At 30.9% G+C, this 71,327-nt stretch overlaps 8 protein-coding genes across 10 annotated transcripts in view; 6 read left to right on the top strand and 2 right to left on the bottom strand.

The window, feature by feature from the left end:
• The window catches only part of LOC108460302 (monosaccharide-sensing protein 2-like), a 4,693-nt gene extending 1,483 nt beyond the window's left edge, over positions 1–3,210 (bottom strand). Inside the window, exons 1-4 of the mRNA XM_017759748.2 lie at positions 2,933–3,210; positions 2,547–2,687; positions 934–1,500; positions 1–817 (exon numbers count right to left, since the gene is read on the bottom strand). The exon at positions 1–817 is cut by the window's left edge and continues 127 nt beyond it. Of these exons, the coding sequence (XP_017615237.1) occupies positions 1–817; positions 934–1,500; positions 2,547–2,625 (1,463 nt within the window). The 5' untranslated portion in view covers positions 2,626–2,687; positions 2,933–3,210. The remainder of the gene's footprint in view (positions 818–933; positions 1,501–2,546; positions 2,688–2,932) is intronic.
• Positions 3,211–23,158: 19,948 nt separating this feature from the next.
• Positions 23,159–26,791, top strand: LOC108457874 (calcium-dependent protein kinase 26-like). Its single transcript, XM_017757064.2, has 9 exons — positions 23,159–23,360; positions 23,672–24,490; positions 24,678–24,821; positions 24,907–25,059; positions 25,140–25,255; positions 25,415–25,582; positions 25,676–25,900; positions 26,040–26,188; positions 26,565–26,791. Exons 2-8 carry the CDS (start codon positions 23,761–23,763, stop codon positions 26,160–26,162), a joined length of 1,659 nt encoding a protein of 552 aa, XP_017612553.1. The 5' UTR covers positions 23,159–23,360; positions 23,672–23,760; the 3' UTR covers positions 26,163–26,188; positions 26,565–26,791.
• A 697-nt stretch (positions 26,792–27,488) lies between these two features.
• On the top strand, positions 27,489–32,539 carry LOC108457922 (CMP-sialic acid transporter 4). Of its 2 annotated transcripts, none has more exons than XM_053026548.1 (15): positions 27,489–27,691; positions 28,122–28,188; positions 28,295–28,343; positions 28,461–28,567; positions 28,645–28,724; positions 28,822–28,897; positions 28,996–29,096; positions 29,324–29,395; positions 29,700–29,748; positions 29,857–29,898; positions 30,147–30,268; positions 30,495–30,554; positions 31,056–31,104; positions 31,741–31,835; positions 32,040–32,539. In XM_053026548.1, the coding sequence occupies exons 3-15, from the start codon at positions 28,307–28,309 to the stop codon at positions 32,089–32,091; spliced, it is 942 nt and encodes a 313-aa protein (XP_052882508.1). In that variant the 5' UTR covers positions 27,489–27,691; positions 28,122–28,188; positions 28,295–28,306; the 3' UTR covers positions 32,092–32,539. The 2 variants fall into 2 exon arrangements, with proteins under 2 accessions (XP_052882508.1, XP_017612622.1); XM_017757133.2 differs by having other exon boundaries at positions 27,503–27,691; positions 28,456–28,567.
• A 1,912-nt stretch (positions 32,540–34,451) lies between these two features.
• On the top strand, positions 34,452–36,461 carry LOC108459492 (cysteine protease XCP1-like). The gene is made up of 3 exons (XM_017758868.2): positions 34,452–34,989; positions 35,307–35,683; positions 36,115–36,461. Exons 1-3 carry the CDS (start codon positions 34,524–34,526, stop codon positions 36,328–36,330), a joined length of 1,059 nt encoding a protein of 352 aa, XP_017614357.1. The 5' UTR covers positions 34,452–34,523; the 3' UTR covers positions 36,331–36,461.
• Positions 36,462–38,788: 2,327 nt separating this feature from the next.
• On the top strand, positions 38,789–41,619 carry LOC108460704 (pentatricopeptide repeat-containing protein At2g03880, mitochondrial). Its single transcript, XM_017760301.2, has one exon. The coding sequence runs from the start codon at positions 38,988–38,990 to the stop codon at positions 40,917–40,919; it is 1,932 nt and encodes a 643-aa protein (XP_017615790.1). The 5' UTR covers positions 38,789–38,987; the 3' UTR covers positions 40,920–41,619.
• Positions 41,269–44,655, bottom strand: LOC108460705 (uncharacterized). The gene is made up of 5 exons (XM_017760302.2): positions 43,875–44,655; positions 43,525–43,787; positions 42,880–43,017; positions 42,310–42,549; positions 41,269–41,707 (listed from the first exon to the last, which is right to left on the bottom strand). The coding sequence occupies exons 1-5, from the start codon at positions 44,509–44,511 to the stop codon at positions 41,594–41,596; spliced, it is 1,392 nt and encodes a 463-aa protein (XP_017615791.1). The 5' UTR covers positions 44,512–44,655; the 3' UTR covers positions 41,269–41,593.
• A 14,345-nt stretch (positions 44,656–59,000) lies between these two features.
• LOC108460103 (uncharacterized) lies at positions 59,001–61,087 on the top strand. The gene is made up of 2 exons (XM_017759475.2): positions 59,001–59,555; positions 60,687–61,087. The coding sequence occupies exons 1-2, from the start codon at positions 59,185–59,187 to the stop codon at positions 60,925–60,927; spliced, it is 612 nt and encodes a 203-aa protein (XP_017614964.1). The 5' UTR covers positions 59,001–59,184; the 3' UTR covers positions 60,928–61,087.
• Positions 61,088–66,290: 5,203 nt separating this feature from the next.
• Positions 66,291–71,327, top strand: part of LOC108460486 (brefeldin A-inhibited guanine nucleotide-exchange protein 1-like) — an 8,400-nt gene continuing 3,363 nt past the window's right edge. Inside the window, exons 1-6 of one of the 2 annotated variants that reach the window (XM_017760003.2) lie at positions 66,291–67,497; positions 68,219–68,536; positions 69,081–69,414; positions 69,638–70,063; positions 70,335–70,627; positions 71,066–71,327. The exon at positions 71,066–71,327 is cut by the window's right edge and continues 12 nt beyond it. In XM_017760003.2, the coding sequence (XP_017615492.1) occupies positions 66,461–67,497; positions 68,219–68,536; positions 69,081–69,414; positions 69,638–70,063; positions 70,335–70,627; positions 71,066–71,327 (2,670 nt within the window). In that variant the 5' untranslated portion in view covers positions 66,291–66,460. Of the gene's footprint in view, positions 67,498–68,218; positions 68,537–69,070; positions 69,415–69,637; positions 70,064–70,334; positions 70,628–71,065 lie in introns of those variants that run through there. The other variant, XM_053026547.1, reaches the window with a different exon arrangement.

Genomic DNA, 71,327 nt, shown 5'->3' with positions numbered 1-71,327 from the left:
TGTTTCATAAGCTCGCTGGCATAGAGGGCTGGCTCACTCACCAAGGCAGCAGCCTGGACATACTCACTGTCTACAGGGGCCTCATTACCGGGAAGAGAAACCAGTGATCCACGCCTCGAGCCAGGTACACCCTCTTGGTGCAAATAAATTCTTTTAAAGCCCCCTTCCTTTTTTCCATCTGGGCCTACTTTTTCAGACAATTGCCATGCAATCTGCCAACCACCACCAATACCCATGCTACCAACTTGTTCTCCGGTAGTTGATTGCATTAGACTACCGTGTCTTAAGCTCGTAAGGCTTCCGTGGTTAGTTGGAACTATGTCCTTATCCAAACTGGTTGTTTGTCGTGAGATCAAAGGACTATGTAAATTGTCATCAGAATCACCACCACCACCATCAGATGGGTAGTCCTCGCCTTCTCTGGGAACAATATCATCATCCCACTCTTCATTTCTAGCTTGATTACCTCCCACGCTGAACATGCTACCAAAATGCGGAAAAAGTGCGCTACGCATACTTCCTGTTTCTGGGACCTTCTCATGGACACTTCCAAAGAGGGTGACAAGAGGATCAACAAGACCAAGAGCGCTCTGACTAGCCATGCTTCCATGCCGAGACACGATACCAAGAGAACTCTGTCCTGTGACAGGTCTGGCCACCCAGGAAAGACCTTCTTCAGGTCCATATAACTTGATTTGATCCTTATCATCTGATATATCTTGGTCTTCTATGTCCTCATTGGCCGGACCAATTATATACTCCTCTATCGATGTTTCACCTCCAACACCAAGTCCCTCCACTAGCAATGCCATCTCACCTGTTCATTTCAAATAATATTAGTACCATCAGTAGGATAGCTTCAGATGGCAAGTGCAATGTAAATAGAGGTAGGGGAAAAAAGAAGAGATTAAAAGAGACCGAGGATGAACTAACCAGCAACATCTTCCCTGCCACGTAGTCTCTGCAAAACTTTTTTTGCCTCACTCATTCGTCCTTTACTTACGAGCCATCTCGGGGACTCAGGCAAGAAGAAAATGGTTAATATAAAATATATAAGAGATGGAATAGAAAGAACTCCAAGCATCAATCTCCAATTCGGTAATTCCGATAATGACATTCCGAAAACCATGCAATATGAAAAAAACATTCCGATGGAACCAGTAAACTGTGGAAGGGTATTTAGCAACCCCCTTATTTCGGGTGGTGCAGTTTCGGATATGTAAACTGGGACCAGAGTTACTGCCAAACCAACCCCAAAACCATCCAAAAGTCTTGCCAAAAGTAAGATATAAACATTAGGAGACCATAACATTACAAGACCACTAACACAATAAAGAACAGACGAGATAATTAGCATTGGACGGCGGCCTAGCCAGTCCGATATGCCTCCCGAGCAGGTAGTAATGCAGGTGGCTCCAATAAGAGACATGGCTACAATCAGGCCTTCTATAGTTGGTTCGCTTTCCAAACTAAACTCTCTCTTTATGTATAGAACAGCACCTGCAACGTGGAACACAAAGAGGATAACTAATCAATTGATCTAAAGAGATGGCAAAACACCCTTTATACTGACGTAGAGAAGAACTGTATATGTTAATCATTAAGGGAAGAAAAACCCCATTAATCCAATTATATCATCAACTCGAATTCACCACAGATTTTTGACGTATGAAAGCTATCATTTTGGTACAAAAAACTGAATTTTCAATGTTGAACTACATATATATAGCAGTTCATGAAACCAAAGAGGATAACCGCATATGTTAATCATTGAGTAAACCCCATCAATCCAATTAGATCAACTCAAATTTACAAATAGATCTTTGACATATGAAAGTTTTCATTTTAGTCCAAAAGAATGAATTTTTCGATGTTGCAATACATATCTTAATCAATCTAAAGAGATGGAAAAACACCCGTAACTCTCAAGTAGAGAAGAACTATATATATTAATCATTAAGGGAAGGAAAACCCCATCAATCCAATTGGATCATCACCTCAAATTCACCATAGATCTTTGACATATGAAATCTATCATTTTGGTCCAACAAGACTGAATCAACTAATATTCAATGTAATTTGATAAATAAATAAATAAACTAATTATTCAATGTGAAGAGATGGCAAAACACCCTCTACATTTAAGTAGAGAAGAACTGTACATATTAATCATACAGGCAAGAAAAACACCATCAATCCAATTAGATCATCACCACCATAGATCTTTGACATATGAAAGCTATCATTTTAGTCCAAAAGAGTGAATTTTCAATGTTGAATTACATAGAGCAGATGATGAAACCAAACATGATAACTAATTAATCAATCTAGAAAGATAGCAAAACACCCTTTACACTGAAGTAGAGAAGAACTGTATAAATTAATAATTAAGGAAAGAGAAACTCCATAAATCCAATTAGATCATCAGTCACCTCAAATTCACCATAGATCTTTGACCCATGACAGCTATCATTTTTAGTCCAAAAAACTGAATTTTTTATGTTGAACTAGATATGTATAACAATTTAAGGAAGTAAATGAATTACCTGCAATGGTGGCATTATCCCATCCTTGCAGCAAGTTACCAATTGCTGCTGCAACAGCTACAAGCACAGCTCCACTCATTTTTCACGCACAAAAAAGAAAAACCCCCAATCCTTTAAACACTGAGCACTAAACTAAGTAACCTGAAAGTGAAACAAACCAAACCAAGACCATGGATCAAAAATTAAAAAAAAAAACAGTGCCAGATACAGCATCTGAACTGGTATCAGATCACAGTCTCCATACACCCCCCTCCCCAAAGAACAAACTTGACTATGTATCAAAAGAGAGAAAACCCAAGATGGGAAAAAAACAAAAAAAATCGAAATAAAAAAAAAAACCAGGTGTCTAAGTTCAATATAAAACCATAAAAAGCTGGAAACTTTACCTAGGGAAGCAAAGCAAAGGCAGATATAGAACAAACAGAAGCAAAAAGCTGCTGATAAAAGAGTTTCAGGAATCATCAGATATAGAAAAGGCCATAACAGACTGTCATCACCTTTGGAATCGAATAAAAAAGAGGTACTTGGTGACTGAGGAGTGACGAGATTTTATTTATTTATTTTTCACAATAAAGCAATATATATATTAAGGGTAAAGTGACCTCATCAACAAGGGAGGAAGAGAAAGGCAAAGGTTAAAGCAAAAGAGAAGAAAACCCAAAAGAGTAAGAATGGGTTAATTGCAACTTGCCCCAACCCTTATACCTCTCCCTAATTTGCACGTATTGGATTGCACTTTACTGGTCACACTCAATCTGTAAAATTTGTGTTTCACTTTACTTGCTCATCTTTGTATCATCAATAGTTTAAAGCACTTTTTTTGTATTTTTTTTTTTTTTTAGGTTGGGGGGAGGGTGTGGGTGAGGGGTTAAAATAAATTTTCGATATAAAATAATATTAACCTTTATAACATTTTTTAATTGGGTATGCAATATTTAGTTATATACAGAGAGGTTGGATGGGTTAGGGAATAGGGTTGTGTTGAGTTTAAATCGGTTTAAGGTTTACGTCATTTTTGTTATGCCAGTTAATAATAAAATGTTGAGATTTATTACAAAAAGGTTAGATGGGATAGGGAATAGGGTTGTGTTGAGTTTAAATTGATTTAAGGTTTACGTCATTTTTGTTATGCTAATTAATAATAAAATGTTAAGTTTAGTTCGATTTAGGGTTTATGTCATTTTTGTTATGCTAATTAATAACAAAAGGTTGAGATTTATTACAAAGAGATTGGATGGGGTAGGGAATAGGGTTGTGTTGAGTTTAAATCGGTTTAAGGTTTACATCATTTTTGTTATGCTAGTTAATAATAAAATGTTGAGATTTATTACAAAGAGGTTGGATGGGATAGGGAATAGGGTTGTGTTGAGTTTAAATCAGTTTAAGGTTTACATCATTTTTGTTATGCTAGTTAATAATAAAATGTTGAGATTTATTACAAAGAGGTTGGATGGGATAGGGAATAGGGTTGTGTTGAGTTTAAATCGATTTAAGGTTTACGTCATTTTTGTTATGCTAGTTAATAAAAAAATGTTGAGTTTAGTTCATAGGGTTTACGTCACAAAAGGTTGAGATTTATTACAAAGAGGTTGGATGGGGTAGGGAATAGGGTTGTGTTGAGTTTAGATCAATTTAGGGTTTATGTCATTTTTGTTATGCTAGCTAATAACAAAAGGTTGAGATTTATTACAAAGAGGTTAGATGGGGTAGGGAATAGGGTTGTGTTGAGTTTAGATCGAGTTAGGGTTTACGTCATTTTTGTTATGCTAGTTAATAACAAAAGGTTGAGATTTATTACAAAGAGGTTGGATGGGGTAGGAAATAAGGTTGTGTTGAGTTTAGATCGATTTAGGGTTTACGTCATTTTTATTATGATAGTTAATAACAAAAGGTTGAGATTTATATAGTTATACGAGTCAAATGACCTAAACTTTAATAAAAGGACAGATGACGACACATTTAAGGTCAATTATAGCCTTCGAGCTTTGAACAATATGGTAAGAAAAACTTAGTTAATTGTCAATTTTTTTGTATTTGTATTACACCATGGAGAGAAAAAAAAAAGAGATGAAAAACATGAGTTTTTTTTAGAGGAGACTTAAAGCTTTGAGATGGTTATGGAAAAATGTATATTTGAGGTAACATATTAAAAATAGAGGTTATTCTATTCATTTTTACTTCACTAAAATCAAGCCTCCCTTTATTAGTTATCATTATTACTTAATCTTGTCTAAATCCTTCTTAGTTAATCTTTCTTTGTAGGTCAAATTTAAATTATTGAGCCAACACTCGATTTTCTTAGTTCTTTTTCATCTCCAGTAAGCGTGAATATTTTGGCATTATGATCGCCCTCGCGAGTAACAAACAAAGAAATTAAAATATATAATATCTTGCGATGTCTACAAGTGTGACGGATCAATTGTAATATTTATAGTGTTACAATGGAATATAGGAGTATCCTAAGAATCAAACTCAAATGAGTCAGCGATTTAGTAATTTCTATTAAAAAATGCATGCAAGAAAGGAGTCTAGCTAGCTACTCATAAAGCACTATATTACGACAGGTCGTAAATGAGATTGATTAAAATTGATTAACTACCTACAACAGAAAATGACTAAATTGTAAATAACGTAAAATATAAAACTACTAAATATGATAACAGACAGAAGTTGGTTGATTTTCATGTGGTTAATTAATCTTCGAATTAGGGATCTAAATCGCTAGCACTTCTAAATTGGTTCCATTTTACCTCCCGGTCTCAACTTTACCAACTTAGACTAGTCTGGTTTATCTCTTGATCTCATGGCTAACCTGGGACTAATGAATTGGTGCCTAATAAGATTACCTCTCAGTCTCACTTATCTTGATTTTCCCTTAGAGGCATCAATCCTAAGTTTTAAAGTTTATTCAATTTAGTCTAGATTTTGCAATTTAGTCTTTAAACCCTAAAATTAACTATCGAACATTTTCATCCACCAACCACCTTAGATTTAGCTACTCCTACTCATATCTAAATATACAAACAACAAATAATCAAGTCAAGAAAGTATTAACTTAAACTTAATTAAAGGTGAATAAATCCAAGCTTTTTTTGCAAAAGCTTGGATAGCAGAATAATGGAAACAAGAACAATAAACGAAAATGCTAAACAAATGATTTTTAATAGAAAAAATTAAAGGAAATTGAATAGCACTAAAGTGAGATTAAAATGTATTTACAAGAAAGTTTAAAAGGTTATTAAACAAATACCACTTAACTACAGTAAAAACTAACTTAACTAACTAAGAAAATTTAAAGAAAATAAAGAAACAAACAAAGAATTAAAACCCCAAACTATGAAGAAGAAAACTATCCTAAACCTAAACTAAAAGATAGAGAGAAACCCTAAACTATAAAGCTTTCTAACCTAAACTACAACCTCTTTTTTCTTTACCCAATTTTTGGCTTTTTAAAGTTGATTACAACCCAAGTTTTAGTGACCAAAATGCCTCTAAACATCTAATTTTGATTGATGCTTCAAATGGATAAGAACTATATCTGATGTCATTTTTTGTCCCTTCATGATAGTGATATCGCGATATCCAGAGTTGGATATCGCGATATCGTCGACAATTTCAAAATGGAAGTCTTCCTTGGAAGCTGGGTATCGCGATACCTAAGGAGGATATCACGATTCCACTGTAGGATACCCAACAAGTGAAAGGCTGCTAGATTAACTTCATCTATCCGTAGTGTTTGTTGTTTGGAAAAAAATTGTTCACATCAATGAAGCTAAATCAAAGGATCCTTTAACCTGTCGTAAGTTGGAAAATCTAACTTAGTGAAATGTGGTACTATTCCTCCACCGCTATTTCCACTTCTAGTTTTATTATTTATTACTTAGATTTGCTTTGGACATGACTGGTGTGCCCAATCCTAGATTTATTTGTTTCGTTTCCCTTTTTTTTTTTTCAAGTGATTGATTTCAAGGTTAAATTATAGCTTCCAATTGTTGTGTCAATGATGCATTCTAACTTTTATTCTAGCTTCAAATTTCGTTATCGTTTCTCGGAGCAACCCCTTTAGTTCCTTATATGTTTGATTGCCCATGGTGCTTAGCTCTAATACTAATTTGTTATGTTCTTTGGATACGGATCGAGTCATTAGACATATTACAACTAAGTTACGTTGGGGAGAGGGATTATCTCCTTTGTTCTTGTTTCTTAAGTGACCTACCATGTATAGAATTCAACTTGTTAAAGGGAGTTGATACCTATAACTCGTAAGAGAGAGATCCAAATGTCACAAGTTAAGTATAAATTCTTCTCATTTTATTATAAGAAAGTAACTTTGTTAAATAAAGTTTTACAACCTTGAAAATAGAAAAGTATGATAAATAAGAAAGACTCTTAATTTATAGGGATGCTGTTAATATACTCGGATTCTTTAAATAAGAATGCTCATTCCATAAATAGATATTTATGGTAAATTTTTTGCTAAGGATTTGCTTCGACAAAAACATTTGTAACACTGACCATGGCATCTGTACCCATGCCCATGTTCGTAGAAGTAGACAATAATTGTTATTTCATTGATTGGTTCTCGAGTTGTTGTGCAAATTGCCTTTTACTAATATGCTAGAGTCATTGAACCTAGCTAAATGTACCGACCAACTCAAAAGACTTCAATAGAGGAATATTTCAACGAATCGCACGTAGAGATATCGATAAAACACTCAGAGTTAATGGTATTTCATAACTAACCAATTGAGTAGCAACTCGCAGACCACCTAAAAAGAAATATTTATTATTTGATCCGTATCCTAACATAAGATGTAACAGCCTAATTTTCAGTGGTATCGGGAATAGAGATTTGAGACCACTAAATCCGATAGGTGAGTTGAAAATTTAATAAATTAATACCTATGAGTCAAATGTGAATATAAAAACATTTTTGAATTTGTGAATTTGGTGATTTAAAAGAATTAATTAGGTAAATTGAGTCGAGAATGAGGTATCGAGACCTCGACTTCATAAATCGAGCCATAAATATTATTAGAAATATTTATGGAGTGTTGGTGAGGTAGTAATAAAATTTAGTCAGAAAATTTTGAGGTTTGGGTGGTTAAATTAAATAAAAAGGACTAAATTGAAAAGGGTGTAAAAGTTGCTAAAAAGATTAAATAGCTCAATTGTCAAATAATGAAGGACCTAAAGTGAAAATAAGCCCAAAGGAGATATTTTGGGCGGCAATAGCTGAGAAAAATCAGGAAATGGGTGAAATAAGGGTAAAATTGGAAAATTGACAAATTTAGCTAAATAAAAATGGGACTAAGTTGAAATATCTAGAATTCTCTTCATTTCTCTTCATATTCATCAGCTGAAAAACAGACATGGAGGAGGGTTCAAGCTGGTTTTCATACTCTAGCTTCATGTAAGTTTAATTCTTGCTTTCTCCTTGAAATTTTTATGTTTTTAGACTTTTACAATTGGGTCCAACTTACTATTTTATTAGTTTTTGATTACATGTCTAATTTTTGAAGTTGTTATGGATGAGTGCTGGAAGTATATGATGATTTGGCATGGAATTAGAGCTTTAAATTGTTTATATTCTGATTTTATTAAAAAAATTGAATAGAAAGTGAATGTTTGGGACCTAATTATAAAAGAGTTTGAAGTTAGAGTTTTATGTGGAAATTCTGAATTTCAATAGTTATGAAATGACTTATAATGTCTACAAAAAGTATTAATTGAGAAAATTATCTTAATTGAGGGGTTAATTGAGCAAGGACTGAATTGTATGAATTGTGAAATTTGAGGTAAAATGGAAATCAACATTTTGCACTAAAACTGTTTTGGGCAGCAGCAGTAGTTTAACTTTGAAAAATCACCAAAAATTATAGAAATCGAATTAGAGGATGAATAAAATATGAAATTAAAGCTTATTGAGTCTAGTTTCTTATAAAAGAAATTATGTAAGCAATGGAATTGTAAATCATGAGATACAATAACTTTTGTGAGACAAGGTCAGAATGATTTCGGGTTCCCCTGTTCTGAATTTGGAAAATCATAAAAAATTGGATAAAAATAATTAGAGGCTTAAATTTATATATTTAGAATCCTTAATGAGTCTATTTTCAATAGAAACAAACAAAGACATCATTCGAATTTTGTACGAGAAGATAATTAATTTTTAGTGAAGAAGGGTTGGAACTTTCAGATAGCAGAATAGGGGATACTTCAATGAAAAAAATGTATTAATTGACCCAACCAAAAATTATGAAATTTTTATGGTAAGAATACATATGAGTCTAGTTTCTGGGAAAATTTATAGATCTTAATTTGGAGTTCTGTAGCTCAAGATAAAAATAATTTAGTGACTATGACACAGATGGACAGCTTGAATATTCACATAAGTAGATAGTGAAAATTATGGATAATGTTACCTACAAGTGTGTTGTTTATACTAAGGATGTGGATGGAGAAGAGGAGGAGGAAAATATACAAAAATATATGAATGACTCGTGTATAAAATGATCACATGCCCGATTATAATCGATAAGTGTTGGATTAGAAATGATATAATGTTTTATTTGGTATATTTATTATGAAATTATGATTATCGTTATAATACAAAAATTGAACTTGTGAGTTTATATGGCTAAATTTTAGTGATTATTTGTTAATTTTATGAATTTTATGATGTGTTATTTCATATTTATTGATGATAAAATCGTAAATAATGTAAAAGCATGAAAATTGAATAAATGATCAAATTGAGTATTTCAGGTAAGTGACAAGATGAATTGAAGGAAAAGACCATGGTTGGACCATGGCAACAAGTGATAAGTGATAGCTTTGGCTACACTTATCTGATCAAGGAAAAGTGAAAGTGATAAGTGATAGCTTCGGCTACACTTATCTGATCAATGACAAATGACAAGTGAAAAGTGGCGACTTCACTACGATCGATGAAAAGTGGTAGCTCGCTACCGATCGATGAAAAGTGGTAGCTTCGCTACGATCGATGAAAAGTGGTAGTTCGACTACCGATCGGTGAAAAGTGGTAGCTCGGCTACCGATCGATGAAAATGGTAGCTCGGCCACCGATCGATGAATAGTGGTAGCTTCGCTACAAGTGACAAGTGACAAGTGATTTCGTATAAGACCATATCCGGGATATGGCATCGGTGTGATATATGCTATCAGATAAGACCATATCCGGATATGGCATCGATGAGATATGTGATTCGTGTAAGACCATAGTGGGTTATGGCATCGACATATGAATATGTGTAAGACCATAGCTGGGCTATGACATCATTATGTAAAGATGTGTAAGACCATAGTTGAACCATGGCATCGAGAAAACGAAGTACTCAATTCCGTAAGACGTTCAATAATTTGACAAAGTTTGGTAAGTGTTACATGGAATTATGTGATACAAGGAAGTACGAATTGATAAGATACGAGTATAGAACTTGGTTGATAAATGAATTCATTTGTGATTATATAATTGTTCATCTTGAATGTACTGTCCATATGTATTGATAATTCAAATGTTTTAATGAATAAAATTCGATATGGAATAAATTGAACACGAGACAAATAATTATGAAATTGAACTCGAATTCATGAAAATGACGGTTATTGATATATGTAGACATGAGACATTGATATATGAATATGGAAAATGTTTGATAAATGTGTTTATTCATAATTATAGAATTATATACCTCATGTGTACTATTTGCATAAAGATGATATTTCAAATACTTTGGTTATTTAAGCTTAAATATGAAATAGTCTCAAATCAAGATAAGTTGTTATGAAAATATATTTAGATTACGAGATATGGTGATATATGTTGTATGATTACATAACGTGAAATTGTGTATATATATATGAGAAATTGAATGAGAATTAAGCCCATACACGTTTCTTATTATTTATATGAAGTGTACGACTGATAAGAGTGATGAAGTTATAAACAGAGAGTTGCACGGGTTGAAAACACGAGCGTGTGACTCTTCAAAGTGCGAAAATTTTCTAAGTGTTGCAAAAGTTTCATATGTTTAAGTTTGATCCCGAACCATCCTGAATGTATGTTTTTGGCCCCGTAGGCCCATATAAGGGACGTTAAACATATGTATGAAAGTTTTTAATTTAGAAAAAAAATTTATGGCTGATTTTGTTTACATGATTGATCATATTAAGTTTGGTAATGCCTCGTACCCTATTCTAGGCTCGGAATACGGGTAGAGGGTGTTACATAAGAAGGCCAACGGGAGCAATTCTTGAATTGACAATCCATAAAAAAATGTTGATATTGAGATAGGCTAAAATAAAGCGAAAGCTAAAAGGAATTACTGAAAAACTTAGTAAAATTGATATGATTTCGAATTTTTCTTTGTATTAAATGGGTGAGGATATATTATTTGTTTAATTTTATGATTAAATTAATATTTCAAGTATTATTGATTATTCTTTGTAGCCTTTTGCTTCTAACATGTAGGACATACACTCTTGTGGTGACATGATCCATGTTTAAGGTTTGTACTTATCCCTTTCAACATTTTCGTCTCCAATGTTTGAACATTGGTCTTCCTTTTATAGTGCAATATGCCTTATCATTGCACACAACCACTTGTTGGTAGTTATTTCTCTTTAAAAATATTATTGTGTATTTAAATTTTTAAAATAGGAGTTATTTTTATAATTCAACGGATCAAATTTTAAATTGTGTATAAAATTTAAATTAATGTTGCAATATGATACATAAACTTTTATTTTGTACAATTGTATACATAATATTTGATCTAATTCAATTTTCACAAATTACTAACATCATTATCGACGTGGTACTATTTTATGTTTACATATTACATATACAAATTATTATATTTATCCAACATAAAAATAAATTGATATATTTACTTTTAAACATACACAATTGAATCAAAATTAAAGTTTTATGTATATAATAGAACTAAAATCAAATTTTCATTTGTATAATTGCATCAAATTTAAACTTCATGTAACTAATTTTTTCATAAAATTTTTATATGATATATACTTCTCTAACTCTTAAATAGCAAGATAAAATATATTTGAGCGTAAATTATGTTCTATTACATCGATAACAAAGTTGATACCAACCTAACTAAAACTCAATTGACGTATACAATATATTTTTAAAAATAACTTTAATCTATTCAAAAGTAAAAACACTTTTCAAATAGTTAAGCATTTCACCTACCATTGCAATTAACTATTTACAATTTTAAATATTATAAATCCCACTAAAAATATTTTATAAAATCTATGTTTTCAAGTGATTAACCTTTATACAACCCAATGTGATTAAATAATTGTAATTAAAAAGTATTTAGGTCAAATACTGGTTTGCCATTTGGCATCATCTCAATATACAAGAAGATACTAAATGGAACTAGAATATAGTATACTTTTGCTTTCGTATTAAAGTTTCATATTAATGTTTAATTTTTAACTGTAATTTTATTATTTATTTTGACTTTTTAACGCAATATTTAAAATTATCTATAACATGCACCTAGTCACGCCCTGTTGCATTAATAATATTATTAATCGAACTAAGACTCAATCGACATAATATTATTTATTTTAAATAAATAATATGAAATATAAATTTATGATATTTTGAGCACATATGTTAATTTTAAACTAAATTATATAAAATATGTTATGAATTAAAATATAAAATAATTACGTGTAAAAGAAGGTTCGAAAGGTTTTCTATTATTATTGACACATGTATCATCATATTCTCCTTTTCTTTTACATATACAAAATAATTAAATTTCAATGTTGGTGTTTCTGTCATGCTTATATTTAAGATTTAATATCTATATTTTATTTTTTCACATAATTTGATTCATATTTTTTAAAATGTTATTAATTAACTTAATTAATTAATAAGTTAACTTTTTATTAAAACATGCATTTATATATATATATATATATATATATATATATCTATATTATACAAAATTTGACATAATTTGGTTTTATTCTTATAATGTAATTAGTTAGTCTAAATAATTAATATTGTTAATTATTTTGGTCAAAATATTTACGTCAATTTTTCTTAAGAATATTGTTCCAACAAAAAAATTTATAATGATTTAGTTCAAATCGATTTTTTAAAAAAATCCACATCAATATTTTCAACGTTTCTTTTGTTACATGATTACCGTATAATTTTTTAAAATTTTTAAAAATCAAATCAATAGATTTAATAGAAAATTTTGAACAAACGTGATAATTGAACCTAAATTTTAAATCTATAAAATAGAGTAACTAAGTTTCTAAAAATAAAATAGAGGACTCAATTCCAAATGTATAAAATGTAGAGGGACATAGACATATTTTAAACGTCAAATTTTACTTTATAACTTGATACAAACAAATAATCAATGGTAAAAACACTATACTAGGAGTAGAGTTGCATTTTATCACCCTCTATTAAAAATGGACAAATTTGTCATTGTACATTAGATCAAAGTGTAAACTTGTCCTCCAATTAAAAATTAGTCATTTACTAGGAGTGAGATTGTATTTTGCCTCACTTTACTAAAAAATGGACAGTTTTGCTTTTGTACATTTGATCAAAGAGCAAACTTGTTCTCCAGTTAAAATTTTCATCTAATTTTTTTAGTTAAAAATTTATCATTATACGTAGCATGTCACGTGTCATTATCTAGTTATTTTGTTAGCTATGCCAGTTTTTAACAGTACAAATAAGTAAAACTTTAACAGAAAAAACGAATCTCTTCTTAAATCTAATGTACAAAGATTAATTTATTTATTTTCGAATAAAGAAAATATAATATAATTTAAATCACAATATTTTTACCAATAATAACAGGAGGAGAAACCTAGATGGAACCCGTAGTAGTAGTTATATAGAAATTGTTTACTTGATGAAGAATAATGGGGAAGAGTCGAAAAAGACATTAAACATGGGAATCTTCTGGCGTTTTCACATAATTGATATATATATATATATATATATATACATATATATATTATTAGTTTTTACGAACTAATTGTCTTGATTTGATTTGCCGTCATTTATGCAAATTTCATTACGAACAAGACAAATAGAGAGGTCACTGAGTTTGAAAATTGAAAGTTTGATGCTTTCTTTCTTTAGGGAAAAAAATCACCACCATTTTTTCTATTTTTTTCTAGAGTTGTTTCACTGGTTTTCAACAACTAGATAGTTACAAAGAATTAGACGTGTTTTTCTTGACATGTCAGCAGGAAAATTTGATAAGTTAAACATGCTTTCACACATATTTTTCAAGAATAATTTATTTTTCTAAAATTCAAAAAATTCATCTTATTTTTCAATTAATATTTTTTTAGCATATTTGGCTAATTTAGCCGTAATTGTTTATCATTTTACTCTTTTTTAAAAAAATTTAAAATTTACTTAGTTTAAAAAATAAGATGACTTGCCAACTGAGTTAGTAGAGGCATTGATGTCAACGTAAGAAGACGTGAGTTTTGAGTGCACTGAAATACATTTTTCTCCTACTTATGGGTTTGGGAGAGATTTTAAATAGTTCTAGACATTGTGTCGGAAAAACAAATATAATTAGAACTATAATAAGGTCGTTAAAAAATTAAGGTAACTTTTATTTTGTTTTTTAAGTGGAAAATACATAGGAAACAAATTTGGTTAAAATTTTAAAACTTATTTTAGAAAATAAAAATGAAATGGGTGAAAATTAAAAATAATTGCTTTCCTTAAAAATGTTTTCTAAAATTAAAAATAAATATAAAATATTTCTTAAAAAGTGAAAAAGAAAATATTTTCCCAATTTAACATATATTTTTAATTTTTTAAAAATAAAAAAATATTTTAGAAAAAAGAATATTTTCATAAACCAAACATAGCCTTAGTTCCTTTTATCTTATTTTTAGTAACTTAGCTTATCTGCTTGTTTATTTAAAAATTACAGTCACATTTTAATATTCAAAAGTCTAGTTGATATAACATTATTTCAAAGTACTGATTTAATTATTAAATCAATTAAATAGAGAGAATAAATTCCTAAAATTAAATACAAAAGAATTAAGGAGAATAGAAACTGAGGACACAATTAAAGTTTCCTTTAATGGAAAACTAGAATGGCCTCAAAGAAGGAATAATTGACTTATTTTTTCCAACCTTTACCTTATTATATCTCTACTATAATATTTAAAATTTCAATTTAAAGTAGCTTTAGTTTAACGAAAAATAATTATATGAAACTATAATTCTATATTATTTTATCCTTTTCAATATAGAAAAATATAATTTGTTATTATTCTATTAAAAAAAGATAAAATAGCATGAAATTACAGTTTTATACAATTTATTCTTTTAGTTTAATTCATACACTTATTTGTTATTAATTATATTTCATTATATTAATCTCGTTTAATAAATTACATATTAATTATTATTAATTAAAAAATATTCGTACTAATTTTAATTTTAATCTTTGATTGAAGACTCTGAATAATAATTTTGAGGAGAAAAACCTTCAACTTAATAATAATGATGATGATAATAATAATAATAAAATAATAAAGAGAGATAATAATTCAAATACTAATGATTGCACCCAGCCATCCACTATGACCTTACAAAGCTTATTATGATCATTTGTCATTATAAAAGGTGTTCAATACTATTAAATTTCAATTTCATAATAGCTGCTTCCTTTTAATTGAGGGATTGATTCTTTTGCGAAAAATGTTTTTGAAATATCGTATGTTGAGTAAACGATTAGATTTTTATATGGTGAAGGTATTGTAGTTATGTACCCATTTGAGCTGTTTTCGAAGTTAATAGATAAAATTCGTACATAATAATTCCATTACTTGAGGGTTTAATCGGTTGTTCGATGGACAACACTTTAAAAATTTCTCCCAAAAGGTACTTATTAATTTGGGTTTTTTAGTATCTTTTTTGTTGTTTTATGATTCATGTTTAAGGTTTAGGGTTATACATTTAACAATGTCGATTTTAAAGTTTGAACTTGCATTCTCACTTTGAGAGTGAGTGCAATGTGACTTATTATTGTACCCAAATATTCGTGTTTACTTAAATGAGATTGCTCTTAATCAGGTTTATTTAAAGATAATATATTCTCAAAATGAGATTGTATGATCCAAAGATGAAACATTTTGAAGTCCTCTAGATGAAACTTGAAAATAATTCGAAAATCAATTGAGCCCCTAGTTGAAAAGTGCAATCAATTGGATCTTTAATCTAAAAATTACAATCATTTGGGCTCTCTAAATTGACACTTCTATTAAGATCCCTAATGAACAATTAAGTGCTGATGTTACGGATGATATGAAAATTTTGATAATATGACAGTTGACATGGAAGGCTTAATTTTTTAAAAATTTTATGAGGATTTAATTGTTTTTTAGGGATTATATAAAAAATTATTAAAATTATTAAGCCCTGTAAAATAAAAAAAATCAATTTAAGTCCCTAAGGCAGCATTTTTCCACGTCAGTTATCACATTATCAAAATTTTCATGTCAACCTCAATATCACTTGCCACATAAACACTTAACAATCTGTCAAGAGTCTTAACAGAAATGACAATTCAGAGGACCAAAAAAAAATTTTTGAATTAAGGGTTCAACTAATTGCAATTTTCAAAAAAAACTTGATTTTCGAATTAATTTTTATTACTTAAACCTATTTTTAAAAGTGAAATGTGCTATTTCTTAGAAAAAAAAACACGTAAGTAGTCTTTTCATTGATAATTTAAAATCAAATAAAAAGCTTAAAGGTATCGCCCAGTTGTTGGTGTGTCATTTGGCTTTTAGATTAATCATTGATTATATAGTAAAGGGAAAAGGATCATGGTGGGGTTAGAGATAAATGAAATATAATTTTAAATAAAAATAAAGTTTATGGTAATTTTTATGAATGTGACCTTTTAAAATTATTTGTATGATTTAATTCAACTAAATTTGAAAATTATGTTTAATTATAATTGTTAAGATGGGTAAAAAAGAAATATTATATGCCGATTGAGTTATCTTGATTAGTATTGATATTATTTTCAGTGCAGAAGGACGTGGGTTCGAGTGCGTTGAAGTGCATTATCCTCCTATTTAAAGGTTAGAGAGGAGTTATTGGTAATTTTAGGTATTGTATGAAAAAGAGCATATATGATAAAAAAATTTTAAGTTAAATTTAGGTCTCAATATTTTAAAATGAGTTGAATTTTACCATCAGAATTTAAAAAAAAAAATTGAACTCTTGTTTTTTAACGGAAATATTAACTAAAACGTTAAATTTTTAAACATGGTAGCTCGTATGACATTTCACATGTGCTCTTTTTTTTTTCTAAATTTATTTTTCAAATTATTTGTTGATGTAGCGGCATTTAAGGCAAATATTATCGTATAACATAAAGTACACGTAGATCGCCATGTGAATTGCCACACCATCGTTAATAAATCAATATTTTAATAAATATTTATATTAAAATAATTAATTTTTAAAAGATTAACGATGAAATTTAACTTTAAAAATAAAAAGAATTAAAATAAAAATTGTAAATATTGAAGTTTATCATTATGCCTAAGAAACTAAGAACATTATACCAAAAGACAAAAAGTACATAAATATGATATAAATACACAAACGTACTAAAATTTATGTGACACAAATTATGAACATATAAAAATTATAAAAGTATAAAACTACTTAAATATAATTAGCTGATATAAGAGGAAATATACTCTAATAATTACTTACGCTTAGTTCGAATGGCGGTGTGTTTATTTCTAGTGAAGTTAAAAACAACGATAACGATGAAATTAAATAAAATATTTTATCGCACCATGAAACCTAATTTTGAAATTTTAGGCCCTAGACGAAATAATAAATTGGAGCCCTTTTAAAAGAATTATAAAATGTAATACAATAAACGTTAAAAGAATTTTAAGGTCTTAAGAAAAGAAGTATTTATGATAAAAATTGAAAAGACAATGCATTTAATTAATTTATTTTAGTTTGAAAATAATTTTTCTCATATTAAAAATTAAAAAAAAATATTTTTTTAAATCTCTTCCAACTCTAAGCTTTAAACTGTTGTAATCTCAAGCAACCAAAAAGTGTGCACACCACAGCCACCATTGACCAAAGGAGGCCTTAGACTATTAATTATTATACAAAGAAAAAGAAAACATTATCATAAAGAAAACGTACCAAAAATATAGTTGGGCCTAGGCTAACAAGGAAAGCTCAATTTATAGGAGAAATCCAAAGCCCAATACAAAGGGAGGCTTACATTTTCCCTTTAATTGGTGTAATTTACATGATTATATACTCACGCTATTCGGTTTTTGTTATTATCAAGTTGAGTTTGAGTTAATTAAATTTAAGTAACTTGTGAAGTTAATCCAAAATTTTTATTTTAATTAATATGAACTTGAATATAGGTTTAAGTATATATAATTCAGTTTAATTATTATGAAAATTAAGCTCATCTTTTATTAAGTAAAAATAGTGTGAACTGGTACGAATTGATTGAATTGGTTAAAAACGGTTAAATCAATAGTTGATCAAATTTTTTTATTTTATATTATTTTTATTATTTTTTCTTGAATCGATGAACTGAAGACTTGACCGATTTAACCACCGATCTGATTCTAAAAACATTAATTTATTGCCACTTGCGATGGGTCCTAGAACAAGTCTATAGTAGTTGAACACTGTAACAATCAATTCATTCAAAGCTAAGGCCTTTCAAGTAAGAGATGGTCTGGATAAAGGTTTCACCGGTATTAAAGTATTTCTTAACCCTTAAAAGCTAAGATTTTTCTTTGAAATACGAGGGGAAAGTGTCAAGACTTTCATAAGTATGTTGGAGGTGATTTAAGCTAATGAAAGAGCTTCACATAGAGAAGGTAATCTCGTATATCAACAAGAAGATTAAATGAATAGATCGTAGGTGTGTAGAATCGAAGTGGAAGCCTATGATATTGACACGTCATAGAAGTTAACTAAAAACAAAAAGAATTAGCCAATCCCATGTTCTTTGAAGGTCATAGAAGTTCACATTAATGAATGACTTAGGATCAGTTTAACATTAATACTTCTGAAAAGTACTTTTAAATTAAGAAAACATTTTTGAGCAAAAGTTAAAATTTTCTGCTTTTGGTTAAAAAAGTACTTTTGCAAATAATTTTTTTGTCTCAAAAGCACTTTTAAAAGCTCAAAAGCATCATGTTTAACAATGCTTTTTATCTCAAAAGTATTTTTTTGGCCTAAAAATACTTCTAAAAAGCAATGCTAAACTAGCCTGTAGTGTCAGGAGTGCACATTCTCCTCATTAGGTGTCTAGTTAAAGACAAAAGAAATTAACCAATCCCTATGCTTCCTTGGACCTTAGGTTAATTTTTGGAGGCGAAGAAATTTTTTTTAGGGGGTGAGATTAAGTTATGTATTGTCATGAGAGTTAAAATGTAATTGTATTAACTTATATCTTTACGGTTTTCAAAAGGACTCATTTGAAATTCTAACATTTTTGGGAGGCCAAACTATAATTTTATCATATATTACCTTAAGGTTTTATGAATTTTGAGTCTAAAGCTTCAATTTTTCATTTTAAGGTTGCGCCCTGATTAGCTCCCACGAGTATAATATTAGGTATTTCCTCTTCTCATTACCTTTTTCATTTAGTCATTATTCAACTTTATTTCTCCAAATCGTCCTCTATTGTCCTTGGTCCCTTACTAATTTATACATCGTGAGCGATTTGGAATGCCAACTCTCACTCCCTTTGTTCACTTTCCTCTCGCAAATCTATCCAAAGTTCATATCAAACTTTAAAACCCAAATACTTCACGATCAATCTAGCTTTATTTCTCTAACACTTAAACATAAATATATAATATTGATTACACAATTGGGAATAAAAATCAAATTACTTATTTAATATTATTAATAAATTACTTTTCTTTTATGCTAGTGAAGATTTTGAGCCGTTGACTTTTTGAATGGAAATGCTTAGAAACCTGAAAAGAGAAGTTGGAAATTGATGTCAATATATATAGTTTGGGCATGGTTTATAGTCAACGAAACAATGAGTAGAATAAAGAGGATCTATTAGTCAACCACAAGTTGTCATTACAAGGAAACTTCATTTGTAGATTTAGCAAAGATATACGAGTCAACGGTCTAAACCGATAAGATCGATCAAAATCCACGTAACTTTATTAAGGTTAGTGTTTTTTAAAAATAATTTTAGTTATAAGTTTTATTTTAGGGTAAATTACATCTAAAGTCACTAAACTATTAGTAAATTTATGTTTTGGTCATTTAATTTTAAAAAGTTATAAAATAGTAATTGAATTATTCAAACGTTTTCATTTAAATCGCCAGGATATTAAAATCATTATTGTGTGGCCTTTGTACGCTCCATATGCACCAATTAAAAGTTCTTATTCCTCTTCTCTTCTACAGTGAAATCTTTTTTCATGAAAATAACTTTGAACGCCATGAATCTGCGAACTAAAATTCAAACAATTTTCTTATATGGTCTTTGACATTAACTATCAAATTGGCTTAGACCTAAGGTATGTTGTTTTACTCGCCAATGGTATTGATCCACTGTACCAATAGTCAAATCGTTTATTAGAGCTCCCTAGCCAAATTAAAAAAAAAAAAAAACCTTAACAACCCAATAATTTAGATAAAAACTTTCTAATAGTTTAGTAACTTAAATGGAAATTTTCGAATAGTTTAATGATCATTTTGTAACATTTTGAATTTGAATAACCAAAACACAAGCTTACTAATTGTTTAGTGACCTTAAGTTAAATTTACCCTTTTAGTTATAAGTTTTATTTTTTAGGGTAAAGTACAACAATAATCACTTAACTATGCATAACTTTTCGTTTTGGTCACTTGACTTTGAAAAGTAACTATTTGGTAACTAATGTTTTCGAAATTAGTTTTTTTTTTCACCTAACTCTTAAGTAACAATGGCATTTTTCTAATTGGTGCAATTTCAAATTTAGTCATCAATTTTATATTTTCTATCAATTTAAACATATTCTATGTAAAAATTATTTGTAAAAAATCAAAATTCTTTAAAAATTAGAGAATTCTAAAAATAAATAAAAATTTAAAATCTATAAAATCTATAAATACATAAAATAAAATTAAATACAAATTTTCAAAGCTAAAAATATGAAAATTTTAAAGTTCAAAAAATCAAACAAGTTCGAGAACATGAAACAAATAAGTCTAAAATTAATTTTAGATTCTTATTTTTATTTACATGCAAAATTAGGTAGAAATTATTGACCAAATACATATAGGTACAAACCTCCTACGTCGTCGTATTCTCCCATTTTGAGAAACATCAACCCCATCGTATCTCTGTGTTTTTTTAATCAAAATAACATATAATTTTATTTTGTAAAGTACAAAAATATAATAAATATTATTTAAATAATAAATATTATTATTAAATATATAAAAAATTAAATATAAACATGATACAATATACAAGTTAATTATTATGAGATATTTTTTTGGAATTTTTAATTATTATGAGATATAAATAAGTATAAATTGTCATATATTTTATATTTAAAATGTAAAAAAAAATCATGTGATAATCTTTTATTCATTTATAAAAGAAAAAACAAAACTTCATTATTATCATAGTTGATATAGTATACATGTATCTGAAACGTGTACGTAGGGGTATTGGACAAAATGTGTCATGCTTTGTCACCATGAGACAGAAGATATTTTGTACATCTTTCGAAATTGCCTGGTTGCTAAAGATGTTTGAAAGTACTTTATGCAGAAATATTACCTACCCTAATTTTTCTCAAGAAATCTCTCAGATTGGATTAGGATAAACTTTTTAAAAATTATTAAGACATCCGTATGTTGGGTGATACAATACAGTATAGCACATGACTGGGATCAAAACAAAGAAGGTAAATTTTGATTATGGGTGCTCCTTAAGTAATTATTGAAATGGTAGGATAGCTACATGTTAGTGTTGTTAGGAAATTAGGTTAGGTTTTATTCATCGAAAAAAAGATTTGTTTTTTGAAATTTTTAATATTATAAATATAGATATAAATATAAATATAATATAATTACAAATACAAATCTAAATAATTATAAAGTAAAACCAAACCAATATAAATCACCTGAAAAAAAAGGAAAAGAAAAGATTAAACCTACAAAATACAAATATTTATTATTTTTATATTCATTAAAAGATAAAACTTTTGACATATTATAACACGCATAAAATTACTAAATAAGCGTTAATTGAGTCTTAACTCAATTGACATGAGCATTGTTGTCAATGCAAGAAGACGTGAGTTTAAATGCGTTGAAGCGTATTATCCTCTTATTTATAGGTTGAGGACGACTATAAGTAATCCTATTTTTTCTAGAATAATTATTTCTATTATATATTTATTAATGTTTTACAAAATATATTACTAAGATTACTAATTTTCATGAGAAAAAAATTCTAATTTCAATTTAAGCCAAAGAAAAATGAGTTTGTTTGTTTTTGGTAAATTATATACATAAATATTTTTTAAAATCTGTATTGATAACTTAACAAGTTTTTTATTTAAAAAAAAAAACCTTTTAAAAAATTAATATTAAGTAAATTGGTCTCTCTTAAAAACAAAATTAGAGTAATTTAATCTTTTGTCAAATTCAAAGGTGAGTAACTAAGAATAATTAATCATAAATGCTAATGTTTTCGTCAATTGTACATATTTTTTCGGTATAGTAATAAATTTAACTCTCAAAGTTTATATATTTTGTCAATTTAGTATTAATTTAATAAATTTAACTCGCAACATCTATACGTCTTGTCAATATTTATGCTAGGGTTGAGTAAGGAAAATCGAAAATTCATCCGAAATGAGGTATTTGGACGGTTTATATAATATAAGTTAAAATTGCGGTTACACGAAACAAAATCAATTCTATTTTTATTTAAATATAATTAATTTTAATTTTTATGATATAGAAATAAATATTTTATTTAAAATAGTGAAAATAATTTAAGAGTTCTTGAAAAATTATTGTTTTTTAGAAATATTTATGAAAAATACTTTGAAATTTTGTCAAATAATATTTAAAAGTCATAAAATAAAGCTCATTTTTTCTAAAATAAGTCTGAAAATCTTAAACCAAAAATTAATACGAAAAACCGAGAATCAAACCAAACTGAACCGAATTACGATAGTCAGTTCATAAAATCCAAAAAATCCGACCAAATCGAACTGATATTACCTCTAATTTACGCAAAATATATAAAAATCGAGAGCTAAATTTATTATTATACTAATCAAAATTACATGGAAAGTATTAATGTTGTGATTAATTATTTTAACTACTCGTTTTCGAAATTGACATGGATTAAATTGTTCCAATTTTTTTAAAGTAAACCAATTTGCTTAATATCAAGATTAGGAGGGATCGAGAAGGTACTTTTACCTAAAAGAAATTCCACAAAAACAAAATATTAATTTATTATACATATTGAATTAATGTCTAAACATAAAAATAAAAAATAAAAATACACATCCAGTCAGTCAGTTGAACCGATGTTTCTCAAAACAGCAACCCAAAAATAAGCAAACAAGAAAAACGGAATCAAAATTCAAACATTAAAAACAATCCATCACCCCCCCATAGCCATTTCCTTCTTCGTCTCTCCTTCTGTCATCTCTTTTTCTCTTTTTCTCTTTTTCTTTTACTCCAAACTGGTAATTCTTCCTATCTCTGGATTCTTCTCTTTTTTTTTTTTTTAGTTTTGATTCTTGTGTTGTGTTTTTACATGTTTCTAGCTTGATTTTCTCTTTCATATTTTCTTTTTCTGGATTTCTGTTCTTACTTTTCCTTTTTGATTGATGTTATGTTAGAAAGATGGTAACTTTGCATGTTTGAAGCTCTGATCCGATGTGGGATTGTTTCAATGTTTAGATTTAAAGCTCATTTTTTTATGATGGTAATGAAGTGCCCAATGATGGGTTCGTCCCAAATTTTCTTATTTTCTATTCCATTTTTATTGTTGCAGTGTGGGATTTTGATGATTATTTATATATATATATATATATGCTTGGATGAGGAAAACAGTGTTGTTGTGGGGGAAACTTTGATTGTTTGATGGGCAATACATGCCGTGGACCTTCCAAGGGGAATCTTTGTAAGGGTTACAACACTTCTTCACATTGTTCTAGTTCTAATAACAATAATAATAATCCCCCTTCTAAGCCATTAATTCCCCGAGAATCCGGCAAAGAAACCGGCGAAAACGATAATCATTCGGCTTCTATTAGGGCCAGCGAACAAGAAAGCATCATGAAACTTGGGAATGATAACCAGACCTATTTTGTTTTGGGTCATAAGACTCCCAACATTCGTGACCTTTACACTTTAGGTCCTAAGTTAGGACAAGGACAGTTTGGGACTACGTATTTGTGTACCGAGCTTTCCACGGGTATCGAGTACGCTTGCAAGTCGATATCAAAGAGGAAGTTGGTTGCCAAAGAGGATGTGGATGATGTTAGGAGGGAGATTCAGATAATGTATCATTTAGCCGGTCATAAGAATATTGTGACGATTAAAGGCACGTACGAGGATTCTTTGTATGTGCATATTGTGATGGAGCTTTGCTCTGGAGGGGAGTTGTTTGACCGGATTATCCAGAGGGGGCATTACACCGAGAGGAAGGCAGCTGAATTGACTAGGATCATTGTTGGGGTCGTCGAGGCTTGTCATTCCCTCGGGGTTATGCATAGAGATTTAAAGCCGGAGAATTTCTTGTTAGTTAACAAGGACGATGATTTCTCTCTCAAGGCGATTGATTTCGGACTCTCTGTATTCTTTAAACCAGGTACGAAATGAAATATTCTAAGTTTTGCAATCTTATATTTCTACTGAAAGCATTCGAGTACGACATTATGCGGTATATTCTATATTGTGAACGCCTGTTAAACACAATGTGTTGATTAACGTGGAGTAATTAAGCCCCTTTAGCTAGAATCGAGTTGGTTGACATAATGTGTTGTTTGCTACTTTAGGACAAGTTTTTACTGATGTGGTCGGAAGCCCATATTATGTCGCCCCTGAAGTACTCCAAAAACATTATGGACCAGAAGCTGACGTATGGACTGCAGGAGTTATACTCTATATATTGCTAAGTGGTGTTCCACCATTTTGGGGCGGTATTTATGATGTTTTGTGGTATTGTATTATTACGAGTTTTCAAGGAACTCTATACTCATAAGTTTTTTTTCGTATGTTCTTCAGAAACACAGCAAGGAATATTCGATGCCGTGTTGAAAGGGTTTATTGACTTCGATTCAGAACCATGGCCCCTAATATCTGATAGCGCAAAGGACCTAATCCGGAAGATGTTATGCTCTCGACCTTCAGAGCGGCTCACTGCTCACAAAGTATTATGTACGTAGCATCATTTCATACTTAATAAATAAATAAAGGATCAAATTGTGATATCTTTTGCCTCCTTTTTATTTGATTAGGTCATCCTTGGATTTGTGAAAATGGGGTTGCTCCCGATAAGGCACTGGATCCAGCTATACTTTCTCGTCTTAAACAATTCTCGGCAATGAATAAACTAAAGAAGCTGGCTTTACGGGTAAGATTCTCAAGGCTGCATCTGTGTACAATGGCGTTTTCTTTATATTTCTGGCTTGTCTTTGTACTTAATATCATAAGAGTTTAGTTTCAAGCACATTGAGCTTCATATTCGATTTAAACATGCTCCGGTTTAGGGTTAATGTATCTGTGCAATCAGGTAATAGCTGAAAGTCTATCAGAGGAGGAGATTGCTGGTTTGAGAGAAATGTTTAAATCAATGGATACTGATAACAGTGGTGCAATCACATTCGATGAACTCAAAGCTGGTTTGCGAAGATATGGTTCAACCTTGAAAGATGCAGAGATAAGGGCCCTTATGGATGCCGTAAGTTTGTTATGAAGCAGATATCTAAATATTAGCTTCATGTTCTTTTGCCATAAGTTACTAAAAATCTGAACTTATTTTATTTGTTCTCAGGCTGATATCGACAATAGTGGGACCATTGATTACGGAGAATTTATAGCTGCAACAGTTCACCTTAATAAACTAGAGCACGAGGAACATCTCGTTGCTGCATTCCAATACTTCGACAAGGATAGAAGTGGCTATATTACGGTTGATGAGCTTCAACAAGCTTGGGCTGAGTATAACTTGACAGATGTTTTGTTCGAGGATATTATTAGAGAAGTTGATCAAGATAATGTATGTCATTTCGCCAGCATGACTGGATTGGCATAGCTAATTTAGTCATTGATCTTTGTTTACATTAGCCTAAAAGGTGGTGTTTGTGCAAATTTTGTTGACAAAGTGTCAAATTTTACGACTTTCTGCCTTATTTCAGGACGGAAGAATTGATTATGGTGAATTCGTTGACATGATGAAAAAAGGCAATGGATGGATTGGTAGACGAACCATGCGAAACAGTCTGAATATTAGCATGAGAAATTCACACGATTCTCAATAATTTCCAGCCGCGCACATCATGTACAGGTATCTTTGAACTGTCTCGTTATATCCTCTTTCTGGTTTCCAGAAGCATCTTTTTCTTTTTTTCTGTTTCTGGATAGTTGAAGCTCAAGTAAAAGAAACAGCTTGTGGTTTAATCTATTTAGGATATAAATCGGAGTAATACAAAAATAGAGAAGTCGATAACTTGTATAGAATGATAATGAGCCAATTCGTTATTTTCGTGTTAGTGTTGCATTATATAGCTGTGCATTTAGATACCATCACACTGGCAACTATAAATCCGTAGGGTTGTCAAATTTTTTCCCGGTCCTCGTATTTGGTAGCTGGAGTTGTTAACCATTTGCTAACAGGTAAAACCCAATCCAGAAAACTGAAGGTTTTGCTTGGTGTTTGGCAGATTGTACAGCAAAGCAAAGAAGAAGATGGTTGGTGGTAAAGCTTTGAAGCAAACTAGGCTATGGTGTTGAGGGACTTTTTTTCTGACCCACAAGAAATTGATGGTTATTCAAAGTTCTGTGTTGAACATTTTTTCTGAAATGCTATTGGTTTAATATAAAGTATGACCAATCGTAGACTTTGTAAATTATACTTCCAAGTTATTATTAGCAATCTCTTTGATTAAAATTTTTGAATTATATTTATAAATTTAATTTATTTTAATATATTCATAATTTATATCTATTAAAATTTATGTAAAAACCAAATGAAATTTTGATTAAGAAAATCATGAAATTTTTTACTATGCATGGATTTTTACCCATTTTATATATAAAAAAAGTATGATTTTCGAATAACTCATGAAACTAATTTAATAAAAGGTTTTAAATATAGTATAGATAATTTCACCGATACACTCGATTAATGTCGAAGTAGTTTAGTTAAATCAATTAAAACTAAGATCAGTTGACCTAACTATTGTTAAAGCTCGGTTGGCTATGTGTTAGAAATCGGTTCAATCGACCAAATAAATCAATTATACAACTTTAATTTTTTTAAAGCATTATTCACCTTTAATTATTATATGAGATTTTATACACAAAATATCAAATATTTCATTAAAATAATTTTTTAAAAAGGAGCTGCCAAACAATAGCCTCAAATAGCTTTGATTTTTCACAACTGCCCCTTAATCCAGCTTTATTTTCCAAAGTATTCAATTGCACTTTGATTTGATTTTAGGTAGCCTTTGTATGGGCGGTATATTTATCTCTGGGAAGGTTAAAAACAACGATAATGATAAAATTAATTACTATAATTGTAAGGTAAAAAATTCTACCGCATCACAACCATTGTTCATCCAGAAGCACCCTTAAATAATGGGCTGAATCTCATCATTGGCCTTTAGATTACAAATCTCAAAAGCCCATGAACTGGGCTCAAAGTACAGTTTCAATCTGGCCATTGTTCTTTTCCTTAGTTTCCCTTCACCCAAAAACAAAACTGTTCTTAGCAAAAAAAAAAAAAAAACAGTGAGATCTGCTGCGAGCTGATTCGAAAATGGAGTATCGCAAAATCAAAGATGAGGTATTATTATTTTTTCTTTATATTCTTTTTCTCATCAACTCGCAACGTTCTTCATTATCATATCTGGATGCCAAATTGAATCCGTCGTCACTGATATTTTTAGGTTGATTTTGGCTACAATTCTAGTTTGTTTTATTTAACGGCATTATACTTTATTTTTTCCTTTAGTTTATTATGTGAATCTAGTGGCTGTTTTTCTCCTTGAATTCCTCAAAATTTTGATGTGATTGTTTTGTTTTGTTTACTGGATTGAAGAAATGTTAATTTAAAGTGTTTCCGATTATAGTAAATTTAGTTTTGCGATCTCGTTAATTTTTAATCTCGTAAAAATAAATAAATTTTGTTTACGTGCTGATTTGTGGAATTTGTTCAAGATTAAGAGGCTTAATCCGATCTTTTATTATGGTTTTGAATGAATTTTGACTTGTAGGATAATGATGGAGGAACACTAAGTAATGACATTGAGAATCTACGAGGCATAGGGTTTTCGGGGGTTGGTATGTTTTGGTTAAAGTGCAATTCGATTGCTGTGCAATTTCAATTTTACGAATTTTATCCTGACTTTGTTTTTTCGTTTTTGTTATGATTTCCACTGATATGCAGCTTCTGTAAGTAATGTTCCTCCAAGGGAACAGGCCAAGTGGAAACGCAAGTAAGATCTGCTTATATGATCTGTTTTGTTTTTACTAATATTAGCTTCAAACAAGAAAAAACAAATAAACAGAAAATATAATTTCTGATGGTTTCCTTTTTCTCTTGAGTAGGACAGTTGTTACAGTTGCATTGACTTTTCTTACAAGTTCACAAGCAATACTTATTGTCTGGTCGAAGAGAGCTGGGAAGTACGAGTATAGTGTTACCACAGCCAACTTTTTGGTGAGTGGAATGGTCATCTTGTGTTTCCACTTGACATGATGCTCCTGGGATTGACCAACTTTTATTTTGGGAAACAGGTGGAGACTTTGAAATGTGCTTTGTCACTTGCAGCCTTGGCAAGAATATGGAAAAGTGAAGGTGTTACAGAAGATAACAGGTAAGTTTACTTGAGATTGCTTAAATCTATTTTTTTTTATTAATATGGACTATGGAGATGATTGACATATTTTTTTCCTTCATTTTCATTGAACCAGGTTGAGTACAACCCTTGATGAAGTTATTGTTTATCCCATTCCTGCTTTACTTTATCTTGTCAAGAATTTGCTGCAGGTGAATTTCTTTTATTGTTTGTTTTTCTTGTAAGTAATGTTACGAAGTTCTTATTTTCCACATTGTAATTGTATGTGCTTTTCAATTTTATGTTGCAGTATTATATCTTTGCCTATGTTGATGCACCGGGTTATCAGATACTAAAGAACCTGAATATTATCAGTACTGGTGTTTTGTATCGTATCATCCTTAAGAAAAAGTAAGCTTCTTAAAACCATGCATGTTGATGTTTTTCATAGAAAAGAGTTGATGGATAACATCTGCTGATTGTTTAGTATAGCTTAGCATGGCAATGGAACTTCTCAGTAATGATAAGTTCTATGAAATAAACCTTAATATACATTCAAGTGGAAAATATGCTTAACTACACATATATTCTGAACATTTTGGATTCCATTCATTTTGCTCTTATTTACTTTGATTCAGGTTAAGTGATATTCAATGGGCAGCTTTTATTCTTCTATGTGCTGGCTGCACCACAGCACAACTGAATTCTCGGTAAGAATCATAAAACCTTTCTAATTGTTCCCTTGATTGGATGGATCCACAGTTTGTTTCTGAGCACATGCTTGTTTGATGGAAACTTATTGACCTTGGAGATTGTCTTACTGCTGTTTTCTGATGGTTTACGTGGACGATGAATGCCTAAAATTGTTTTCTAATGATTGAACCATTTGTACTTGTATACTTTATATGGTTATGAGTAGACTATTTGAAATGGGGACATGCTGTTCTCAATTTGAAATATTTATAAGATTTATCACTTGGCCGTGCCTTATTCAATTTGCATTATACTTTGCAGTTCTGATCATGTACTTCAAACATCTCTGCCAGGTTGGATAATGGCAATTGTAAGTTGCCAAAATATATGTCTTTTAGTCCAATAAAGGAGAAAAGTGAAATTGATTTATTGCTTCAGAATCAAAATTGTTAATCATTTATCTTTATTTGTTTTGCAGGTGATGGCCCTTTTGAGTGGATTTGCTGGAGTGTACACCGAGGTAAGCTTTTTTAGATACTTGTTCCATTTCTTCTTTTCTAAGCTGAAAATTGTTTTTGGATGATAGTTAAGGTGTTTTGCCAATGTTGACCGTTCTGGTTCTGGTTGAATTAATTGATTTATAATTCTTCTCTATCAATGAAAAAGTCTTAATTCAGTTAAAAACATACAGAGTTTCTGCTGAGTTCAACTAGCAAAATTCTTGACTGTGACATAGAATTCATGTTGGTTATTTACTTCTGCTGGCAGGCTATAATTAAGAAGCGCCCATCAAGGAATATAAATGTGCAGAATTTCTGGTTGTATATTTTCGGAATGGCCTTCAATGCTATAGCAATACTGATACAAGATTTTGATGCTGTCATGAACAAGTAATCTGAGCCTTTAAATTTGTTACTGGCTCTTATCTTAGAAACATTATTATTTACTCTGCATGTCATCGTGCATGTGCATGTATGCAACTCATTACTTGTAGATGCATATGATATATGTCTTACAAAATGAACAATCATCTTAAAATAGGCTTCTGTTTTAATAACTTCATAGTTCCGTGGTCGTTCTTTCTGTTATATTTTGAAATTTGTTTTGTTTGCTCAGGGGCTTCTTCCATGGATACTCGATAATTACCACTCTCATGATCCTTAATCATGCACTAAGGTATTACATTCTCCTTTCTGGCTCAAGGAAGCGTGCTAGCAGCTAGTTTCTGACTCCATTTCCAGTTTTGCTGTTGACATTGTATCTAGGAAGATATTGCAATCTTTTCAGATCGATATATGGAATTAAAGTTTGTTTGTTATTAGAGAACACTGTGAACCTCAAGAAAATGTTCATATTGCAATTTTATAATTATCAGAACTCGGAATAACATATTTAATAGGCAATGAGCTACACTACTAGCAATCAAGGGGTGACTAACTCTTCTCTTCTGATCTGCCCCTTCAATACTTCAAGAAATGGAAGTTCTGATGTTCAACAAATTAACTATAGCTAGATCTAAGAAGAATCTCTGGTTTCTGCCAAAGTATATCTTCATTTTGCAATGAGAGCTTAGATTTGTATGATCATTGTCCTTTTCCTAGTGAAGTACTATTTTAAAGACCTTTTAATTTCCATATTTTGCTTTCTGAAATATGCTTATATTTGTTTCATTTGCAGTGGAATTGCTGTATCAATGGTAATGAAATATGCAGACAATATTGTGAAGGTAAGATATGACCCAAAATTTCATGTTAGTCAATCATTGATTTGTCTGCATTTACATCCATCTCTCTGATTTTTTAAGAAACTTGTTAGGCATGTCATGGTTATCAGTAATGATCATGCATTTGCATGGCATAATGAAGGAAGTTGCTTGTCTTTCTTAAGTTGACTGGGTTTCTTGTTTATTCCTCTGCTTCCACTATATGTAATATCCAGTTTTCTTGCTGCTGAAACCTGTAAGTAAGGTGCTTTATTTTAATGAGCAAGAATGTCATCTTCTGTCTTTTGATTATACTATTTACAACATTGCTGCAACCCAAGCTAAGTGGTATGCAGTTTAATAATATGTTAAGAATCTTTAGCTGCATACTAGAAGCCTCCTCGAAAGAAATTGAAGCTAAGGAATGACTTTGTGGCTTCCTAATGTTATACTCCAAGTGTCCAGTGAATTATTTAACCACACTTGAAACTAAAATTATTTCGATGGATCAAACCTTATGCAAATTAACTTTTTAACATAAAGTAAACATCAGCCTATTCAGAGAAGTGATAAAAGGGATCAAATGGTACATTCATAGCATATTAGTAACCATTTTGAATCCTTCAGTTGAAGTTCCATTGTCTATTCAATGTGGTGCAGGTCTATTCTACTTCAGTGGCAATGCTTCTCACTGCCGTTGTTTCAGTGTTTCTGTTCGGCTTCAATCTTACCCTTGCTTTCTTCCTCGGTGCTACGTAAGTTATCTCTGGCCACATTTTAATATCCATACAATAGATAGTCTCTCTTGTATTGAAGCTTCAAATCTGGCATCTAGCATAATTCAGAGCATGACCGTCTGGTAATTGGTCCTGCACATACATATAGGGAGTATAGCATTTCGTCTGGATCAAAACATGTGGCAATTATGTATAATTTCTGTATTTCTCTTGTTATTGCAGTGTTGTATCGGTATCGGTATACTTGCACTCTGCCGGGAAGCTGCAAAGATAGTGACTTCCTGCTCTATGTTGGCCCGACATTGTAAAGTCTTGTGCACTGAGGTTATTTCATTTCATTTCATATTTGTTCCCACTTCTTCAATCACTATGCTACTTGGACTCGAGTGTGAATGCTGGATATAGATATGTGCCTAACATGGGTCGGGTACAGTTACTTCAAGCTAGAATCCGAGCAACATAGTTATATTATTACGTTATAATCTCATAGCCAAAGTGGAAATAGTCATAGATAAGTTTTGTTGGTTCATTTAGTTCAACATTGTTAAAGGTGGTAAGTACCCAGATTTTCTATTCATTGTTTAACCTTTATTTATTTTACAGCAGTTACATAGTTGACGGGTTTAAGCTGGTGTTTAGAACTTTTATAATTATTTGTAAAATTACTGATTTTAGTCATTTATATTAATATAAATTATTAACATATTAAAGATATTTTTAAATGATTATGATTTGATGGTATTGAGAACATCATTTAAATCTTTTTAAGTTGATATATGTACTTTAATTCATTTAAGATTCGTTTATATTTATAAATAATCTGAACATATTTTGTCTGATTATGTTATTTTATTTTTAAAAATATTGTTTTTATTTATTTATAATAATTATATATTTATTAAGTTCTTAAACATAAACAGCCGACGAAATAACCCGTAAATAATTTAACTTATGTGTTAATGTTTATATGAATTATTATATATTTAAATTTATATAAAATAAATTACATATTATAAAAAAATAATACTAATTTATTGTATATTAGAATGGTTTTTGTTAAAGCAATGAGGTGAGTATTTAACAGAGACGATTAGATTTGATCATTAAGTCGGGAGTATTTGGGTAAAAATATAATATTTATTTTTAAATGGGTCAGGTGTCTAGTAAGAATTTTTGGCTTGCTTGTTAAGTTGTAACAATTTTATTGTTGTATAATTTTTTAATGTATTTTTATTTTGTTGAGAAATATTTATTTTAATATTTTTAGTGTATTTAATTTATTATATTTTTAAATTTGTAATATAAAAAATTTAATACAATCAAATCGGATCAGACTCGAGTTTTGTTTTTTTTTTTTTATCACAATCAGACTCAGACAAAATTTTAAATTTATTTTTTAAGTCAAACCTAAACTAAAAAATGAGTTTACAATTTCACATCGATTCGACATATGATCAGGTAAAGACAATCAGCCATATCCTCCACAATTGTCTTATTTTTTATACTCTTAAACTTTGTGGCATTGATAATAATATATTCTTTTAAATGCTGACAAGACTGTTCAATATTATGAATCTAGTCAACGACAATACAATTAAAGCCTCTGAATAGGGTCTAAGCTAGAAACTTATGTTAAAAAATTAAAAATAAATTATAAATTTTTGGTGTGAAAGTGTAAATTCACTTTATGTAATTTTACAAAATCTATACTAAATGAATTGCCCTAACCGGCCTATTAAGCTAGCTCAAGTAATACTACATTTACCCACTTGACCTATGTATTTTAGACGTCATGGATTCTAATCTCTTACACAACGTTTTTTAACGGTCATGATTTCCTTTATTCAGGTATTCAAAGTTGAAACCAAAACCTTGAGATATATTACTTACAGCTCTCAACAAAAACATTAGTTTTGTGTTATATTTTATCTCTTTTAATAAGAGAATGATAAATTAAATTTTTTCTCTTGATTTTTAACTTTTTTATTGAAAATAATAATTTTCTTTATATATATTTCTAGGAAATAATCAGCTGCTTATACGAAACTGAAATATCAATTGAAAAGCCATCATTTTGTCTAATTCTATTGAAATATATACAAACTTTTGAAATGGCACATGTATATGCAATAATTGCTTCTTTGCCCCACTTTTCTGACTAAATGTATTTCTTATATTAGATTGGTTTGAGGTTTGGGAAAAAAAGTACTTCTTTTTTTTTTTGCTAGGAAAGATTGTTTTTTGGGTCGGTTTTGAACCTTATTGACTTTAAAGTATTTATATTCGATTTTAGTCGTAAATTTTTATTTTTTATTCCAGAGAAAGTTGATAGAACTTAGGGGAAAACAAAAAGAGCATATACATCATCATAACAATAACTACTTTTATACTCAACACGTAAAAACAAATTCATAGAAAAACAGAATTTTACATTAAATTAATATGATAAAAAGAATAATGTAATCTTGGAAGAAACTTAAACCCTAATGAGTATACTTAGAACAAAAGTCTGTCAATAAAGATCCAATCGTAAAGACTTAGTTTTCTACCCCCTCCATTGTTCATTTTCTCCACCTTCACTTGAAAGCAATATTCAAAGCTTTAAAAAAATAAACACATCCATATATAAATAACACTAATGCCCCCTTCTCAAAATCCACCCATCTCTTCTTCTTCTTCTTCTTCTTCTTCCAGTGTTCGTCAACAATGGCTATCTCTTTGCTTTCCAAATTCTCCACTCAAACCCTACTCATTGCATCCATTTTCGTAGTTTCAGCTCTGGGTCACGATTTCTCTATCGTGGGCTATTCGCCGGAAGATTTGGGTTCTGCCGATAAACTCATCGAGCTCTTCGAGTCATGGATATCGAAGCACGGAAAAATCTACGAGTCCATTGAGGAGAAGCTAATGAGGTTCGAGGTTTTTAAGGATAATCTTAAACATATCGATAAGAGGAACAAGGAAATCAGTAGCTACTGGCTGGGGTTGAATGAGTTCGCTGATTTGAGTCATGACGAGTTCAAGAAAATGTATTTGGGACTCAGACCAGATGTTAGACGAAGATCCCAGTCGACTAAAGACTTTAGTTATGGCGATGTGGTTGAGTTGCCCAAATCCGTTGATTGGCGAAAGAAAGGAGCTGTCACTCCGGTCAAGAACCAAGGCTCTTGCGGTATGCATGCATGAAAATATAAAATTATCGAAGTTTTTGTTTTAAGGATTAAATTTTAATTTTAAAATTTTCAAGGGTTTAAAATAAATAATTTACCATACTTTTATTAAAATTAGTCGAGGACCACGACAAAGAATCGACATATCTTATTATTTTATATTAAGAGAATAACAAATAATATTTGAATTTTATATATTTTTATAAATTTGTTATATAATTTATTTTACCGTCAATCTAATATATATAATATATATATATATATATATTTATGGAGTTTGGAAAATTTGATGGTAACATTGGAAAGCATAAATATGCAGGTAGCTGTTGGGCATTTTCAACAGTAGCAGCAGTGGAAGGCATAAACAAGATTGTGACCGGCAACTTAACGTCGTTATCGGAGCAAGAGCTGATCGACTGCGACACATCGTTCAACAATGGGTGCAACGGAGGTCTGATGGATTACGCATTCCAGTTCATCATCGCCAATGGCGGACTCCATAAAGAACAAGACTACCCTTACCTAATGGAAGAAGGCACCTGCGAAGAAAAGAAGGAAGAAATGGAAGTGGTGACCATCACTGGTTACCATGACGTCCCTGAAAACGACGAGCAAAGTCTGTTGAAAGCTTTGGCTCATCAACCGCTCAGTGTCGCCATTGAAGCTTCCGGCAGAGATTTCCAGTTCTACAGTGGGGTAAGTTAAATGCTTATTTATTCACCTTTTATTTTTATCAAGGTCAAATTGCAGTTTTAGTAGCTCAATTTTGGTTAAATTTGAAATTTATTTTTTATACTTTAATTTGGCATAATTTGATGGTTATCTCACGATTTTGGCTTCTAAATTATACATGTTTTCTGATTTCGGTACTTCATTTTTTTTTTGTTTTCGTTAGGTACTAAAATAGGAAAACAAATATAGCTCAGAAGTGAAATCATGAATAAAACCTTAGCTCATCCCAACAACAAAATAAAAAAGAAAAGAAAAACCATACGATGAACATGGTTTAAGAAAATGTATTTTTAAGAAAAATAGATAAAAATTATGGGAAATTAAAATACAATAACTAATGTCCTAACAGAGGGACCAAAACAAGAAATTGACCTTTGTATTGACAAAAATGTTAGGGTGTATTCAACGGGCCATGTGGAGCAGAGCTGGATCATGGGGTGGCAGCCGTAGGGTACGGAACAACAAAGGGGTCAGATTACATAATAGTGAAGAACTCGTGGGGAGCCAAATGGGGAGAAAAAGGGTTCATACGGATGAAGAGGAACACCGGCAAAGCTGAAGGCCTTTGTGGTATCAACAAAATGGCTTCTTATCCCACCAAGAAAAACTGATCAACACCTTTGATTTCTTCCTCTTTTTAAGCTTTTTTTTTTATTTTTATTTTTATTTTTCTATGTTCACAAAATTTGCTGCCCAATGTCCCTTTGGTTATAATAAAAATTCCTCATAATTTCGTTTTAAATACTTTGTTATTATTATTATTTTGAGAAGGTTGAGAATTCAATTGAGCCGAGTCGAATCGAATCGAATCGAGTCAAAAAATTTCAAGTCAAGTCAAGTCGAATTGACGAGTCTTATTATTTATACACAATATTGTGTTTACATAGACCAGTTATTTAACTAGCAGACAAAATATATATTATTTAACTACATAAACAACATAATTGAAAAAGCTTTTCCTTCTAACTTTACAAAATGAAAATATTTATCAAAATGACGTAGTTTTGTCTTTCCTTATTCAGATTTTCGGATAACTCGAATTGTGTAATTCATATTCGAGTTAACTGAAAATTTTGATTTTTTATTCGAGTTGATCCGATTAACTCGAATACTCGAACTTAAAATTTTTATCAAGCTTTTTGAATCGAATCGAATTTTACTCACCCCTAATTTTGAGTATATGAGTAGAATCATAAACATTTGCCTTGAATAACTATAATTAGAATTAATTATTATAATGCATCTAGATTATAAACAGGAGGAGCGTAGCTAGGGTAGGTAGGGCCGACCCTCTTAAAATGGAAAATTCTCCATTTAGGTCTCTTTAAAATTTATAAAAATTTAAATTAGTAAAGGTAAAATTACACTTTGACCCTACTACAAATGATAAAAATTTAATTTATTTTTTAAAAATTATAAAGATATAAATATTAAAATGGTGAAATTGCATTTTTTTTCTACCTTAAAAATACACAATTTTAATTTTGACCCCACTAAAGAAATTTCTGACTTCACCCCTGATTATAAAATATATGGTCAGAAAATAATATATATTAATTTTACAGTATAAAATAGGGTGGTTTATATGTATATGCTGAAAAAACAAAATTGAAGAGGTATGCTTGAATTTTTAAAATTTATTGATGTATATGCTGTTTCTGGAGAGAAAGGAAAGTAGGATATGTTTTTACTGTCGTGCCAGTGAAAACACGTCCCACCAGGAGCGCTCTCAATCACACTTTCACTAAATATTGACAATTTAGCTATTTTGGTCAAATGGTTAAATGTTAGTGCTTTTGCCCTTAAGTCTCGGGTGTGATTCCTCTCCTACTTACATTTGTCTTTTTTATTTCATGTTGTTTTAAGCTTTTATTATTTTTAATTAATATTTCTAATTAATAAATATATTATTTTTAATTTTTTATTTTAATTCATTTCTCTTTTATTTTGTAATTTTCGTTATTTTATATTGTTTATTTGTCAAGTTGATGATTAAAAATAAAAATAAATAAACTAATTTAATTTTTTTGGGTCTAACAATATAGAATATACTGTATTTTTTTGGGTAACTACATACCGGTGCCGCCAATTGCTCAAGCGGCACCAAAAATGTTCTTTTTTAAATCTAATCATTGTGTAAATGATTGTTTGGTAGGAAGTGTAATGCCATCGATTGCTCAAACGGCACCGTGGTATCACATTATACGCCTAAATAATACCAAGGTAATTCTATTTTAGTAATTAATTTTTTATATTATTTAAATAAAAACCTTTTTTATCATGTTGTAAATAGTTACTTTTAAATAAAATAAATAAATAACAAGGTAAAAACTAAGAAAAGTGAAATTAAATAAAATTACATAAATAAATAATAATATAATTATATTTTAGAACGTGAACGGGTTTATGTGATTTTCTTGAAAGGTGAGTGCATAAATGAGTATTTTTCAAATTATAAAAAATAAGTGTATTTTGCATCAAATTTTCTTTAAAAAGTAAATTCTATTTTTATTAATTTTAAAGGTTAAATTATAATATTAGTCCTTGTACTTTGAAAAATTATAAATTTAGTCTCTATACTTCTATTTGATCAATTTTAGTTTTTATGCTTTTTGAATTGATCACTTTTGGTTGCTATACTTTTCAAAATTTAAAATTTAGTCCTAACCCAAACAAAGGACAATAGATCTATTTGGTTAAATTCAATTTCTAGTCTTGTATTATGTGTGCAATTATAAATTTAGCCTATTTTCTCCAATTGGATCATTCTAAGTCTCTATATTTTTTGAATTTTGAAATTTCGGTCTTAATACAAATGACAATCTTTAATCAATTAATTAGATTTTAGTGAGTACTATGTGAAAATATTAAGCTAACATAGTATTATACATATGTTAATATGGTTAACACATCGAACTTTAGAATAGTTGAATTTAGTAGATACCGTTTGATGAAACATGAAATTTAAAAATTTAAAAAGTACAAGGACTACCGGCAGAATTTAACCAGTTTTAAATAATAAATATGGTTACCGAAACCGTCAAAGCCCGGCCCATTTTGAACTACTATAAAATGTTCGGAAAATTGTTAGAACACAGCCCGCCATTGATTCCTTCTTCATAGAGGCTCTCAGTCCTCTCTTTGCTCTAGTATTTCTCGTCATTTGCAGGGCTGAGGAAATACATAGAGACACCAAAGGAATTTCAACTTGTACGTTAGCCATCGAAATTCTTGAAGGAAGGGAATGGGAAACTGCTAAAACGAAGCAATGAGAACCGTATCAGCAAAGCTAAAACACATAGGAACTTCGCTTTCTTCATCATCACGTCCTTATTCTCTAACTCCTCTTGCCTCCTCCCATGGTAAACCCAGAAACCCGCCTTCACCGACTCTTCTAAATGAATTCGTAAACTTCTGCTACAAAAGGGACCTTCCTAAGGCTATGAATGCCATGGCTGCCATGGAAAGACACGGGATTTATGCTGATTCTATCACATACTCTGAGTTGATCAAGTGTTGCCTAGCTCGCAACGCTGTTGAACAAGGGAAACTCGTTCACAAGCACGTTTTCTCAAATGGGTATCAGCCAAAAACTTTTCTCATCAACATTCTGATCAGTATGTATGTTAAGTTTAAATTATTAGATGAAGCGCAGGCATTGTTCGACCAAATGCCTGAAAGAAATGTTGTTTCGTGGACGACGATGATATCTGCTTATGCTAATGCCAAGCTAAGTGACAAGGCGTTGGAATTCTTCGTTTTAATGCTTAGAGAAGGGGTGTTGCCTAATATGTTTACTTTCTCCTCGGTTTTGAGAGCCTGTAATGGGCTATTCAACGTTAGGCAGCTTCATTGTGGTATGGTCAAGCTTGGTTTAGAATCTGATGTTTTTGTTAGGAGTGCTCTTATTGATGTTTATTCAAAGTTAGATGAGTTAAAAGATGCAATTTGCGTTTTCAATGAAATGGAAACTAAGGACTTGGTTGTTTGGAACTCCATTATTGGAGGGTTGGCGCAGAATAGTGATGGGGATGAAGCTTTGGATCAGTTTAAGAGGATGAAAAGAGCTGGCTTTACAGCTGATCAAGCGACACTAACAAGCGTTTTGAGAGCATGTACTGGTTTAGCTCTTTTAGAAGTAGGGAGGCAAGTCCATGTTCATGTTTTGAAGTTTGATGTGGATTTGATACTCAATAATGCACTTTTGGATATGTATTGTAAGAGTGGTAGCCTAGAGGATGCCAAGTCGGTTTTTGAACGGATGGTTCATAAGGATGTGATTTCATGGAGTACAATGATTGCAGGGTTAGCTCAAAATGGGTTCAGCCAAGAGGCATTAAAGCTCTTTGATTTAATGAAAGCTTCAGGTATCAAACCAAATTATATCACCATCCTTGGGATTCTTTTTGCTTGTAGTCATGCCGGGCTTGTGGATGATGGGCTATATTATTTTCGATCAATGAAGAGACTTTACGGGATTGATCCTGGAAGGGAACACTATGGTTGCATTATTGATCTTCTTGGAAGGGCCGGTAAGGTTGATGAAGCAGTGAGTTTGGTTCAGGAAATGGAATGTGAACCAGATGCTGTGACATGGAGAACTTTGCTTGGTGCATGCAAGGTTCACCGTAATGTGGATTTAGCGATATACACAGCTAAACAAGTTCTAAAACTCGATCCTGAAGATGCAGGGACGTATGTATTGTTGTCCAATATTTATGCAAATTCTCAGAGATGGGAAGATGTCTCTGAAATTAGGAGGCAAATGAGAGAGAAAGGCATTACAAAGGAGCCAGGTTGCAGCTGGATTGAAGTGAACAAACAAATTCATGCTTTTATTGTAGGGGATACTGCTCATCCGGAGATTAACGAAATCAACAAGTGGCTAAATCAGTTGATTCACAAACTAATGGGAATCGGTTATGCTCCAGACACAAATTTTGTTCTGCAAGATCTTGAGGGGGAACAAAGAGATGACTCACTTTGGTATCATAGTGAGAAGTTGGCAATTGTATTTGGTTTAATGAGTTTGTCAAGTGGCAGTGTTATTAGGATTAGGAAAAACCTTAGAATCTGCGGAGACTGTCATACCTTCGCAAAACTTGTCGCAAAGATGGAGTGTCGAGTTATCGTCATAAGAGATCCTATTCGTTACCATCATTTTCAGAATGGAGTATGTTCCTGTGGCGACTATTGGTAGCAAGTGATGCCATACGATCATGAGTTCGAATTTCGTTCAAACTTCAAATACAGGTACAAGTTTCCTTTTAAGGAAGATTGTCCAACTATACATTACGGTTTGTTTATTGGTATACGCTTTCTTGAAAGCATAGAGTAATCCTTCACAGTAAAAATGAAAAGAAAGGAAAAGGGGAGGGGAAGGGGAAGAAGAGCAATGGAGCATCCAAAGAGTAAAATAGTTAAGAGTCTTTGTAACTTGATCACAAGAATTACTAGCATTCTTTTTTGTTTGTAATCTTCAATGTAGCTATTGAGCTTCAACTATGCAAAAGAATAAAGAATATTATGAGGATCAAACATCAATGCTCTTCTAAGATTGTAATCTAGCGATTTATTAAATGTCATTTCATTGTAGACATTGTTTAACCACCGAGCAGAACTTCAACAATTCAGAACCAGGAAAATTATATACTATGACAAGAAGGAAACATGAACGCATAACATTAAGGCTCATTCAATTACCTGATAATCCAAGCAGTTACATGATGAGTCAGCTCTCTTCAGCATAGATAAGTGGTGAAAGTGCTTCCCTTATTGATACATTACTAGGAACATTCTCAACCTCCTCTGTGAAATGGTACAAACAAGGAAGCAAGGGAAGCTAAGAACGTGAAGACATGCCTCTTTGGCTCCTTACAACTCATCTCTCGAAACTCCATCTCTTCCAGGTGGGATATATGATGTATAAGCTTTAATAATGGACTCGTAAACATTAATTCCTTTAAAGTACTCCGCTTTGTTTAGAAACTGCAATAAGGTAGAAAACACAACAATCAGATTACAAAGCTGCAATTTCCTAGCACTAGCATCCTAAGTTGCCAAGGGCATATTTATCAGATGCACATGCCTGGCAGAAGATCAAAGACAATGCTCCACTAATCAGAATAATAAAATGGAAGTTACGTTGGCTACTCTCTTTCTTGAAAATACCCCTCTCCGATACCTATGTTCGATGCATACCTAAACATGAATAATGAGATATGACCCTCTAAGGACCTTCCAAGTACATCAAAAATCTTAAACTGAATTGAATATGCTCATGTCCAACACATACTCGTATTTGACATACACCCAAGTCTGAGTAACACAATGCAACAAAGTTCCAATTGCATATCTTTTAGAATTCTGGACAAAGAACCATTTGTGGTTACCACTACTTCAGGTTCAGTCCTATTTGCAATTGTAATACATGCATCATTCAGCCATATCAATTTTCTATGATACAGAACTCCTAAGTCTTAACCCACACTCAAAAGAAAAGAGAGAGAAAACAAGCATCAGGAAGCAAATGGTATATATATACAAGCATACACATAATCAGCATATGACAATAATATTAAAAGATGGACCTCATTATGGTCGTGAAGCAAAAAAGGAGTGTTGGTCATTGGTAAAAAGCCAATAGCTGTTAGGCCTAGTTGCCGGTAATAGCGAGCATCTGTTGCACCGGTAAGAATCTCCGGCTTCCCGATCTTTCCATTAGCTTTCTTGATAGCTTCTTCTATTAGAGTCCACCATGGATTAGAACCATCAGTGGCAGTTATGAGTGGCCTTCCAAGATCATCGTGTGGAGTAGCCTTTTGCTTAAACTGGAAACAGTAATAATTAGTTCAGAAAACAACTTCGTGCAATGCAAATGGCAAACCATCATGTGACACTAGTAAAAGTGGTTAGCTTTGTAATCCTTTTCTTGTCCTAAACATTTTTTATCGCTTCTGTTTCTAAAGGAATGCACCAATAGGATTTAGACAGCGGCAAATATGATGTCACATTGATAAGAATGGATCAGTGTCTCTACTTCTGTTCAAAGGACGGGGGATGTGTTGGGGGGGCAGTATCCCATTAAGTTTTACACTAACAGATATTATTGCCCAATACCGGTTTGTTTTTCCAAGAGACAAATGTTTCAGTGTCTCTACCTCAAATGTCATGTTTCTTGAAGCAGGTGCCCATTCCTCTTCTATCCGTTTCTCCAAGGATTCTATGTCAGCTGTTGGTGGTACTCGAATATCAAAACCAGCTTCTGCTTCAGATGGCTGCAAGTTCATGACGAAACCCTAGCAGACCGATAATAAAGAATATGTACAAGTTAGAGGATGTAATTAAAGGTATGGCTCATCATGACACACAAGATCGACAGAAAGATCACAATGGTGGGAAAGAAATACAGGTGAAAAGGCCCAACAGACAATGCTTTAAATGATTGAACATTTTTAGCATAAAAGTTCGATTCTTTCCTTTAGGAAGTCCAGTGCTTTGAGGGACTATCAGACAAAGGTTAGTAGTGCACATTGTAAGATATCATCGATGAAACAATACTAGTTTGTTTCAGCTTTGTAAATCATCACAGCTATCAAGGTTTTAATGTACCAAAACCAGCTCTACTCAGAAAACTTGTGATTCCAGTTATGGATTTCACTACAACAATATGCAGTGGCGAAACCGAAATACGAAGCTAAACTATCAAGGAAAACAACTCTAGCTTGAGCACACAGCAATATATTCTGACTGAAAAACATAACCTTATGAATTCAGCAACTGATGATCTAAACTTGTGGACTTACAGTGGGAGAAGGTGTGCCAGCCTTGAGAAAGACTATGTTAACCGAAATGACATCTCCTTTAGACTTCAAACCAGCCTTAAGCAAATCGAATTGTGAAGCCCGGAACCTCCTTATGCTCTCAATGCTCTTCAAAAGGTTCTCCATTGCACTATTGTCATAGAGCTTTGCCCCATGTCCAGGGGCACCGTTGCTCTTTATCACCAGCCACCATGGAGCCGTCTCCGCATAGAATAGCCTATAATTCTCGTCGGTAGAAGGTAATCCTGTTTTTCAAAAAGACATATTATCAAACACATAAGCTTCAAAGACCCAACTATTATATATTTTCCAATTTATTATCCATTCATTACCTTCATCGAGCACTATTTCAACATTCATATCCTTGAAAACATCAGAGTAAGCTAGCTTCTTAGCACCATCATAGCCACCAATCTCTTCATCAGGTACAAACGATAAGTAAAGAGACCGTTTTGGCTGAAACCCAGAAAGCTTCAACCTACGAATGGCCTCAAGGTATTGCATCCCAACGCTTTTCATATCTTGTGAGCCTCTACCAAAGATATTACCTCCTTCATCGATATAAGCCCCAAGAGGCGGATGGGTCCATTTCGAAGGTTCGAATGGAACCACGTCCATGTGAGAGTTTAAGAGGATAGAAGGAAGGGAAAGGTCGGAGCCTGGCCATTTGAGGAGAATTACTGGTTTGCCTTTGACGAATTCTATGACTTGGGATTCTAAAGAAAGGGAATTGGCTTGGGATAGAAGGAACTGGGTCGAGCTTTGATAGTCTGGGGAAGGTTGGGTTGTGTTGATTTGAAGGTATTGTTGGAATCTCGATATGATTTGGGATTGCTCATCTTGGGTTGGGAATGCCAGACCTGCAACAAGCAATGAAAGGAACAGTGGAAGAAGAAGCAGGAGAGATTGATTATGGTAATGGGAATTGCAAGCTTTTTCCATTGATTTCAATAATTCAATCACTGGCATTAGTGAGCTGAGATTACTTGTTGTCTGGTTATAGATTATGGGTAATTTTGTGGTAGCTCAGTCAAACACACTGACACTGTACTTATTATTATAATCTATATTGTAAAAAAATTGTCTCATGAAAGGAGATGTGGAAAGCTTGTCTTAATAAAAGCTCAAAGCTGTCAATGGTGTTTTTAAACTTTGCTGAAAGTGGAATTTACACAAAAGAAACAAATAAACAAGGCTTTTTTTTATCAAATTAACTAAAAAAATTTAATTAATTAATTAAATGACTTATTTTTAATTAAATATGTAAATGATTTAAAATTTATCTTGAAAGTTAGTGAAGTCAAAAAGTTTAACCCGTCAGCAATGATGATAAAAATTAAATTTTTGTGAAACTATGTAGGATGAGGACCAATATCCAAAGCCGCTGGTCATCCTTTTTGTAATGTGATTTTTTAAGTATTTTAAAATTTTAAAATATTTAATATATATTTTAGTATATTTAAAATTTTAATATATTTAATATATATTTTAATAGGTAAAACTAAGAAAATCTATATATTTAAAATTTTAAAAAATTTAAAAAATTAAATATATTAAAATTTTAAATATATTAAAAAATGTTAAATATAACTAATTTTAAAATTTTAATATATTTAATATATTTGAAAAATTAAATATATTTAAAAAAGTTAAGTATAACCAATTTTAAAATTTTAAAATTGTAATATGTTAAAAATTTTAAATATATTCAATTTTTTAAATATATTAATATTTTAAATATTTTAAAATTTTAAAATTTTAATATATTTTTAATAGGTAAAGACAAAAGAGATTTTGTAATATATTTAAAATTTTAAAATATTTAAAGAAATTTTAAATATGTTAAAAATGTCAAGTAGAATCAATTTTAATATAACTAATTTTAAAATTTTAAAATTTTAAATTTAATAGGTAAAGATAAAAATATTTTTTCATATATATAAAATTTTAAAAAAATTTAAAGAAAAAAAACCTCATTACAAAAATGGATGATGCAGGCAGCTTGAAAATTGATTGCGCCAATTTATTTGGCTCTATAAGGAAAAGGAAAAACTTTTTAAAGCTCCCCATTTTTTTAGAAATTATAATATTTCCCTTACATTTATACAGCTAGCGTCATTCTATATGGCTCCACTAATAAATTAATTTTTTTATCCTGGTTGCTGATGTGGCATGTTGGTGACACCAAACTCTTTGGCTCCACCAACTTTCATCACCAACTTTTGCTATAGATTTTAAGTTATTTACGTGTTTAATTAAAAAAGGGTCATTTATATAATTAATTAAAATTTTTAGGTTAATTTTATAAAAAAGGCAAGAAACAATGGTAGGCAGAAATGGAAGAAAGAAACAAAAAAATGAGTTTTTTTTTTATAAAACTGACCTAAAAAATAATTAATTACTTAAATGACCTATTTTTTTGATAAAATACGAAAATAACTTAAAATCTATAGTAAAAGTTGGTGGAGCCAAAGTATTTGGCACCACCAACATACCATGTTAGCAATCTGGATAAAAAAATCAATTTTTGTAGAGTCATGTATGATGGCGCCACCTGTATAAATATTAAGAAAATACTACGATTTTTGAAAAAATGGGGCTTTAAATAATTTTACATTTTTCTAGTGGAGCTGTATGACTCAAATTTTGCCCGGGCCCAAGGCCCATTACCAACCCAATTTCTAAACCCAAAACTACCCAAATCAAACAAGCCCAAATACCTAAGCCTAGCCCAACTAAACCCTAAACAGAAAAACACACAAAGTTTGCTAACCCTAGCCGCCCTAGCCTCCACTACCCACGTCCTCCACCACCATCCACCCACACACCGCATCATTCGTGTCTGCCCACGAATCTGTAAAAGTGGTGGAAAGATCAATAGAAACTATTGTATCTTGGGGCTATAAAAAAGCCACGAATATTCATTTTAAAAAGGTTACGAACTCAATAAAAAAAAAGTCTTTTTTTTTATGAACACCCATACATTGAAATAATCAAGAAGCAACAGCAAGATAGAATCTAAATCGGCAAAGGGTATTTCTTTGTTTATTTTTTATTTTATTATTATTTTTCTCTTCATTTTTTTCGAACTACACATACATATACCCTTTTTTTTTTTATTTTCTTTTTAAAACCTTTTGATATATATTAAAATATAAAAAATAATAAAAAAGGAAGAAAAATACCTTTTTACCTTCGACCAGATATCTGGCCAATGGCCGTGACCGTCTTGTCGCAAGTGGTGGCTCACAGGAACATTGGTCGGAGGGAGGCCAACTACAGAGAAAAAGAAAAGAAGTTTTGTGTTTTTTCTTAGAAATGTTTAAAATGATTTTTTTTAAGAAAGTTTTGGCTTTAAATAATGGGTATAAAACGGCGTCGTTTTGAGCCAAAATTTAAACGTCAAAATAGTGTCGTTTCATTGGCCGACCCACGCGAGTGACCCGACCCGGAGAGGATCCGAGTGTTTTCTAGGGAGCGGCTAATTTCACTTTTAGCCTTTCTGCTTTTTTGTAATTTTACAATTAAGGTTATATTATTTTTAATTTTTACCCCATGATTTTGACTTGATTTCGATTAGGTCCTTTTTTAAGCTATGCGTTTTGGAGGGGGAATATTTTCCAGTTCGATCCCTCCACCACGTTGAGTGCGCGTTTCAATTCGGTCCTTTTCTCTTTTATTTGTTTCTGATTTTACCCCAAAACTCCTGTTTTCAATTCAATTTAGTCTTTTTTTAGTTACTTTGCTATTTTATTATTAAATGGATTAATTTGACATTATTATCATTATTTTAATATTATCACCATTATTATTTTATTACTGTTATTATTATATATTATTACTTATTATTATTATTATTAGTAACATGTTATTATTTTATTTTGATTATTATTATTATATTATATTTATTTTATTACTGTTACTATTATTTTATATATATTTATTATCATTTTTATTTATTATTATTATTAGTAACATATTGTTATTTTTATTATTTTATTATTATTATTCTTATTATTATCATGGTACTATATTAACTAGTTTTGTACTGTTATTACTACCGTTATTATATTTTTATTCTATTTATTTATTTACCTAAAACCTTATATACCTTTATTTTATTTTATCATTTATTTATATCTTCTTATATAATATTACTTTTTTCCTCTTTATATTATTATTAATATCATCATTATTATTAATATTACTGTTTTAAGTTTTTTTACCATGCTTATTTATTTCTTTGTTTAATATTAGTCTTTTCCGTTTCAAGTTTTAGTTTTTCTGCTTATTATTATTTTTATTTCTATTTTTGGCTGATTTATTTTATTTTATATTATTTTTCTTCTTTATATTGTTGTTTACATTAATGCATTTATTATTCTATTATGCATGTAAATACCTTAATTTATTTTTCATTCTACCACGAAAATCATGTTACATTTTACCCGATACATTTAAAATTATTATTTTTTTAAAATAAGCATTATTTCGTATTTCGAGATTCAAAAAAGTCGTACCCTAACTTACGAGGTTTCGATTTTCTCGTTAAATCCGAATAAATGAATACTTTTAAAAAAATGTGATTTTTAAATAATCTCGAGAATTAAAAAGAACTTGTATTCTAACTTACGAAATATGATTTCTTTCTAAAAACCGGGATAACTAAATGTCTCTTTCAAAGAATAAATCTTTTCGGTGTTATTTCTCATTTTTGGAGATTTAAGGTATCGTGTCTTAACTTACGGGACGTGATCCTTTCCCTCGATTAGAGTGAAATACATTATCTCTTAAAAAATTTTCGATTAAATAATATTTTAACAAAGGATCGTATTTTTTAAAGTTTCTTTAAATTTTTAATTTTCGATACTAAAACATTAATTAATCAATTAGGTATCAATTTTGGGCGTTATAAAGGTGCTAATTCTTCTTCGTGCGTAAATGAATCCCGAGCCAATTTTTCTAAATTTCGTAGACCAAAATTGTTTTTAATAAATTAAATCATTTATTAAAAATAACCACTTTTCGAGGTGACCCGATCACACCTCATTAAAAAAGGATTGGTGACGACTCTAATTTTTATTTTAAAAAGTCGATTCCTCTTTTTCAAAAAAATAATTTCGACAGGAGCCAAATAATTTGGAGTGTGTATTCCAACACCCTGATTTTTTTATTTGTTTTTCATTTCTTCCTTTTTTTTATTCTTTTATTTGTTTGTCCTTTTTCGTTTTTTTATTTGTTTTTCCTCATTTACTTTTTCAGTTATTTATTTATTTGACCTTTATTTGTTTTTTTATTTGTCTTATAATATTTTATGTATATTTGTATATTTACTGTACATTTTAGGTTATTTACTCATTTTATTAAAAAATAGGTAATTTATGTAATTAATTATTTTTTTCGGTTAGTTTTATAAAAAAAAGCCTGTAAATAATTTTTGTAATGTGAAATTAAGAAAATTAAAGAAATATTTTTAATAGAAATAAAAAATTGAGAAAAAACTATGACTTTTTTAAAAATATATATATTTAAAAATTAAAATATATATTATGACCGGTCACATCTCGTCAATGGCGTCAACAATGTGACTAGTTATTAAGTTTATAATGCCTAATAATTGTTAGTTTAAAAAAAAAAAAGGAGAAGAAGGACGTCCCTATTTAAGAAGGTAGAGTTTTGGTCTTTCCTCCAAATATTATATAAAAGAAGAGAAGGAAGAAAAAAAAAAGTTATTTATAGTTTGTACATTATATTTTATAATTATTGTAATATAATAATTAATTATATTTAATTTATGTATTTTTTTAAATTTATGTAAATATTAAAATGTCTTTTGGAGCAAATACAAATCACACTTCATTGAGGATTAATGAAAAGTAAAATTAATTATAAATTAAATACAAAATTCGCTTTTAGTTTCTCATTTTTCTTGTTAAGCGCTACTTTATTCAACGTGTTTTGATTGCATGAAACTGATCTTATTTGATTGTTATTAATCCTTTTAACTTCTTTTTGCATGAAATTGATCTCTACGTGTTAATAATATTTTTAAAATTTACGACACATTCATAAATTTATATATTAATTTTTTTTTAGTATGATGACTTTTCTGCTTAATTTTACTTTGTTGTTGTGCATGGTTCTATTTGTGGGATACAAAAAAGTTATATTTGTCTTCCACTAATTTTACACCACCTAAATAAAAACAAAAATTCGCATTCACACAAGGAAACTAGGAATATATATTAATTTCCTTAAGCTAATCTATATATCATATTATAAGTGTTCAAATCAGATTGAATCAAGCTCGAAATTATTAGAGTTAGGATTAAATTTATCTTTAACGAGTGAATATTTTTTTTTATAAAAGTTATCGTATGTAAGATAAAATTTGAGTTTGAATATGTTTGGTTTATATTCTATGTAAAACTTTATGTATTATTATAGATATCGATTCAATAAAATAATTTTTTTTTATTTTTATATTTACTCATCAAGACCATGAATACGAGCAATGTCATCGCCCACTTGAAGGACGGTACAAGTATTTACAATCTTTACTTCTTTATTATATTGCTCAACATGTGCACAGATAATATTACTAATTTCGTCAACTTAAATAGTTACCATGTGTATTTCCTAATTATTTTTTGGAAGAAAAAAAATAATATCTACAATCTACAATAAAGTAAAAGGTAAAAAAAAAAAGGCTAATCATTTATTTCTTTCATTACCCCAAACAAGCCAATATTAATGCTAATGGTGCGAAAATGTAACTCGTTGTTTAAAGAACTGTTCAGAGTTCCTAGAGCTCCTTGTAAAGTTTGTTGAAAAACCCGTTGTCGGACTTGATTAATCGCTCTTCGTTGTTCAAAATAAATGGCCTATGTTTTTTTAAGACATTATTTATTTTTGTTTGATGTATTTTTTGTAGTTATATGGTTGCCTTTTGTTTTAATGCTTGACTATGATTAGGGCATAATAATCACATTTGATCTCTATGTGTTATTACTAATATTTTATGACAAATCTTCATTCTATTATTAATATTTTATTAATCATTTAATTTAACTTAAACAAAAAAAAAAACTTCGAATGGCTACATTGGTATAGTATAAGTGTGATGTTTTTTTTTTTTCTTAACATTTCGCTTTTACTCTTAAATATATAATTTTATGTTTAAATTATATAGATAATTGATTTATCATATTTTTATAAAAATTTTACAATACAGGATGGGTATCGAGTTTTGAGGTCACGGTTTCATTTTTCTAAGTATGATCTGGACGAGCGAATCATGCCATACTTGCAGTTGGCGGGATTTGGGGATGTCGCATTGATTCGAAGGTTTAATCTGAAGACGAACTTAATATCCACCTTGGTTGAGCGGTGGTGTACGGAGACCCACACTTTCATTATGTCGTGCGGAGAGTGCATTATCACATTGGAAGATGTCGCTATTCAACTTGGGTTACGAGTTGATGGTGCTATGGTCACAAGCTGAAGCAAAGTGTTGGAACCTTCAGTACTATGCCATAGATTGCTTGGACGGTCCTCTAGTGATAGGGAACAAAATTTCACATGCTTGACATTGGCATGGTTGAAAGCAAATTTTAAGGAGTTATCTAGCACTGCTATTGAGCATGAGGTGATGTGTGCTGCTTGATCCTATATTATACAACTAATTGGGGGGTACTTATGCCGAACCACAAGTCTAATAGGGTCTACTTAATGTGTGGTGCATTAACACATCGGTACTCAACTTCTCAACCGTTGAGTGGTATAACGCCGGTTGAGTTATGCGACAATTTGTGTGTAGACAATTCATGCCGATCAAGCCACAACAATTTGTTGATGTCCACGATAAGACCATGAAGGGGAAACATACAATAGATTGGAGTGTGGAACATCAATGTTATGTAGCACTATGGAATGCCCGGTGGTACTACAGGTGACCTGAGATGCACTCCTGCATGTTTGACTTCAGTCCATCGACTAAATACATGCAGCGGTACATGACTTGATGGCACGTTTATTTATATAGTGGGCAACTTATGATAGTACCAGATTACGGCTATAGACGTGGAAGCCAACCTATGGGGGATCTAGAAGATCAACTATGGCAGAGCATGACTCGAATGACCAACTTTTGAACACATCTGACTAATGGGTTGACATTTTTTGTGATGGGTCGTAGAGCAATTCATATCATCGGACATGGGCAGTTCGAGTTCATATCACCCAAAGCAACTACCGATGTCATTTGATATGTTTAGTAATAACATGTACTCCACCCCACCTTAGGCCACATTCGATCCAACTGTCGATCTTTCTTATGTATACAGTATACCCCAACGTCTACCCCATCAACGGAGGCCTGTAAATTGTTATACCCTGAATGACGATATCACTCTCAGTTCTTTCCAATTTTGAGTTATTTAAATTTTATTTCCAAAAGACCAAAAAATGCAAACATCGGGTACAACATTTAATTTCCTTCAGACCGTGAAGATTGACTGGTCGACGAAAAACTCTTCTCCCCACTTCCAGTTGTCCATTTGGGCTTCTATAAGGAAACGTTTGCTAGTCCATGATAGTTCCTGGGATGTATTCCACCATCGCTAAAATCTAACTCTGAAGTTTATTATATGACTCATCCTAGTTACCGTACAATTGTTGTATGGTCATTTGTTTCGCCCACCGCATTTTCCTGTACAACACTCTGTGCTGGAATCGGGCTTGCATGTTTGCAATCAATGTCGACACATGAATGATTGGGCTATCTTTCACTAGTGGCATGATGCAGTTGCAAATACTTTTGACATCCAATTTTCGATAGTCTTGAGACATACGTGCGGTAGTGCATGTATAATGCCCTTCTAATTTTCGTATTTGCCACTGTTGAGTCATTTGTATAAATGCAGATCGAACCCGCCAACCACACCTATCGCCGGCTCTCCAACATTCCCCAACATATAATGTCAGTGTAGACTTGGCAACTTTGTAATCAATGGACAACTTCATGTTTGTTTGATGGCAAACACACAGTCTGCCTTGTTCTCGAACTGTTACCCAATGAACAACTCCTTCAACTGCAATTTTGACGCTAATCTATGAGCAGGTACTATATCAGCGTGCTCAAGGAACTTGAATGCATACGCCCCTAGGTTCATTTCGTAAAACAATGCCATGACCTGGGTTACTGAATGAAGGGTCGTGAACATCTTCAACCTCCTCCGAGCTTTCATCATCGATATTTTCTGAAACCTAATCAACATCAGGGTCACTAAAATCTTCACGCCCTAATCAAAATCTTCACCATTATTGGTCCTTTCTTCGACATCTGCCTATGTGCTTATTATCACCTCCAGATGTATTTGTAGACGAGGACCGGGAGTAGGGTTGTTATACGAATGTTATACGAACTCCCACCATAATTTGGATTTTCGGGTATTTTTTATATCCCTTCGCATTCTATCTGGTCTATCCATTCGACATTAAGATCAAAGTCAAATCCATAATGTTGACTTATTGGATTAACATTCTCAACATGCTCTAAGTCCGTTAACTCAGAAAATAACTCAACTGGTTGGGGGTTCTCACTCTTAGTCGACCACCATATTTCCATTATAGTGTCCAAGTCATTATCATCTAACAGTTGTATCTTACAAAATTTTAACGGATTTGTAGAGATTGGAAACTTGTAAAATAATTTGGACATCACCCTTCCACAATGGATAGCTATTTTTGCACTGATTTTTCTTTTCATTTATGCTAGCTTCACATTCTTTTGAATTGCAACCCTAGTTTTTACCAACCTTGAAATAGACAACCAACATCACCTTTTACAATTTCACCATAGAAAAGAACGTACACCAAAAACACCTCGTTATTTGTCTTCAACATAATTTTTGAACTCTCCTACTAAATACAACAATTTTACCATTCTATATATGTTAGAGAACCAAGAGGTTGAGCCATAAAGAATGGCTCCACCGAAATAAAATATCAAATTTTAAATTTTATATTAAAAATATATTTAAAAAAATTACACTTGTAATAAAGTGGTGGAGGCCATCCTAAATGGCTCCACCAAATAAAATATTTTTAATTTTAAATATAATTTAAAAAAGTTTTAATATATTTAAAAATAATTTTAAAATTTAAATTTAAATTTTAAAAAATATATTTAAAATTTTTGAAATATACATTTAAAATATTATAAAACAAATAATAAATTTGAAAGGTTATATCTTTAAAAATAATATATTTTAAATATTTTATAATATTAAAAATTATATTTAAGATTTAAAAAATAATATTATAAAACATTTAAAATATTATAAAACTAATAAAAACAAATAAATTAATAAATAACTGAAAAAGTAAATAAAGAAAAACAAATAAAAATCGGAAAAGGACAAACAAATAAAAGAATCAGAAAAAGAAACAAATGAAAAACAAATAAAAAAAGCAGGGTGTTTGACTAGGCAACAGAATAGACAGAATAGGTGGTGCAAAATTAACCAGAAAAATGTAAAATTACTTAAAGCCTTCTTATTTTTTCAAAAATCGTAATATTTCTCTAATATTTATATAAATGATACTATTTTACATAGTTTCATTAAAAAATTAATTTTTATCCAGATTACTAGCGTGACTTGTTGATAGCGCTAAACACTGTGGCTCTACCAACTTTTTCTATAGATTTTAAGTTATTTTCATATTTTATAAAAAAATAGGTCATTTAAATAATTAATTATTTTTTTAAGATTAGTTCTATAAAAAAGTAAAAAAAAAAAAACTAAAAAAAAGACAAATTTGAGATCTGTTTCAAACTTAAAGTAATTTGTCTTCTTTGCAGGCGAAGCAACCAAACGTGCAAAGAAATATGAAAATTGCAGGGAAAAAAACAAAGGGAAAACAGAGATGTGGGGCGATAATGTTTGAGAGGTTTGTCAAAAGTTTCATCCTTAAATGCAAACTACGGTGGATGCCAATCAAGTCACCAATTTTTTCATTTGATTAATTTACCCGATTCAATCAAAAAAATTATTAAAAATTTATAAAAACATAAATGTTTTAAAATAGAGAAAATTGATTCAATTGGTTTTTTTTAACTTAGTTCAATCGGTTTGTATTAGTTTGCGAATCAATCAGTTCAACCCATTTCTCCGGACTAGTACACTAATTTTGATTTATGAAATAACTTTTTTTTTATCTCGTCAGGTAGATCATGTAGGTGGTGAAGTTCGAAAATATAATTAATAGTCAATGTCTCGGCCTCGGAAGGGCAAATTTCAAGCATTACTAATATTGTCAGAAATTATAAAAGAAAAGAAAGAAATGTAGAAAAAAATAAAAATAAAAGAAATAAAAAATATTTTTGAAGTTTATATGATATGGTGGTTTATTATTGGCTAGAATTTTCTTTTAACGAATATAATATTTTGGTGTAAATTGGGTAACATAATAATAGTTTAGGTACCACTTATGAACAAAAAAAGTTTAGATACCAACTTGGGAAAATTAATATAATTTAGTAACTAATTTGTGGGTTAGGACCATTTTAAAATAGATTTAACAGTTTAACCAATAGAAGTACCAACTTAGAAAAAAATGTAATTTAGATACTACTTGTGACCAAATAAAATTTTAGGTACCAAGATGGAAAAAGAGTATAACTCAGGTACCAATTTGATTTAGGTACCAATTTGTGAATTAAGTCATTTATAATTGATAGATCTGTGATAAATTTGAATAAATAATTTTCAAATATTTTTTATTATCCCAAGAAAAATTAGTTGCCTCTAAACCAATATCTTAATTGGAAAATAATTTTTTTAAAAAGTGAAGTAGATATCTAAATATTAATATACCCATATATTGCCTTAAAATATTTGAATCCAATTTTTTTCTAAATTCTCAATGTTTATGATCATGATTATAAATTAAGTGCACGCAAATATATAAATATGTCATCATTCTTCATAAGTTCATCATTATTGTCGGTAGACTATTTTAAAGAATTTTGTTACAAAATAAAAAGAGCATGTATACGGTAATAGATGGAGGAATTTTACTCTAGATATCAAATAAGTAATAGAGTCAAATAAACATGCTATCAGTAACACAAAAAAAACTAAAATTGATGTATTTTAAAACATTAAAAAATTATATAAAAATTGATTTCATTTTTAAATATTTTTAAAATACATTTTTTATAAAATTGATTGTATTCCTAACTAAATACAATTTTTATATAAAAATTTTAATATTTGAAACATGATTAGCAAATATATATATTTTATTTGAAGATACAATATTTTTTACTATTTATAAATTTTAATTATTTTTACACTATTTTACATTTTCTAATAATTTTTATTTTTTACAATTTTTAAAAATTCTAACATATTTTTATTTTGAAAATTATACAAATTTTATTTATATATATATTTATACGTTTTAAAATATTTTTAAAGATTTTTTCTAGATTATGATGTTATTGTGACGTTAGTGTACGACATGTGGCGATTTTATGATTGGCTAAATATCTTTTTTTAAGGTTTAAAGGATTGAATAAAGCATATGATAATGTTAAGGATTGAACGAGGAATATTTGATAATGTTAGAAAGGACTAAAAAAAACTTTAAAGATTAAAGTAAAAAAAAAAAGTATACTTAAAGTCTGAAGTGTACATTAAATCAAAGATTTAAGCTGAAGGTTAATCGATTGTCTCTTCATTATGTACGGATTATAGTAGGAAAATTCTTTGAGTATGATACGAAACAGCTATTTCGGGGTTTTTGAAACTTTCTACGTATTTGGATACAGTTAGACATTTATAACCCGCTGAAAAAAAAAAAGAAAGAAAATTATAATCTCTTCATCAAAGTTAACCCTTTTTTGCTTCTAATGCGGTTGTTTAGGCTATGGTGATAATTTTTGTCCACTAAAATTACGCCATGGAATGCAGGAGATGGAGCTGGGATGGACTTATCTTTACGTGCCCAACCGAGAAGAGCTACAACGATGAACAACATCTGGCCGAGGTAGAACAATGTGATCAAATCTGCTTAAATGTGAAAACAACCAAATATCTAATTAGAGGACACAAATAGCCTCACTCAATTGATCCATTTACCAGTAAACCCTAGCTTAGACATAACAAAGCAGAAGAAATCCCAATTAACACTATCATATGCCTTATTAATATTAACTTTATAGCAAGCTCACCCACTTTCCAATGCCATTTGTTCTTCAAATAGTTAATGATCTCAAAATCTGCTATCAGTGATAAGTTGTCCAGGAACAAAGGCTGATTGCAAAGATGAAATAATCTTAGGCAGAATAGTCTTCGACTAATTCACAAGAGGTTTTGCAAGAATTTTATAGACAACATTACACAATGCAATTGGAGGAAGATCCTTCACAGAATCAGACTTGCATTAGTTTCATTGGGACAAGGCGGGAACTTACAAGCGTCAACCCATGAAATGCACTAGGAAGCAACATCCGACCCAACAATGGGCTAGAATTTTTGAGAAAAAAGTTGGGTTCATACCGTTCAACCCGGAGGCTGCAAGCAGAGAAAGGGACCACAAGCATATCATTATCAAAGTTGAAACCATTTTTTGAATAAAAATTAGCTTCGCAATATTCGAAAAAAAATGAAAATTTTAATTCTTTAAAACATTGGGTTTTATTAAAAACACAGGAGTCGTCCGCCGATTTTTTTAGCTAGGTGATCGATCACCTATAAATTACCTTTTAAAAAAGTAACCATTTTACAATATTTTTTTTAGAATATAATTTTTAGTCTATGTTGAAGCTTAGAGAAAAATTAGGACAGGAATTGGTTACGTTCGAAGAAAATTATAACGCCATCATAATGTCCATAAATTAGTTCCTTATTAATTACACATTACTTTGTAATTTTGAAAATCATAAGTTTGAATTTGATGATTAATCATGATCCCGTAAAATTTTGAATATGCATGCATTAATTAAAATTTTGAATAGAATGAATGTTATTTTTTTGGTGAATTATAATATCAAGATAAAGTCCAAACAATCAACGCAACTCTAAACCGGACCATACTTGCGACGGGAACACCCTTAATCACTAAATCATTACATGGATTCATAATGAACCTTATTTTTTTAAGGTTGTCTGCATTAAAAAAATATTCGCAAATTTTTATGAACATATAAGCAATGACCATTTAACATCATTAAACATACAAGAAAAAAATGAAACTAACATCATTATGCTCAACCACACAACAAATTATATTTACATGCTTATTAATTATACCGGTGCATATATTTGGAATATATATCATGAGTCTAGCTCTCCCAGAGCAGAATTTTAGTTCCGTTTTTTAAGTTTGGATTCGGTCCAAGTTGAAAAATGAACTTAAAATTTTGTTTAAACTTGATTTATATTAAAAATGTTAAATTTGAGCTCAATCTGGCTCGACTATAATAAATATTTTTAATTTATTTTTTTATATAAAAAATTAAAAAAATAAATATATCAAATACATTAAAAATATTAAAATAAATATTTTACAACAAATTAAAATACAAACTAGGCTAAATTAAACACATATTACTAAAGAACACAATTGGTTGTTGTTGTCCCTAAGCGAACCTGTCGTTTGGAAGCTTGAGCGTGAAAAAGTTTAGAATTAGCCTCCAGTAAGCTTGTTCACGAGTTTGAAATCACATAATTGGACAATAAGGGGAGAAGGGTACGAACCAGTATTGTTTGAGCTAGTTACAACCAATTAGATTAAGAATCGACTAGGGTATTGGTTAAGAGAGTGATTTTGAATCAGTTAGACTCGAAACCGATATAAATCGATATTTTTTTAATCTTTAAAATTTTTAATAAGTTTTTAATCAGATTGATTAGACCAATCGGACTAGCGAACCGGTGGCCTGATCGTTTCAAGGCTCGATTTAAAAAACATTGGTATAAACACCTCTTCCATCATTCTCAATTTCAATATTGAACAAACTAGTCACTCTCAAAAACCAATGGGGGCAATTAATTCCTCTCAATTTTAGTATGATAATAAATTTAGCCCTTAATTTGTATATTATGTACAAATGTTGACAATGTATAAATATTCCAGGTTAAATTTGTTAAATCAAGACTAAATTGATAGAATATGTAAACTTTGAATACCAAAATTGTTATTATATCAACAGAAAATATGTACAATTAACGAAAAATATTAAAGTTGTGATTAATTATTTTTAATTGATTATTTTCAAATTTTGATAAGGATTAAATTGTTGTACGACTTCTAGGGGGACCAATTTGCTCCAATATCGATATTGAGAAGGACCAAAAAGGTGTTTCTACCAAGAAAGGTTTAATGAAAGTTTCCATATTTTATTAAGAAAAACCAGTAATTAGGATGTAATTTGGTAAATTAGCTGTAATTAAGGTGTCAAATTAAGAAACCCATTTCAAAACTTCACGCTCCAAAAAAATCTACACTTTTTCTTATTCAACAATCAAACTCCCTTTCTTCCCTCACATTTTACGACAATCAAAAACCTCAGAAAAATAAAATTTCCCGGAAAATCTCATTTCTCGATCCTCTCCCAATAACCCATTAACAATGGAGGATTGCATGAGACTCTGCATGAGAAAGCTAGCGCTTTGGTACACCAAGACGTTCAAGCCCCTCATGACCCACGACGAGCTCGAACCCATTATGGCCACCATGGGTTTCGTCGGCCTCCCGCCGGACCACGGAACTTCGCCGGTCGTTTGGAAGGAATATGTCTATCGGGCGTCTCCGGGCTTTTTATGGCGGTGGTCGACGAAGTCTTCGTCTTGTCTGGGTGAACCGCCGACGACGGAGCCGCCTAGACTGAAACTGCCTTACCCTAGGATTGATGGGCTTCACATTTACACTTACCGCGCTTTCCTAGACGCCGTTAACTTTTATCTTGAGATGTGCGATATTTCTGAAGTCTTCCACATTAGGTACGGATTGCCTTTTTCTTTTCACACTCTTAAAGCTTGTTTGTTGGGAAATCAAGGTTTAAATATTTGCTCCACATTTATTGTGTTAATTCATTCTTAAATACTGTGATGATTTTAGCTAAAAACAATAAAAGCAAATAGACAAAGATTATGGTTTCCAATGCAATTTGTATTAGGATGATGTTCATTTCTTTGAAGTTTAATATTTGTTTCTGGTCGATGATGCTGCTTGAAAGTTACAAACAAAATCTAATCATATTTGTATTCAACGGACACTCAAATCCGAGTAACATAATTGGCATAGTTCGATAATTTAGCTCTCTTAAAGTGGAATCTTAGGTTAAATATGTGATATATGCAGCAACAAAAAAATATTTGTTAATAGATTAAATAGGTCGTTTTTTTTATAATTTAGGAAAATAAATTAAGCTCATCTCATTGGAAGAGCTTTTTGCAGACATGTTGAGAAAGAACGTTCAGCTGGAATCGTTTTCTGAAAAGTTCAAAGAAAACGCGTTTAGTTGAACACAGTTTCCCTAAAATGCAGCAAAAATCTCATTCCGCAGAATGAGCTTTCTTGTCAACTGTGCCTACTTCCTTAAATATTTCCTAAAAATGCCTACTGACTTATTTGACCAATTAACTTTTTTTCCGACATATATAGTTAATTTAGCATCTCTTGAATTCAAATTTCTCTGAAATCTTTACATGTCTTGAATTTGAATCCAAATATTTTCTCTGTGACTTGAATTTTGGTGTTTGTGTGATGTATGCTTGTAGGGGTAAGTTTATTTTGTTTATATGTTTTTTCATGTATTTTGAGGATGTTCGAAGGCTCATTATTCCACATTCATATCCAAGTACGTGTGAGATACAGAGTTAAACTTCTTATAAATTTAAGAGTCTTTTTCTAGTACTGAAAATGAAAAAACTGAGATTGAATATCTATGGTTAGCAAATTAATCCTTGGTATTAAATAAATTTGGAGCTCGATAAGTTTGTCTCGATGTTCCCATCGTTATCTCTTTGTACCCATGTTTGGATATTAGTTCGATAAGAATACATTCGGAGAAAAATGAAGAGTTGGAGCAAATATAAGCTAACTTTCCGTGCTTTCTTATTCGTGTTTAGGGGAATGCCGCTTTACCGGAGTCACGATCGGAGCCGGAAATGGAGATGTATGGAAGAAGACGATAGTGTGTTCGTTTACAGGGAAGGCACACTAGAGCAAACAACATATACTTTGTATCATTTCAACAAGACAAACACCAGCTACAATGGTTACAGTTCTATAGTTATACGAGACAAAGGGAACAACAACAATGCTACTGTTAGCAGCTGTTTTGTTCCATTGAAAGACATTATAGTATGACCTTCAAAGGTTATCTCTCAGTTTTGACATGCATGGTTCCATAGTTGTTTTTTTGAAACAGTGATTCCTTTTATCATCATTAAGAGAGATGAAGAATTTAGAAAGAAAAAAACACACAGAGATGTTGAGAAACTGAAAGAAATAGATTGCTCCCATACAATGGCTGTGTGTTTTATATAGCTTGCAGCGTGGTCTCTATGGCTCTCACATGGCGTTGTCCGTCTGTGGTTTATTCTCGGTTTCAAAAAAAAGTATCATGCTAAAACCCTAATTAGATCCGTTAATTTTTTATCCATTTTATCATTTAAATAATAAAAGATTAAAAATATAATAACAGAACTAGATTTAAGTAAAAATTAAGGGTTTTCTAATTTCTTTTTTAAATTTAAAGTTCAATAAATGTAAATAAAATTCATTTAAAATTTAAAAACACTTTTATTATTTTATATTAAAAAAAGAAAATGGCATTTATTGTTAGATTGAGGTTTATCACTATCTGCATTTGTGATGATTGGTTTTTTCTTTTTTTTCTCTTGTTCATCTTTATTGGATTCGTTTTTCATGTGATGTATTGGTTGATTTTACATATTATTGTAGTTGATCGAATATGTGTTTATACTTATAATTTGTGTATGTTTTTGAAAGGAAAAGGTCTTATATTAATCAAAATATGATTACAACAAAATGGAACGCAACACAGAACAAAATGGCAAGTCAACTCCAGAGATTAAACAAATCAAGGCAAAGCATAAAATCATCCGATAAATACTCAAATCAGAAAGACGCAAAACAAAATAAGCGAACTTCTAAACACTCCTTTCAATTGCAAATCAATGCTCAAAGAAATGGCAACTCATTGCTCAAAGCAATAAGTGAAATAAGCTCAAGATAGTCTCATTAAGTGCACCAACTTAGCCTGCAAATTTGTTGGCTTCCCTATAGATGTGAACTATATCCCAAGTATAATAAGAATTTCTAAATATAAGAGTGGAGTACACGTTATCTTTTAATGACGAGGTGTTAAAACGGGATCTTTTATCTAATTGACGGAATTTAAGTTATCTAGTTCGATAATAAGTTTATGCGAGATGAACCATCTCTATTCAGTGAAAGAAATAACCGCGACTCATATTGCAAGTAGTTTTGCCGTGATGGAATAAGATTCACCGACTGCTCTTGAGGAAGACATCAAAACTTCACCAAGTTCGTTAATAAGAACACCTCCAATACCAGCGAGGCCATCCCTCTCCCTGATGCAGCACCATTAATGTTGAATTTAAGGAAACCAGACTGCGGAGGGTGCCATCTTTTGGATCATCTAGCAAGCTTCTTACAAATAGGAGATTGAATAAGAAGAGGGAAGTGTAAAATGTCATCGAATGAGGCCTTAAGAGTCAGGCCACTTAGCTTTGAACCACCAAGCAACCCTAGCATATATAATATCAATAACTAGAACCCTATTCCATATTTTGTTATTGAAGATCATCTTTCTGTGAGACCAAATGGACCAAACAACATCAAAGAATAGCATAGAGCATATCTTGTTGCAACACTTAGGGTTAATACCACAAATCCATGCCATGAAAAACATATCACAGGATTGTTTGGGACCAACCGCAGGATCTCCCATAACGAAGCACAATGCTGCCAAATAGCCCAACACTCAAGACAACTAAAAAACAAGTGATTTGTTCTCTTCCTCTGAACCACACAATGGGCAGTAGCAAGTGTTGGATGGGATAATAATCAATAACACGAGTCATATGCTTTGTAGTTGTCACTTTGATGAATTCTCTGCATCAAAAACTCATGAAATTGGTTATAAACTATGGATCCAACATTGCAGTTAAGACTATAGCAACATGATCTGTAGATTTTTACTATAATGAAATTGCTCGTGGTTGCTACATAATGATTTTGCATTATAAAAATTGAGTCTTGACTAGATCATGTCACCCCAGGAGAGCATCTAAGAGTCTTACAATCAGCCTAGATAACTTCATCCAGTATCCTGTTCACATTATCGTTGTAGCTATGGTTCAACTTCTTTACCCACTACTCTCTATGAATTATCTTTGATTTGGTGCTGATTTTCGAGTAATGCTACGATAATATGTTTTTAAAATTTTGTGTTCGGTTTATCGAATCTTAGATTACATTTCGTAATAAAATTACGGGAATATAAGATTACGAATGGAATGCGAGATTAACTTGTTTAGTTCATTTGATTAGGATGTAAGATTAAGTGTTTAGTTGACGGAATGTAAAATTACTTAAAGATATTTTTACTCAATTATATATCCTCGTTATAGAATTTGTTTTTTTAACAAGTTTAGTTCCTTCAATATTTTCTAGTCTTAATTTCCAAAGAATTATAATAAATTTTTATATTGTACTTTTTATTACAATATATATGTTAATAAGTATTATATGATGCCAAAATAAATTTATAAATCATAAATATAGTAATGCATGAAACCATAATTAATATATTAATAAATAAATTATTATGGTCTAAATTTTAAGGTGAACTGTAATGAGATTGTACTATATATTATGACATTTTGATACAAATCCGAAAAATGAAATTACAAAATAACTAAAATATTAACAATCAAAATATCGTAATCTTATTCCACAATATATCATCATGGGTAGACCTGATGAGTTTGACCCAATGTAAAATTTTAGGCTCATTTTCTAGGCTCGAGCCTGGTTTGAAAAATGGTTCTAAAATTCTGTCTAAGTCCATCCTAGATAAAAATACTAAACCGAGCTTAGCTTGATCCGCTCGTATTAAAATTTTTATAAAACAAAATTAAAAAATATAATTCATTAAATATACTTAAAACATCAAAATAAATATTTCCTAACAAATTGAAAATACATTAAAAAAAGTTTTTATATATACTTAAATAACACTAAAATAGTTATAACTTAGCAAATAAATACCTCTAAAATAGTAGCAAAATTAACAATAAAACATGAGTTATACAATATCAAAATAATAATGATAAAATAGTAGTAATATAATTGCAAATGGCAGCAAAACAGCAACAAAAAAGAAAGTTTAGGCTGATTCGGGCATAACTAGGTTCGAACTAAAAAATCCTATCCGAGGCTCAATCCATTTATAAAACGAGTCTTATTTTTTTATCTAAGTCCCTTTTTATACTTGACTATGATTAGGTCTACTCGTGAGCTATATCAGACCTTGTTTAGTATTGCTTATAAAAGACACTTTTGGCTTAAAAAGTATTTTTGGAAAAAAAAAAGTACTAAACCAGTTACTTTTGGCTAAAATTTTTGACTTTTTAAAAGCACTTTTGGTGCTTAATTACTTTTTTACCCCTCCAACATGGTACTTTTCATTTTTATTGGTGCTTAATTATAAATATGTTAAAATCATTAATTAAAAATAAAAAATATTTTTAAAATAATACAAACGTGTTAATATCCAATTACAAATATTTAATTATTTAAAATATAATTTATATATTCTAATAAATTTTATAAATATTTAATATTTATTGCTTAAAATTTTAAAATTTATATTTAAAAATTAAAATATTAACAACTTATAATAAATTATTTTTATATTCTTACTAAAATATAATAACATTAATTAATTTGAACATTGTTTAAATACATTATACAATAAATAGACATTTTATTTATGAAAATATTTTTAACAGTAATAATGAACTCTTAAATTTTAAATTAAAATTAAACAAAACTTTTAAAAATATTTTTCTCTGTATTTTTAAAACACTTCTCAAAATTAATATTAAATAAATTAAAAGCTAGGGACATATAATAGTTGAAGTTAAGTAACCGTTGAGTAGAAGTACAACAATGGCAATGGACCCTCAGTTGAGCTAATCTCGCCAACATCACCTGCGTTGACCTCCACCTTTCTACTTTTCTTCGCTGCCATCCTTCCAAAACCTTTTCCACACCTCCTTTTTAATAAAACCGAATTTAATTTCTATTTTTTGTTTGTAAATATTTTTATGGCTTTATAAAATATTAATTTAATTTAGGGTAAATTTTAAAAATAGTTAATTTTATTTGTTTCAGATTACATTTTAGTCATTTACGTTATCGTTTTATTACGAAGTGGTCATTCCACCATTAAACTTCGTTACCTCCTTAGCTGTAGTCCTACGTGGCAGTCTTACGTGACAGTCCAAATTAGTTTTAAATACCAACTTAAATGTCCAAATGCTAGGATGAAAATAGGTTTTTAATTAAATAAATTTAATTTAGACTGTCATGTAGAATATCAAAGTTGGTATTTAAAACCCATTTGGACTTTTACGTAGGATTGCATTTAGAAAGTTAACTGTAAAGTGACCACTATATAACAAAACGATAAAGTAAGTAACTAAAACATAATATTTTAAACATAAGTGACTAAAATGTAATCTAAAGTAAACAAAAGTGACTATTTTTATAATTTATCCTTGAGAAAAAGAAAAATTATATAAATCGAACATATGTTATGAAATATTTATAATGTTTATTATTAAATTAATATTTAATTCAATTACACAGTTTCAATCAATTGAATGAAAAATAGAAGTCACGTGTGACAATTAAAAGGGACTAAACAACAACAAAAAAAAATATTAAAATAGATTTATCTCATTCTTAATGTTCACGTGACACTAAGACAGTAAAATTAATTAACGCAAATTAAGAAAAAGGGCTAATATATTATTTAGTATCTGTTTTTAGTTTTAATGTTTAATTTAGTACTTGAGTTTGATTTTAGTGTTCACTTTAATTTTTGGCTTTTCTCAATTTGATACTGAATCAACTTGGTATCTGAGTTTTTTCTTTGATTCAATTAAAACATTGATAAGTGTTTTTGTTATGTGTCCCCTAGGAGAGGGGAATTGAGTATTTATAAGATACAATTACTGTTTATTGAAATGATGTCTTAAATAGGCTTCGTGTATGCCAACATGTATACCGCTCTAGACTTAACAAGTGTTTATCGTATTACGCATTTGACTTCACATCTTTTGCCTTGCAAACACCCAATAACATGCATGCGAACTTGGCTTGCAAGCTTTCCCCACGAGCCCTTAATATCTCTACCTTCCTCTGCATCTACTCGGGTTGTGGGTCAATAGTTCGGGGTTATGTTTGGGTTTCGAGTCGATAATGAAAAATACCATAACAGTGGCGCTTTTTAGAATCGATTTTTTTTACTAGAAAACACATGTCAAATAATTATTGGACTACATGATGCTTTTATTTTAGGTATCAATTTGAATATTAAAATCAAACTCAGGTACCAATTTGAAGTAAAAAATTTAAGTACTAAATTGAATATTAAAGCTAAACTCAGGTATGGATTGACAAATTAAGTCGAAAATTAAACTTTTAGGAAGAACACAAGCATAAGCAGATCTCGATTGATACTAATTTCCAAAGTATTTCAAATTCTCATGACTTCGCATTGATTTCAACCAAACACAGACATCGCATTTCACGGATCTGAAAAACCCTAAGAAGGACTTTGATGTCAGCTTCCCAAACACTCGGCGGCCCGTCGCGGTGCGGCCGCGTGCTTGGCCCATCTCTCGACAAGATCATCAAAAATGCCGCCTGGCGGAAACACTCTCACCTTGTTTCCTCATGCAAATCCGTTCTAGACAAGCTTGAGACTCTCCCCGACACCGCCTTACCTGATCCGTCTTCTCCTTTGCTCGGCCTTTCCTCTTCCGACGCCGACTTCGTTCTCAATCCTATCCTACTCGCTCTCGACTCCAATTATGCCAAAGTCGCCGATCCCGCCCTCGAATGTGTCTTCAAATTGTTCTCTGCCGGCGTTGTTCGCGGCGAGATCGACGGAAAAAACTCCGATTCGATCATGTACAAGATTGTCGATAGTGTATGCAAAGTCGGCGGCATTGGCGAGGAATCAGTCGAGCTCGCTGTGCTTCGAGCTTTACTTTCCGCCGTTCGATGTCCCTGTGTTTTGATCCGTGGGGATTGCTTGCTTCAGGTAGTTAGAACTTTGTACAACATATATTTAGGTGGATTAAATGGAACCAATCAGATCTGTGCTAAGTCCGTTTTAGCTCAAATTATGCTCATCATATTCGCCCGTGCTGACGAAGACTCCATGGATGTTTCTATTACAACAGTGACAGTTAGTGAGCTTTTAGAGTTTACTGATAAGAACTTAAATGAAGGGAATTCAATCTATTTTTGTCAGAATTTCGTTAGTGAGGTTATGAGTGCTAGTGAAGGGGTACCAGATTTGAAGCTTTCGCAGCCTGTTCCAGTGTCGCTAAATGGTGAGTCTAAGGACGAGGGGGAGGAAATTGGGTCGGAAAAGATGAAGGACGAGGTGGAATTGTGTCCTGGTGGGATTAGTAGTAAAATTAGGGAGGATGGGTTTATTGTTTTTAAGAATTTGTGCAAGTTATCAATGAAATTTTCATCCCAGGAGAATCCTGATGATCAGGTTCTTTTGAGAGGGAAGACATTATCTTTGGAACTTCTCAAGGTTATTATGGATAATGGGGGTTCAATTTGGTGCTCAAATGAGAGGCAAGTTGTTCTATGTTATTCCTTGATATATGCATTTATTGTTAATATAATTAGTTAACAAGGTTGCTTGCATGTTGTTATATTACTTTAGGCACTATCTTCGATAGTTATTAGATTTTTCATTAGTAGTTGGTCTACTAGTAATATTTTTGTTGTTTTAAGAACTTTAAAGTGGTAATGAGTCTTTAGATTTTGGGTGTTTGCTAACCTAATCCTGATGTCAGTGTTATATGATTCAGTAAATTATAAGTTTTGTTTGGGGCGGAGGTTGGGAGGGTAGGTAATTGAAGTTTAATTTCTACAGCCAGATAAAGCATAAAAAGGCATTTAGGTTCATATTCTGAAAATGGACGGTCTTGAGCCTCCAAATATGAGGGAAAATTTAGAAAACACTGAACAAACCTGTTAGACATGTAGCTGGTTCAAATAGTCATCCCCAGTTCTTGGCATGGTGACTCCCAAAATAACCATTTGCTTTCAAATTCTGTCATACTTGATGGATTTTACATGAATTATCTGAAGAATCATTTTTTAGCTAGTATTTATTCGAAATAAAATGAAAATGCTCCAAAACCATTATTAGTGTTTTTTATATGATTTTTTTTTTTTCTTGCAAGTTTTGAATGTCATGTTGCATATACAATAAATAGCTCGCTTGTTTTCTTGTGATCTTCTGTTAAGTTTGTTCTAATCTTCTTATATCATGTGGTACATCATGCAGGTTTCTTAATGCAATTAAGCAATTTCTCTGCTTATCATTGTTAAAAAACAGTGCATTGTCAGTGATGTCCATTTTTCAGCTCCAATGTTCTATTTTTATGAGCTTGTTGACAAAATATAGATCAGGGCTGAAAGCTGAAATTGGAATATTCTTTCCCATGCTAATCCTACGAGTTCTAGAGAATGTTCTCCAGCCAAGTTTTGTACAGAAAATGACCGTCCTTAATATGTTGGAAAAGATTGCTGGAGATTCACAGATTATCATTGATATATTTGTGAACTACGACTGTGATGTGGATTCACCTAATATATTTGAAAGGTATCTCTTTTCCTAATAATTGTTCATGCAAATGTTTAACATGAGTGCTGGTCTCTTGTCATCTTGTGTGTTTGTCATGCCAAATTTTCAATTGAACTATCCAGCAAATCATATGTGAAATCCTATATGAAACTGAAACATGTTCTCAAATTTTTGCTTAGGAAGGTAGTTCAATATAGGAATTCACTTGAACACCAGTTTTTGGCTAATGTTCTCAGAGCATGCTTTTTGCTTCCTTTCTAATGTAGTTCTTTTAAGTTCTCATTCTTTGTTATTTCTTAATATTGTACTTCAATAAAATGGCTCTTTTTATCAAATCATATGGTGAAATCATTTATGAATTTGATACCTTTTCTCAAATTTTACAAAAGGATTGTTCGTCAACTTAGGAATTAACTGAAACACCAGTCATCTCATGATGTTCTCAGAGCTGGCTTTATCTCATTTTCTAATGTATTTTTTTAATTTCTCGTTCTTTTATTTCTTAGATGCACACTTTAGTAAAATGTATTAAAGCTCTTATAATCCCATCAGATATTTGCAGGATTGTCAATGGCCTTCTGAAAACTGCTCTAGGGCCACCACCGGGTTCAACCACAACTTTGTCTGCAGTCCAGGATATTACTTTCCGGCATGAATCAGTGAAGTGCTTAGTTGGCATCATCAAGTCAATGGGAGCTTGGATGGACCAACAGCTGAAGATAGGTGATTCTGATTTGCCTAGTGGCTCTGAGAGTGAAACTTCAGCTGAGAGCCATTTAACCCCAAGTGCAGAAGATGGAGTTGTCCCTGATTATGAATTAAATCTGGAATTAAATTCCGAATTGTCAGATTCTGCTACTCTTGAGCAACGCCGGGCTTACAAGATTGAACTCCAGGTTAGTTATTGAAGTGGGGATAGAGCATGAATGTATCTTCATGTCATAGTTATTTAGTTAATAATTTTTAAGAGAGGGTTGCCTTGATATATCATGATAATTTTCCATATTTCTACTGGCTTTTGTTCTTTCATGTGTTTTTATGTAGCTTCATTATATATTTAGTTCTCTCCTTTCCTTCACAAGCTTGGTTTTAGTGACAGCTTTACTGGGTTACATGCAGAAAGGAGTCCAATTGTTTAACAAGAAGCCATCCAAAGGCATCGAGTTTCTTATAAAAACCAAAAAAGTTGGCAAGTCTCCTGAGGAAGTGGCTTCTTTTCTTAAGAAAAACACTGCTGGGCTGAATGAAACCATGATTGGTGATTATTTGGGTGAAAGGGAGGAATTTGCTTTGAGAGTCATGCATGCCTACGTAGATTCCTTTAATTTCAAATCTATAGATTTTGGTGAAGCAATAAGGTTCTTCCTAAGTGGCTTCAGGTTGCCAGGAGAGGCACAGAAAATTGACCGCATCATGGAAAAGTTTGCTGAGCGCTATTGTAAATGCAATCCAAACTCATTTACTAGTGCAGATACTGCTTATGTACTGGCATACTCTGTCATAATGCTCAACACTGATGCCCATAATAGCATGGTCAAAGATAAGGTTTGTTTATGAAATATGTTGTTTCTTTAGCATGCCACTTAATTGTGGCCTTTTGCTTCACTTGCTTGCTTATGTATGTACTTGTTTTTTAGAGAACCTTAATGATCTATTGTGGGGCTCGTAAGCCACTCTGATGCTTTAAATTCTACCAACAAAAATATGGAATTTTGCTTGTACTCTCGCGAATTATGTTTTTAGTTTTACATAAGATAAGTTTACAGTAGATTTGATTCTGTTGTTATTTCTATTATATATTTGCTTCTGTATTCAGATGACTAAGTCTGATTTCATCCGAAACAACCGAGGAATAGATGATGGCAAGGATTTACCTGAGGAGTATCTTGGTGCTCTTTATGATCAGATTGTGAAAAATGAAATTAAGATAAATGCTGATTCTTCTGTTCCTCAAAGCAAGCAGGCGAACAGCTTAAATAAGTTATTGGGTTTAGATGGAATACTCAATCTCGTCAGTTGGAAGCAAACTGAAGAAAAGCCATTGGGTGCGAATGGACTTCTTATTAGACATATCCAAGAGCAGTTTAAGGCAAAGTTGGGAAAATCAGAGTAAGTTCTAGTCTAATGCATTTACAAGGTTTTCTATTTCCGAAATGAGTGGTGGGGAAGGAATAGTATAAGTTTGGCATCTCTATGGGTCAGATATCAGTTACGTCTTGAATCTTAGTCACAGTTTGATAGTTTTAACCATGTATGCTTCCTTCATGCCATTTATCTGTGAGCTTAAGATGAATTTTTCACATGTTCTTCCATATGGTTGCCATGGCTTGTGATATGTTGGTTGGAAAATGAAGTCATTTGATATTTAATTGATAACAACACACATTATTAAACAAAGAGGATTCTTTTCTTCTACCTTCCTCTATTCTCTCCATCCTGCTTTTGTATTAAATTGATCTTTATTCTTTTATCATCCCAAAGTTTCCCCAAAGACCAACCGCGTAATGTTTGTTAATGATAGTCTTTTTCCCTCATTTGCTGTTGCAGGTCTGTTTATCATGCTGTTTCAGATATAGCAATCTTGAGGTTTATGGTGGAGGTCTGCTGGGGACCCATGCTGGCTGCATTTAGTGTCTCACTTGACCAGAGTGATGATAGACTCACTACCACTCAGTGCATACTGGGCTTTCGATATGCTGTGCATGTAACTGCAGTAATGGGCTTGCAGACGCAGAGAGATGCTTTTGTCACATCTGTGGCGAAATTCACTTTTCTCCATTGTGCTGCAGATATGAAACAAAAGAATGTT

This window comes from Gossypium arboreum, chromosome 4, assembly GCF_025698485.1.
Source record: "Gossypium arboreum isolate Shixiya-1 chromosome 4, ASM2569848v2, whole genome shotgun sequence".
Classification (NCBI taxonomy): domain Eukaryota; kingdom Viridiplantae; phylum Streptophyta; class Magnoliopsida; order Malvales; family Malvaceae; genus Gossypium; species Gossypium arboreum.
This window is presented reverse-complemented; position numbering and strand designations above follow the sequence as displayed.

Coding starts and splice junctions, on each gene's coding strand:
- LOC108457874 (XM_017757064.2), top strand. CDS start 23,761: ATGGGCAATACATGCCGTGGACCTTCCAAGGGGAATCTTTGTAAGGGT. Junction 25,583..25,675: donor TAAGGGCCCTTATGGATGCC/GTAAGTTTGTTA, acceptor ATTTGTTCTCAG/GCTGATATCGACAATAGTGG. Junction 25,901..26,039: donor GAGAAGTTGATCAAGATAAT/GTATGTCATTTC, acceptor GCCTTATTTCAG/GACGGAAGAATTGATTATGG.
- LOC108457922 (XM_017757133.2), top strand. CDS start 27,665: ATGGAGTATCGCAAAATCAAAGATGAG. Junction 29,396..29,699: donor ACAGCACAACTGAATTCTCG/GTAAGAATCATA, acceptor TATACTTTGCAG/TTCTGATCATGTACTTCAAA. Junction 30,555..31,055: donor ATCCTTAATCATGCACTAAG/GTATTACATTCT, acceptor TTTCATTTGCAG/TGGAATTGCTGTATCAATGG.
- LOC108459492 (XM_017758868.2), top strand. CDS start 34,524: ATGGCTATCTCTTTGCTTTCCAAATTCTCCACTCAAACCCTACTCATT. Junction 34,990..35,306: donor CAAGAACCAAGGCTCTTGCG/GTATGCATGCAT, acceptor ATAAATATGCAG/GTAGCTGTTGGGCATTTTCA. Junction 35,684..36,114: donor ATTTCCAGTTCTACAGTGGG/GTAAGTTAAATG, acceptor CAAAAATGTTAG/GGTGTATTCAACGGGCCATG.
- LOC108460704 (XM_017760301.2), top strand. CDS start 38,988: ATGAGAACCGTATCAGCAAAGCTAAAACACATAGGAACTTCGCTTTCT.
- LOC108460705 (XM_017760302.2), bottom strand. CDS start 44,511: ATGCCAGTGATTGAATTATTGAAATCAATGGAAAAAGCTTGCAATTCC. Junction 43,788..43,874: donor TGAAATAGTGCTCGATGAAG/GTAATGAATGGA, acceptor TTTGAAAAACAG/GATTACCTTCTACCGACGAG. Junction 42,550..42,879: donor CAAGAAACATGACATTTGAG/GTAGAGACACTG, acceptor TACTGTTTCCAG/TTTAAGCAAAAGGCTACTCC.
- LOC108460103 (XM_017759475.2), top strand. CDS start 59,185: ATGGAGGATTGCATGAGACTCTGCATGAGAAAGCTAGCGCTTTGGTAC. Junction 59,556..60,686: donor TCTGAAGTCTTCCACATTAG/GTACGGATTGCC, acceptor ATTCGTGTTTAG/GGGAATGCCGCTTTACCGGA.